Here is a 69,832-nt window from a genome sequence, read left to right as displayed (position 1 = left end):
TTTTCAAAGACAATGAAAGTCCTCCAACATACAGACCTATTTCCTTAACATCAACCTTTAGTAAAACTTTCGAAAACATGACAATGCACTAAAACATTATAGAAGTTCCAACAATTTAATTAGCTAAAATCGAAGTAGTTTCAGGAACCATAGATCAGCATTAGACTCGTTAGTCTGAATAACATCCGAGATTTATCACAATCTCAGTAACAACTTCTATACTATAGCTGTCTTCCATTGACTGATAAAAAAAACTAACGACCTTATTAGGCACGATGTTTTATTACTGTCACTAAAAGAAGCAAGAATAAACGGAAACATGTTAAAAGAAAAAAGTAAAAATATTAAAATAGCTAACACAGGTCAGCTCGCGGATGACACCAGCATTTGGCATAGTAAGAAAAAGGTTCAACCGAATGCAAATGTCATACAAACACCTTAAACGCTAACCAGGAATGGGCTGACCAGTGAGGATTTAACATTTAAAAAGATAAAACAGTAGCCATGTTCTTTTTGAGAAAAGAGAAATGTCCAGGAATACACCTAAGCGAAAATAAAATTAAATTTGTTAGAGAAACGCGATAATTAGGTATGATCTCTAATAAAAACTTAATATGGATTCCACACATAAAAATACATAGGAACGCTGCAAAAAATATAAAAATTAAAAACATTGAAATAAATGAGGTACAAACTACCTAACTCTATTGACTCTATATAAAGCACTCATTAGATAAAAAATAGACTATGGCTGTCAGGTTTACCATTTGGCATCAGGTAATGCACTAAACATGTATAAAGTAATAAAAATTGGTTTAGGCGCTTTAAAACACATCGCGTCAATAAGCATTTTGGCTGGATCCTGCGAATTGCCATAAAATTAAGGAGGGAAAATGCTCATACTTTCAATATTGGGCCAGAACACAAATACTAGGACTCGATTTCCCGCCAAATAAATTCGATTCAGAAGTAAAAAACACTAAATACAGGGACAAACTCAAATAGCATGCCAAACCGCCATATAACTTTGTAACAAAATAATTCCTCGTCGAACGCAATTTAGATCAGATCAAAACTGTAGATAACAATCATAGCAAATATTATACTGACTGATCAAAAATCCACAAACGAGCTGAACAGGGTTAGGTATTTATCGCGGAGAAAACAACATCGCATTATCACTCAGACTGACCAATTAGTGCTCCGTTTATACCAGTGAAATCATTACTATAGAGTTAGCACTAGGACAAATTAACATCGAAAAGACTACAAACAGAGCAGTAATTATTATAGATGGTCTTTCTTCATTACAATCAATACAGAGTAGAAAAGTGAAGGAACTGTTGTAATTACCTCCATATTGAATCTAGTTAAAAACTTTAAACAGCAGGGAATTTTGGTAAATTTTGAGTATGTACCATCACATGTTATTATACCTGGAAATAAAAAAGCTGATGATCTAGCCAAAACAATTCTTCACAACAACAAAATAGAACGTAAGGTGAAATTATCTAAGACAGAGATACATTCTATTATCAATGAACAAATCAATAATAAATGGCCAGAAACATGGCTAACCTAAGCAAATTATAGATAAACCTAAAGCTAAATCACAAGCTATGAGATAGAAAATATTAAAGTCACAAGACTGATATTAGGAACAACGAAATTAAAAAGAAAAACATTTAATGGTTAAAGATATCTCACCAGACTGTACGAATTGTAGAATAGAAGAGACAATAAATCACGTTTTTTCTATATTGCAATAGAGTCGATCAACATTGCCGAATTCAAAAGAATAAAAACCCAATATACATCATCAACCAGGTTTTAACGTCACGTTAAAATGAAAGACTAGTGCATAGCCTGCTCGTTGAATTCCGAAGAAAAATAGACTTCTTACAACTAATTTAAACGGTAAACAGAACGGTCTAAGGGAGACAACTCCCAAACATCAGAAATCTACACAACGAGTAAGATCCCCAGGAAACCCAGTGATACTGTACCAGAGAGGATTACTACTGACCCTCTCATTCATTGATGCATACTGACACCTCATGAGGTATGTGGTGTCCTCCTCTTTGTCCCATCCCAAGCATTGACGTTTGTGAAATAATCTGAAACTGTACTAATAAATAAAATAACACACACAGGTAAACACGTCCCTTCAAGTGGTAGTTAAAAACAAATGACTAAATAGGAAGAACAATATACAAACTCACTCATTTAAGACCCAGTATAGATTAAACATAAAGGGCGTCTCCGGGTACAACGGTCATGGACTGGTTTGCAATCGGATCCGGGTCTCGTACCCTGGCTTGTAGCATATGGAACTCTGATTGGTAGTACAAAGGGGATATTTCAACACTGGCTATAGGGTCTGAAGCTCGAAATCTAAAATCTCACACAATTAAACTCAACACGATCATACATACAACACAACACATCACAAAAACATACGGGCCAAATAAACACTATACAAGACCCTAGCTCCCTCCCCTCCTACCACCACTTCCCCATCCCATCCCATCTCACACCACATATAAACAGTACTTCTACACAAACCGCGGGTTGTAATAGTATATAGGTAAGGTAAGACAACATACTTCCAGTCTTTCTATACTCAAATATAACTAATGTAGTTAGAATTAACATATTACTCACTCTTAACACATAATCCAACCATCCTACCCATGCATGCACTAACAATATTTTCTCTTTCCAAAATCTTAAATCTATCTTAGACAATTTCAGCCTATCTTAGCACCTTTTTTTAAGTAACTTATCGTGTCAAAACCTTATCATAGCTTTTCTGATTCAGCACATTCACACAAATCACACATATGATTTTTAAAATGTCGGCATAATGAACAGATTATGCGGAAGGAATAGGGTGGATTCTACGGAAGCCCTGGAGTGCCACTACTGAAAAATATTTTTTTGGCGGCCGCCACTTAAATATCTGGCGGATGCCACTTAGTGGCTACTTTATTATCTGAGACTTGTTGGCCGTCGATACATATTTGCGAGCAGTTTTTTTAACAACATGAAAATAAAATAACCAAATATACATTTGTAATGCATGAGTAAAATGCCAGTATGATACTTAACATTCCGTAGGAATCACAGAGAGCAATAGACATTTCTAAAGATTGGAAAGGTTTTCACTTGACGGGGAAACAGGTGTTAATTACACTTGCGCCTAACTAACCCTACGGAAGCCCATAACTATAGTCCGGCGGATGGGACTTTAAACAGTGGCCCGTGTGAGGATTGTCCACTCTCGCACGCTATAGATCCCATTGCGACTTTTCGTAAAAAGAGTAGGCGTGATGACGACAGTCCAGGGGTCTAGGGATAGTGACAGACTATACTCCCCCACACCCACCCCGCCCCCTCCCTTCAACTCTTCGTTTCAGCTTCCGGACACATTTCATCTTTTAGAGTTAGGGTACAGCACTTTTAGGTCCCGGGGCCGTCTTCTAAAACTAGTATAATCAAACGATCACCGTCACCGGTTCCATCCCACTGATGGGGTACAGGTCGCCCTCTCATGGCTCCAGAACACTGACATCCATCGGTGAGACGGTACCCGGACACAGGAGGAGTCGTAGAGACGAAAAACCTGTCAACCAACCAATAACATGCTCCACACTAGTCATTGGTCTGATGACGCTGACCGTGTAGTCGTCGAAACCAGAGACGTATATACGTCTCTGTCGAAACGTTACACTCAATTTGTCTACTGGTTGTGTTATCAGAACTTCTTTTCTATAAGCTTAGTGCGTCTATTGGTTCCTCAACGAAATTACATTACGATTAGTATGAAGCATTTTCAGGAAACCAAAAAATTCCACGTGCACTGATAATGACATTTGGATTATAGTTCCTTTGTCTAATTAACAATTAATGATTAGAAAAGTATCAAATCTAACAAAAATAAAACAATTGAGTAAAGCAAATAATTAATAGAAATGATAAAATTAATAATAATAATAATAAAAATAATAAATTGTATCCCCGCCGATGTGCTTCGAATTGGGGTTGCTCGGTCTATTGCGCATCATTTTTGCGCACAACGTGTTGTCAAATCATTCGTTTCCGCAACAAAGGTCTGTAACGTAACACCTACTGTTTGCTAACTTGTTGTCGTGCTACATATACCTATATACTAGAATGAAATATTATTGTGCCTGAATCTATTAGCCAGGATATGGAGGTATTCCGTAGACTGATCAAGACTAAACATTATGTTGTTCATATGTTGGTAATTTCCTCGCTGTTATTGCACTTGAGTGAACCGAAACTAGCCGGAGTGGAAGAGAGCGAAGACAAGAAATCAGGCACGCTGAGCTTTAAAACTCCAACCTTGGACGACGAGGATGCTCACAGCCTTCACATGCCACAGGATCTAAAATGTGATGGCTGTCGCGTGGTCGCTTATCAGGTAAGAGTGGTAACATTGTTGTGGAGTGACTTGTTGGTACTGTATGTAGTTCTGTAATGATGTACCGCGGTATAAGAATTACATGTATACATATGACCAGAGTTAAAAGTAACACATACATGTATCTTCAAAATAAACGTTTTTTTTTGCTAGTGATGGAAGGATTGCTAGTTTGAAGCACAGCTGTGGCAAGGAATTTGTCACAACTCCTACCTATTACATATCTATGTATGTATGTATGTAGAAGGCAGTTTTTAAAGGAGCATGCTGATAACAATATATTAGCAAAGTATGATTAATTAATTGATAAATCTATAGTATCTATAAAGATCTGTATCTACCTATTTGAAGTATAAATTTCTTTGATGTTTTCAAGATTTTTGACATGATCAAAGTTAAAAAACAAAAGTGATGATGATGAATCAAATTATTACATTATCCCATGATAAGTCCGTTTTCTGTTTTAGAGTGATCAATCAGAGATAATGTGTCACACCACCCTCCAGCTTATTGAAGGGTAAATTTGGTAATCCTTTTTTGATACTGATACAGTTGTAATATAGATCTAAAGGGCAAGGAGCAATGCATTAAAGACACGTTTGAGTATAATTACAGATTTAGAAGTGTCTAATTAAAAATGAAATAGTTTCTATTAAGCCTGGTACAGTGTTTAATACATTGTTTTTTTCCCTTAGTTGCAAACGAAATTCTCAGAAGCTCACCAGAAGAGGCCTTCCTTGAAAGTTTTACCAGAGTCACAAATCATTGATATAACAGAGTCCATTTGTGAAAGTAAATTTGACAAGTAAGTAATATATCTATACACAAACACTGTGCATGTCTATGTATATATATAATCCACTACCAGAGATAATACACTCTAAATGGTAGAGTGCTTGTTGTCTACATGTGCTGTCAGTGGTGTTGTCTTCACCTACTAACACATCCTTGACTCTGTTCATTGTGCTGTAATGCTTACAAAATCAGCATTGTTATTGAAAGGAAACCTGTACTTTAGGTATGGAATCAAGGATGTTGATGGAAAGAAACGATTGTCAGGACCAGGACTGGATACAGCAGATATTCCTGGGATCATGCAGGGTGGAGGGAGATGGCCAAACAGGTAAATATAAACAAATGCTGAAGAGTAAGGGCTTTTGTATTTAATCATTATGATAAAAAATAAAGGACCACTACATTCTGTAATAGAGCACTGGTTCTGATATTTCATAGCAACTCAAGCCACTGTGATTTACGAAACCATAGATTAGGAGACATTATTCAAATAACCTAGTGTAACAGACCCTGGGTTAGGAGACCTCCAGTATGTAAATGTCTAATCAATGTATACATCTAGCAATCTCAGGGTTATAAGACTGACAGGATTTAAATGTCTGATAAATGTACAAGTCTGTGGGACTGATCAGTTAATAAATCTCTTGGATTGAGCAGTATATAAGTCTCTGGGATTGAGCAGTATATAAGTCCTGGGTTTGGAAACTTTCAGCATTTAAATAACTGAACAGTGTGTGAGTCCCTGAGTTAGACAAATCAAGCATGTAAATAACTGATCAGTATGTTAGACATTGAATAAGGAGACCTCCAGCTTGTATATATCTGATCAGTGTATAAGACCCTGGGTTAGGAGACCTCAAGCTTGTATATATCTGATCAGTGTATAAGACCCTGGGTTAGGAGACCTACAGCATGTATATATCTGATCAGTGTATGAGCCCCTGAATTAGGAGATCCAGAAATTATATATGCAAATTATTGTCTTGTTTGAGATATGTTTTTCATCATCCCTTCCCTGAATGAGCTTTACTGATGCAACTTTCGTTTTCATTTACCTTTCACTAGTAGGCTGAAAAAGAATTGACTTTAAGATACTGAAACACCTGTTCTGTTGTAGGTTGAGAGAGATGTGTTCTATGTATGTTGGTGAGATTGGAGAAGAAGAGATATATGAAGCATACCTTAAGGAAAAGGACTTGGACAAGTTCCTGTGTAGAGGCAAAGGATTACTGGGCGAGTGTTCAAAGTCAAAGAAGAGACATAAAACTGATGAGTTGTAGGTGTTGTATAACACCTCCATATTTACACCATTAAAAACATAATGCATAATGACCTGAAAACATTTATCTCTGTCATATTGCACCAAGCACATCATATATCAGTTTCCAGGTGTCTACAGTTGGTAGGCATTGTCATGCTCCTAGTGTTGTTGTGATAATACTTGTTTATGTTTGTCATTCACATAGTATTATTGTATACATGTTACATTGTATGTTAGCTTATATCTCTATCTAGGAAAGCTGGGAATACTTGTTCACATTCCCTGTAGAACTATAACATGTATTACATCTGTCCAGAATATTGTAAACCTAGTATTTCAAGCATGTTGTTTAATACTGTATACTGTTGATTTCACTGGAGGCCAAGACTAGGTATCAAGGATAGCTTAGTTTTAAAACTGAAATTGTTTTCTCCCTGCATAGTGAAGGTGTGGTAGATTTGTCGTGACTTTTCCTGTCACTATATATAGTCTAACTTGTAGGTCAGATAAATGTTGGAGTCTCCATTATACAATGTTTAACATCTTCTACGGTATGTAAATTCTAGCTTCCTAGTCATATCAATGATCAAAATGATCTCTACTAATGACCTTTCATCATATATCACACTGATTTATAGCCCTACAAAATACTCATTTTTGAAAAATTGATCATCAGTGTATTGATCTTCACAAATATTCAGCTATGTGACATTGAAGAAAGTTTTTAATAAGAACAGAGAAATTATATATTCTGCTGGTGGCATAAAGGATGTACATGTATGTTAATGACATATTGACTGCTTTAGTCTCTTCCAATAGATTTAAGGAATTAAAAAAAAAAAAAAATCTTCACACTCAAATGTTATTGCATTTTTATGATATATAATTTCTTATTGAACAATGTCTAACAAAAGTCAGAGGAAAGTGACACCTTTTCCTATTGGTGGGTGGGTTTTACTTAACTTTTCACCAATGTTCATCAGTGTTCAGCAGATGCGAGCAGGTGACCTTGATTCCTTAAGTGAGTCTTGGTCCTGTTCATCTGGTATGTTGTCAGTTTCGCGGAGTCTCTGGAATGCCTGGTGTGCAGCACGACACAAGGAATTCCTTGAGGTTTATCTAGATAGCCCCTGTGGACCAATACTGTGACTCCAATGTAAACGTATATTTTAAATTAGGGGTACTCATAAATTTATAAATGAGCTTGGAAATGTTCTTTTATTTGATAAATGTTCTTTTATATGATAAATAAGCTAGGAAATGTTCTTTTATTTCATAAATGAGCTTGGAAATGTTCTTTTATTTTATAAATGAGCTTGGAAATGTTCTTTTATTTTATAAATGAGCTTGGAAATGTTCCTTTATTTGATAAATAAGCTTGGAACTTTTCTGTTATTGTATAAGCTTGGAACTATTTTTATTTCTAACAGGCAATCACTGTGATCTTTGTATTAAAGTTTGTTTTCAGTAAAATACTGAGATATATCTTTTTAATATTCTGGTCATGATAGACAATATTCCTATGCTTCTAGCACTGTTACTTGTGAGATGCTATTTTGGTATATGAAAAACCTGGACTGATTTCTGTATTATTATGGTTATAGCTATTATCTGATATGTCTGAGTGATGGATAAAGCTTTGGTAGTACACATGTGTATTCTGATTTATATTCCATTCCAGTGAAACCCTGACTTCAGGTAACCTTTGTATATTTGTTAATTCCTTAGTCATCCCATTCCAGTAAAAGCTATAGATTCTTATTTATTTGAAGTTTTCTGTGAGACAGTTTGTTTGTCAGGCGTGTATGATGTGTGATGTAATTTTCTTATTTTATTCTCCTGATTCAAGTGAAATTCAAATTATAATGCTTGTCATGCCATAACTTCAACAAACATGAACATTTTAACAAACTTAATAGTTGTACTTTAATTAGTGTGCTGTGTACAAGAACATACCTCAAGCACTTGAAATCAAGGTCATATCTGTATCAGTGTTACAAATGTTTTTTGAGGTGTTATTAACTGAATACCTTAGTCTTATTTTATTCAATGTTATTATTTCATGACTAGACAGTGTTTTCACGGCTGGTTATAAAGAAAGACATTTGTTTGTTGATTTGCTGGAAATCGGTTTCTTAGTCTATAGGTTATTTACAACTTCTGATTAAACAAGTTCCATGTTATCATTTTCAGTGTGTTTTCATTTTTTTGTGAAGTGAGTGTTTGTGTGTGTGTTTGAATAAAGTGGCAAGGGAAGGAGAAAATTTTCATCAAGGGAGATAAATCTGAATAAATTCCGTCAATATGAACAAAATTTGGTCAATATAAACAAAATTTCTGGTAAAAATACAGCATTGATATTGAGAACAAGGGTTTCGGATCAAATATACATATTCTTTAAAATGCTGTATATGATTGTTTACTGTAAGTCAAACAAGTGTCTCAAAAATCTCTTTGGTATATGTATAATAAAACATCAAATATCAAATCATGTATTTTTTTTATATATATAATTGAAGAATAATTGTAACAAAACAAAGAGGCCTGATGGACCTGTATCAGTTGCCAGTTATTTAATGCTGTTATGACATTTCAATTAAGTCGAGGCTTAGTTTATTTTTAAACTGGGTACATCTGTAGGCTAACACTTCAGGTGACTTATCTTACAGATCTTTGTTGGAAGTATTTATTCTACTGACACAAACATATTGGTAGCTCAGGTTGTTCACGTAATGATGGTAATAACCCTTTGAACTTTGAACACATTTGCCTCATCTGATCTTCCTATTAGTAATTACCATGGCATTATGCCTTTCTATAGAGATTTTATTGGACAAGTAGGTATGATGGTTTTCTGTGCATGTTTTATAGTGAAGTTGTGGTTCCCTCCACATACACCCTGAAAGATGTCTTTTGGGTCATATCAACAGTAACACATTGTAGTTGGCAATGTTCTCTTTTATTTGAAAATATATCACTGTATAACAACAAAACTATAAAATAAATTATTTCAGCACTCATTTAAACCACATTTCATACATTTTTATTTCCATCAAATCAAAAAAGAGGAGTCGAAAAACAAAATGTTACATAGATTTTAATTTTACATGTATACTCTATCATACACCAATTTTATATATACTTCATTCATTCATTGATCGCCTCAAAATAGACTAGATATATGTATATCTCACCAAGTAATATCATATGATCCCTGTTCCCACCAAGTAATATCATATCATCATGGAGATAACCAAGTAACTTCTAATCCACAGTCTCTGCAAATATCACCTTATCTTCCAGCAGTAATAATCAGCTGAGGGGCAGATTTCATCATTTCAAAAATGACTGCCATTATATCATTCACAAAACTTCATGCAAATGATCAAACAGAGATCTCACTCTACACAAAAACTTTGGCTGTGATCTCTCAGTTCACAAATTCCCGTATTGAGATCTTGCAGGTTATGAATGATTGTTGAAAGATCTTGTACCTAAAAAATGGATTCTACGGAAAATTCACAAACGATTTGTTGGCTGATCTAGACCTGTACAGTTTATAAATGCATCTCGTACTGATGATGAAGAGGTGAGACATCCATCGAGGTTAGAGTGAGAGAAGGCATCGCCAGCCAGTATGATAGGGGGAGTCTGAGACAGGACAACACAGCCTGGCTCATTAACATAACTCTTGTGTATCTGGAACACAAATGGAAACTACTAGAACATTTTGAAATTGTTTATCTTCACTGTGATCAATACAATGCTTTCTCACATTAAGCAGATATTTTTGTGTGAACGCAAAAAGTCAGTTAGGGAAATTTTTGCTATAATCATTAAACTTCATCTACTTTACAACAATTCTTGCATTCTGGGAAAACCTATATTGCTGTGTAGGGTTTTCTCTACCTTTTCATGCCTGTTCGAAGAAGTGAACCTCAGCTGTCTAGGTGAAAGCGAGTATGTTACCAATGTACCAACTGACCCCTCTATTTTAACTGTTATATCAACCATAACAAAAGTTCCACTATGAATTTACTGAAACCTATTTTCTATACAGATTTGAATTAGTAGAAATCCTTGTTATAATAGACCAGTGTTAATTAAACCAAACAAATTTACCTGAGAATATCTCCACTTGTGACCTTTGACCTCAGCTGGTTCTGGAATATCGGGGAGTAACTCCTTCACATGCTTCATTATAATGTCCTTCACACTGTCCTTGTCCTCCTCCAGGTGCTTCATTCCAAAGGGCACAGAAGTATGTATCACAACAGAGGGACCAACACTGTCACTTTCTGCAGATAGGAAAAGTTGCAGTGCATTCCAGAAGTTTTGTCAGTGTTAGGTGTTTTCACTTTGCAAATAACAATTCTGTTGCCTTAAAAACATGGTGATATCTCTACAACAGGCTTTTTCTACCAGTTGAGGTAGAAAACAGCATCTTTATCACTAATATGTTCATTTACATGATCTGTATTAACCTATTATTCAGCTGACAATAAGTTGTAAAAATATTTTCATGAAATCAAACATTTCAATTTTGAGAAACAAATTAAATCAGACATCATCATAATCCGTATCACATTACATTACTTCCATACTGTAGAGTCAAGGTGTTGTGTTTAAGTAAAGAAATCTATTCAACATTGTTACTGTGGCTTTTCTTAAGTTAATTACCTGTCCCTCTCTTCTTGTCATCAATGGCTATGTAACATACACATGGGTTATCTCTGAAGTACTTCACTGCCCATGGGTATGACAATGTTACACCCGGATCATAAAATAATCCTACAGCAAATCGCATTGAGTAAGATACATTCTCTAGATTTTCTTTGACTTTTGGTTGAGAATCTAGAACGAAAAAAAAAAGGTGAAACAATTAAGTGTTGAAATAATTGATAAATTAATTAATAGATGTTTAACAAATATCAGACAAAAGTAAGGACTACAAGCCTTTATCTATCAGAGCTTGACATTGTGCCTGATAACAAGTACACCAAGATGACAGAAACATACATTCTTAAACTGTCATCTTTTTTGCCTGAAATCTCATTCAAATATTATGCACTTTTGTTAAAAAGTGATAATGGCCTGGGATTGTGTCTTTGGTAAATATTATTTAGCTTTAGTATGATTACAGTAAACCAAGTCCACAATGAGTTGTAGATTATGTCTGGGACTTGTGGACCTCTAGAACTAAATTAGTATGATTACAGTAAACCAAGTCCACAATGAGTTTATTATGTCTGGGATGGCCTAAAAAGGGATTGTGTCAAATTAGTATGATTACAGTAAACTAAGTCCACAATGAGTTGTAGATTATGTCTGGGACTTGTGGACCTTTAGAACTAAATTAGTATGATTACAGTAAACCAAGTCCACAATGAGTTGTAGATTATGTCTGGGACTTGTGGACCTCTAGAAGGACAAAAACAGTTCACAGAACTAACACATGTAATAGGGAGTATACTGACCAATGAGTTGTCTGATAGAGCCGTCCAGTTGGAGAATTTGTGGTACAGGCATGGTCAGTATGACCCCATCACACAGTTCCTCTTGTCCTTTCAAGGTTGTCAGTTTCACCTTTTTGTTTTCTATGTCTACTTTGGTAACATGTTCTTCATATGCTACTTCAGCACCTAAAGTATAGGAAAAAACACAGGTACCACTATAAAATGACATATTCTACATAACGACATAGTACACATTCTATATAGTGACATGGGTACATGGTCTATACAATGACACAGGTACACATTCTATATAATGACACAGGTACATGTTCTATATAGTGACATAGGTACATGTTCTATATAGTGACATAGGTACATGTTCTATATAGTGACATAGGTACATGTTCTATATAGTGACATAGGTACATGTTCTTTATAATGACATTATACAATGTACATGTATGTTTGTTCCACAGTATACACCTAGAGTTAACATTAAAGAATGCCACAATCTTCTATTAAAATGAAGAACATATCTCATCTACAATGTGCAGAGAACTATTATCTCCTCATAGACAACTGTAAAGCATATGTACAGAACTGGAGGTATGTCATCTCTCTATATCTGATGTACAGTGTATCTATGGGACTCGAGGGACGTTAGCCCTCTGTAACTGATGTACAGTGTATCTATGGGACCGGAGGGATGTTAGCCCTCTGTAACTGATGTACAGTGTATCTATGGGACCAGAGGGATGTTAGCCCTCTGTAACTGATGTACAGTGTATCTATGGGACCAGAGGGATGTTAGCCCTCTGTAACCAATGTACAGTGTATCTATGGGACCAGAGGGATGTTAGCCCTCTGTAACCAATGTACAGTGTATCTATGGGACCAGAGGGATGTTTGCCCTATTAAACAAAGGCAGAGCTTATATTTCCCTTAAGGATGAATGTAGAGAGTATATACCTGCCTGCTTGACAAAGTGTTTGACTAGAGAACTGATCCCAGCTGGAGCTACATAATGTAGGATGTCTTCTCCTCCAAACTTATCTCCCTCCATCACACATGTTGATGCCTTTAGTAAACCTTGGGATATCAGCTCTTCATGTATACTACAGTAAACAAGATTGGAAGTCATGTGATATATACTGTTCCATGTTATTATAAGTACCATCTTCATCAAAATTCCTTATACAATGCATCATTCTACAGACAACAAAAAGGTTTCCTTCCCAACCATACACATTTCTATGTATTTCATGCTAACAGAATACAATATGTTTCAGGACAAACCAGACCTTAACATTATGTATATGACAGATTAGCATAGTACAAGATATACAGTATTATCCAAGAAGACCAAACTTCCTGTTCCTCTGATTAAAATAACAAATTGTAGGTATTGTAGTGTGATTTTATATTGTAATTAAACATTAGTTTTTGTGACATTATTGTTCCAAATTTTGGGAAGCAAATATTTTGAAGAATGAATGAACAAACAAATGAACTAGCATATGTACATACATGCATACATAGATACACAGATACATACATATAAAGAATGATTACAGTTATAACAGCATGTCCAATGTAACTTTTTAATCATGTGAAACACAACATACTTCATTTTTTTGAAGTCTTAATGATGAAGAAGATTTTACTAACAAAAAACATGTAGTCTGTTTCTTATTTCCACAATGTGACAGTACATGGATCATACCAAGATTTTCATACCTTTGATGGACTTTGGCATAGTGGAGATTAATTGAAATGTACTGGGCACCTAGATCAACAGTTGCACTCTTTCCGTTTGAGCAACGGCTTGTTGACATTCGCCCTCCTGATAAAAAACAATAAACAAGTTGGAGGAAAAAGGAGTTTATTGGCTGCAGATAGCTAGTGTAATATTAACAAGAATATCATGTACTCCTTTCTTAAAGCATGCATTTTTAGGGCTCAATCACCCTATTTACGTCCAGGTATCCAAATAAGACATTAGTAATTACCTGTATTTTTTCAAATAATTAGACAATAATTCTAGAAAATATCTTTGATCTTTAATACCAGGATTGTTTTGAAAATGAAAGTAAAATCTAATCACTGACTCATTTAAGAAGATATTATTCAAAAAGGTGTTTACAGCATTCCTGTAGATCTGTCTGATCAACAACTGTTAATGTTATGCAAATCCACATCTAAGTTGTACTTCATCCATATTGATATACAGTCTGGTATATACATCTTATACATATATACCAGTATGTGCTCTGACACCCCTTACTTGCCAGCCATGCCCAAATAACATGACTTTGACTTTTACTTACAGCTATATCTACACACTGAAGTTGATCTCTAATTTGAGCCATCACCAGGCCAGTCTAACTATTTACTCAGTGTAACGTTACCTTCATGAACATTCAACATGAGGCTGATCTTCTATTGATTACAAGTACATTTGTATACATGTGTTGCAAGCCCAGAAAGCCGTATGTGTACATGATTAAAAATAGTAAATGCAGGTAGTTTCTATACCCATTCACTGTCTTTTCGTTCACATTTATGTGATATCATAAATTGCCGTAAATTACTTCCCTTTAAAGTGCATATCATGTTAATGCTGTACCAACAGATCAAGGATCCACGGATCTGGACATTGTCTTTAACCAGAAACGTCCAGGTTTGAATTACAAGCAATATCACCATTCTATATCTCTTTAAGCAGTTTAAACGTTTTTTTTTAAAGAGAGACAATCACGTTTTTAAGTTTTAATTATTTTACCCGTTCCCCTTGACTTGTCCAGAATCTTAACAACGGCTCCATCGGGTAAGATTTTCTTCAGCAAAGCAGCAGACGAAGCTCCCGTAATCCCTGCCCCAACCACTACCAGCTTTTCCATTGCAGTCTTCATCATTATGATAACCTACAAATGTTTATCAGGTCACGTGTAAGAAAACGGGGTCTTATGTAAGTGTTTTGATCGTCAAGGGCGCTGACATGTTGGAACGACGTAAACAATGATCCGGATCCGGAACCGCACGATATAAATCCGGAATTATTGCTTTGATTTGAGAATTCAAAAATATGGATGTGATTGATGTGTATAAAATAGATTACTTCCAATCATGACATATAAACATAACCAATATTATATGTTTATTTTAAACCATCTAACATACAAAACTTACTTTTGTACAGTATAATGTGAAAAAGTTACACATGTAATTCTAAGTAAGTACTGCTCTCGATACTCCAGGGGTTCCGTGCATATACAATTATTTTCTCTCTGAAAGTGATCGTAACCCTTGAAGTATCGAGGATGCCTTTTTGATACACCTTTTGACACTTTAGACCAAATGTGGGGTTTGAACATGCCAACTTTGGAAGTTCAAACTGACCACCTTCATGTACAGAATAAAACAGTTGCGACAAAATACGCAAACTTAACTATCCCACACTTACCCAAAACTCGTAAGTATATCCAAATATGATAGATAACGTTAAAATTTGCAACATTTGTGTTTAATTTAGGTCGTTTTCAGCAATGATTTTATCATATCAATAGTCATATAAGCTCCCTATTAAAATGGCTATGGTACATAATATGAATAACTTCCATCAATTATATTTTGAATCAACCCTGTAAGAATCCGTGAATGTAATTCCCCATTCTGAATCATGCAAGCATCTCTGATTTTGAATTCAATCCTAATTGTATTGTCAATGTCAGTGTAGTCTTTCACTTTCAGATTTTCTTCTATTGTAGGTCACAATTTTCACCAACTTTATCTGGAACAAAAAAGAATCACTTAAGTTTGTTTGACATCTTTGTAGGTTCTCCATTTCTCTGATCTGTCGTCAACTTCATTAGTGTTGCAGTTTTGACATCACTCACCAGTACTGTTGATTTTAGTTTGGAGATTGTCAATCTTATCCTCCAATACCAAGATGGCATGTTCCTGTTGTCGTCTATAAGCTGACGATCCAAGTGTTCGACATAGAGAGGTACGTTTTCCATGACTAAATAATATAAGTAATTAGATAGACCATCAGTCGATATGCATATCAGGAAACGTTGTAGAGGTGTAATTTCCTTAATAGTTAGACCACTCCAGGGCGAGAGGTCGGGCCAAATAGGAGAAATAAACAAATTCTCCAAACACTGGCCTTTCTATTCTGTAGGAATACTAGGATTCTTCCCTAGCTTAGTCTGAAAGCATGCATGGGTGGACGGGAGGCAGGAGGGACCCAGAAGAGGAAATAGACAAAATTCTTTAAAATACTTCCTTAGGAATGCCAGAATTTTGTCCCAATTTGGTTTGAAGCATCCTTGCATGAAAAGGTATTAGTTTTACATAAAAGGTGGTCTCGGCCCCAAATGTGGAAATAGAGCAAATTCTACAAAATCCTTCTTATTCTGTAGGAATGATTTGTCCATCTCTTTAGACAGAGAAAGTCACTGACTGATTTTCCTAAATCTTAACTAGTAAAGGATTTCTAAAATCAAATCAAATGGGAATTCTGATTCAATGGCAAGGAGTTGTAATTTTGGGCAGTAGAATATTACAGAACTCACTAAAATTAGGAAGTAGTATCACTTGAATTCGAAGACTTGGAATAGCAATTCATTTACTCTCATTGAATACTGTTGTTATAAATTTTTCATGGTCAGGCAAACTTTCAGATGCAATAAAGAAACTTACAGCATCCTACCTAGAGTTGTAATACAATCAGTGAATTCAAAAGGAGATTGAAACTGACAACTCATCATACCAACTAAATAAATAACAAACACCAAAATAAAGTATTAATTTATTGAACAAAATTTTCATATAAAAGAAAACATGTATCAAGCAGAAAATACACAAGACCAACACAATCATATTGTAATCATAACTGATAGATATTTCATTTGATGACCATTCGTGTGATACTATCTAAATCTTACAACATTATAGAATATCTGTTTTATCAGAAAACAGTCGGAGGAGTTACAAGAAAATGATATAACACTACAAACAGTAACAGGTTATCCCAGACTGTCAGTGACACCACACTATCACACAGTAACAAGCTATCCCAGTGACACAACACTATCACACAGTAACAAGTTATCCCAGTGACACCACACTATCACACAGTAACAAGCTAACCCAGTGACACCACACTATCACACAGTAACAAGTTATCCCAGTGACACCACACTATCACACAGTAACAAGCTATCCCAGTGACACAACACTATCACACAGTAACAAGTTATCCCAGTGACACAACACTATCACAAAGTAACAAGCTATCCCAGTGACACAACACTAACACACAGTAACAAGCTATCCAAGTGACACCACACTATCACACAGTAACAAGCTATCCCAGTGACACCACACTATCACACAGTAACAAGCTATCAGTGACACAACACTGTCACACAGTAACAAGCTATCCCAGTGACCCAACACTATCACACAGTAACAAGTTATCCCAGTGACACTAAACTATCACACAGTAACAAGTTATCCCAGTGACACAACACTATCAAACAGTAACAAGTTATCAGTGACACAACACTATCACACAGTAACAAGCTATCCCAGTGACACAACACTATCACACAGTAACAAGCTATCCCAGTGACCCAACACTATCACACAGTAACAAGCTATCCCAGTGACACAACACTATCACACAGTAACAAGTTATCCCAGTGACACAACACTATCACACAGTAACAAGCTGTGCCTTTGACACAACACTATCACACAGTAACAAGTTATCAATGACACAACACTATCACACAGTAACAAGTTATCAGTGGCACAACACTATCACACAGTAACAAGTTATCCCAGTGACACAACACTATCACACAGTAACAAGTTATCCCAGTGACACAACACTGTCACACAGTAACAAGTTATCCCAGTGACACAACACTATCACACAGTAACAAGTTATCCCAGTGACACAACACTGTCACACAGTAACAAGTTATCCCAGTGACACAACACTATCACGCAGTAACAAGTTATCCCAGTGACACAACACTATCACACAGTAACAAGTTATCCCAGTGACACAACACTATCACACAGTAACAAGTTATCAGTGACACAACACTGTCACACAGTAACAAGCTATCCCAGTGACACAACACTATCACACAGTAACAAGCAATCCCAGTGACACAACACTATCACACAGTAACAAGTTATCAGTGACACAACACTATTACACAGTAACAAGTTATCCCAGTGACACAACACTATCACACAGTAACAAGTTATCAGTGACACAACACTGTCACACAGTAACAAGTTATCCCAGTGACACAACACTATCACACAGTAACAAGCTATCCCAGTGACACAACACTATCTCACAGTAGCAGGTTATCCCAGTGACACAACACTATCACACAGTAACAAGCTATCCCAGTGACACAACACTATCACACAGTAGCAGGTTATCCCAGTGACACAACACTATCACACAGTAACAAGTTATCCCCGTGACACAACACTATCACACAGTAACAAGCTATCCCAGTGACACAACACTATCACACAGTGACAAGCTATCCCAGTGACACAACACTATCACACTGTAGCAGGTTATCCCAGTGACACAACACTATCACCCAAGTAATGATAAATTCCAATGATAAAACACTATCACAAAGTAATAAGAAATCCCAGACTGATGAATAAAAACCTCTATTCCCAAACCCTTTAGCTCATATTTTTTTATGTAAGGTACTTATTTACTGATTTATAGACCAAAGTATGTAAATCTTGTGTGTTTTTTCTCCATTACATTATTCTCTAACTGTGGATCTCAATGTCACATACTCAAACCATCAAATCCGTTAAATTTTGATCCAAATCCACTTTACTAACAAATAACATAACTTTGATCTTAATTTTAAACTTTGAGCAATAAAGAAAATTTGCTTGGTTTTAGAATATGTAACAAGTTTCTATTTCTAATCTATAAAAGCAAAACCTCTTAACTCCAAAACTCTCATTTTCAAAACTTTTGAAATCCAACACCTAGCTAAAATATGGTAATCAAACTTTTGTACTGACCAGCAGATTTATGTACATGTCAGAAGACAATAAAAAGTAGTATTGCAACTTTCTTTTCTTTGATTATGTAAAAATACTTTCAGTGTTGAAAGGGATGTGACATGTCCGATATATATTTCACAAAAAGAAAAATATATGGTAAAGTAGAACATGACAATGAGACATCAGTTTCTTGTCAAATGTGTCATTTCTAACTCTTTAACCTTAATAAGGTGTAAAACTTGATGATATAATAACTATGGGGCAGATGAATGAAATCTGTTGAAAGATTCTGAAAATATGAGACTGATTAAGAAAAGGATGTGACATGAGAGAAGGTACAGAGGGACATGGGGACTACACTGTAATTCTTGTAACATTGTAGATGTTTGTCAGACTTCAATGTTTAAATATGTATGGGATGTATCGGAGATTACCCTAACCTCTTGTGATCATAAAACCATGTTTTATCAGTTGAAAATGTTTTATTGCTTTGATTGTTGATTAATCAGTTGCGTTTCAATTCGGAGAGGAAACATTTGGGACCATACTCTATACTTCGTCCTTGTGATCTGTGCCTGGTGTGACCCTCTGAACACTCCATAACAACAATGGCAAATAAGATGCATATATTTATTCCAAGTAAAATAACATTTTGGTGGGTAAATTTTAATTTGAAAGTTAAATTTCATCTTAGTAATATAATATGTTTCAGCATGATCTGTTTTATGTCCACTTCATCACACATGTACATAAAGAACAGCTTTGACATACAGGTATATAAAATATTCTATCAATACACGAACAAGCAAAAATATGTGTTAGTAAAATTCATTAAATCAATCACCAATTACGTAGCTGAGAGTCAGCCATGTACAAGTGTGAGAGTGAATGCCTATATAAGAATATCACAAGTGTAATGTGCTTTCAACTAATGAAAAACAGGAGTGAATGGCAATTTAATTACAATAAATATCTATATCACCCAAATTACATAAACAAATTAGTGAGTTACATTAATTAAATACGTTAGCAAATTTCATACCATGAAACACTTGAAATACCTGCTAGTGGTAACATTTGTTTTATATCACAACAAATAACTAATGTCTGCTGTAATACCTCAGTTGTGACATTATCAAAGTTGTGTCTAAATTGTCAGAAGATCTAGGGAGGAATTTTTGCTATGAAAATGTGAAAAATATGTACAATGTTCAATAAAATTGTATTAGTGCATGTGAATAATATTATTTTAAAAATGTCACTTCTAATCAAAATACACAATCTTAATCTGGATGAACCATTTTCACAAGATACAAATGCTAATCATGCAGTACAACATTATAACAATCCTATCAATTAGGTATACTGTTTTTTGGAGGATCATCAGTATGTCAAGATTCCATACTTAATTACTTCAATACCCCAACATAAGGTCAAGGTCGCACTTTGACCTTGTTACAACCTTGGAATATGGATGCCATAACACCATCAGTTTGTATTAAACTTAAGGTCACTTCGGCCTTCGGACCATAATTATTAGTTTCTTGATTGCCTTGGCAGATTTAGTAACTATGTAATACATTGTAGATGAATTTGATACAAAATTAAACCTTCCCATCATCCTCAAGGCTGTGTCTTCACTAGCTGTTGAATTTATCATACATTTGACCTGCCATGAGCTGTTTTGATCTGATGTGCTGTCATCACAATAGATGAATGTGACTGCGGCAGTACTACATATAAATGCCATTAAGAAGTATTCATTGTCTAAGTTAGCTCCCCTTAAATGGGAAATTTATCTACATATTTTCTACCTGAAATGAACGTTTAAAATTTCAATGAAAATTAAATCATTGCGCCCTGGTAGACCAATAAAATTTGCTGAAAGTTATTAGGTCTCTGAAAAATCAGCTTCCTTCAGTACAATACACCATTAAATTCCTTTTGAGAACCATTGAGAAGAACCAGGATATGTTTGTGCTATCTTATCATTTGACCAATAACAGATGGTAAGAAACTTCATTATTAATGTAAACTGCATTACTGCCAAGGCCATTTCATTGTGTTTACCATAAAACAGGTGAACATTTTCATATCTACAGTATCAAAGATAAGATCAGAGTTTTCTTTTTAAAATGTTTGCAAATTACATGCAGGACTTACGAGTTTGAGTATAGGATACTGGTAAGTATCATAAGACAATTGATTGACAAGATATCAGGAATCAGGCTGTGTGTTGGCAGCAGTCTTATCAAATAGTTTTGAATTTTGCTGAGCACAACATATGAACAAGGGACCTCCTAGGTAGACAAGAGGCCCCTGGGCCTTAACGGGACTATAAAGACCTATACATGTATATAAAACATAACAGCAGTTGTAGTTATAGAAACAATTATTAAATCATTAAAACAGTTTCCAATATTTTAGCAGTAAAGGTAAACAGCACTCCTCATTTCAGTTTCTCAACAGTCCCACAGAATTTCATCTCAAAGGCATGAGAGGGATTCAAAAGAAGTTTTAAATGTGTTTTTTAAGAAGTCATCCTGAATATTTGTGCTAGATGACCTAAAAATGTACACACTTGTAACCCATGGACCCAATCAGAGAGCAACAGCGTCTTTAGATACATGTATAAATTTGGCTCAGCATCAAACTTAATGAAGTCAGGGACTGAAATAGAATGAACATCAGAAAAAGAGATAATAAATTGATCTTATTTCAAATGATATAATGTCTGTTTAATAATCTATATCTAATGATTGGATTTAATTCACAATCTTGTCAGACTCTGTGAAACATAATTTCAGCCTTCATTTTGTCACCCTCTCAGGTGGCAAATTGGATATCATGATTACATCTAAACCAAATTCAAACCTGAGCAACAAGTAACTTGTCCGTAAGGTCAACGTGCATGCAGTTGTTTAAAATTTCTAGTTCAAAGTTGAACTTTATCCAGTAATCAACTAGGACAATTGAAAACTTTTTTAAGTCATTGCAGAGATGCCTTTATCAGGACCATTGCACTGACTCAATGAATTCCTCACATGAAAGTTGCTGTCATGTGCTTTGCAGATAAAACAAAAGTGACAGAAAAATTGTCCATACGAAAGGCTTTCTCTTCATTTTGCATGTCCAGTTATTAGTCCAGAGACAATTTAGAGAGTAACATATGTTCAGGACTAGCTTCCCCGATATAAACAAGAGTGGGCGAAACAATATACACCTGTCCCTTACTCCTGGACATATCAATGTACCTGTCCCATACCAAAAAAACATTCAAGATTTGTTTCATCAGAAACGATACAACAACACAAGAATGCAAACAGTAATGATAAGCGAAATTGTCAAGATGGACAAGAATGATATATGTTTTCATGATCGAAACATACTGAGCTTAAAGAGATGTGCAGAAAATTGAAAGAAATCTCTGGAAAAGATCAAAACACTGAAAAGTTCAAAGGACAGTGACTTTTTGAAATATTGTTTAAGCAAAATGCTGTTCATGTGAACACAATCTCATGTTGTGGTTTTCAAGCCTACAAAGGTTCACTGAAATTTGTTGAAAACTGAGGGAGAAGATATCTGGACTAGATTAATATTATGAAAACAACAAGGAGTAGTAAGTCTTCCAAATACTGTCAAATCAAACTACCATCCAGTAAAACACAACTGCATGTCATGGTGATTAAACCTTCCAAGTTTGAAAACGATCAGTTGAAAACAGTGAGGAGGAGATTTCCAAGTTGATAACAGATGGATGGACAGATGGAGGAAGAAAAATGTCATACTATAATACATCCCATCAAAAGTTTTGATGGGCTTGTAAAAACCCTGGTACTTTAACCTTTGAAAATATTTCAATTATTTTAAGAAATATGATTGTGCTGTGAACTTTCCTAACTATCTAGACAAACAAAATTAACATTATTTTTTAGATGTCTGTTCCATCATATAAATGATTGCAAACCAACCTAGTCTGATAATCACTAACATTACCACTGGTAACATCATATTCTATTATAGAGCGAGCTGGTCAAAGGATTCAAATATGGTAAATAATTCTCTTATATGTCTTTGTCCTAGGTATGCCAGCTCCTCTTAACAGTTAAGCTGTACTAACTTCGGGATTTAGAGACAATTCAGGTCATTTCAGGTACCACAATAATCTACCAGACCCTTAAACAGGTATGGTAACCTCTAAACACTGAAACCATAATGTCAGGCCCAAGATCATTGACCCAGGCACCAAGACACAATACATCAAACAACACAATCTTTTGCATAATTCCAACAGTTGACACAGGTCTAGGTAAGTATCTAGTTCAGCCTTGAAAAACAGCCTTTAGGTGTTGACTCCAGCAGGGCAGAAGTGATGTAAACTTGACGTTGATGTTGAAATAATGACCTTGAGTCATACTTTTGAGTCATGAATTTAAAGTATGATCTTCAGGAGAAGACACCATGGAAAGGTAAGGCCTGTCCACGATGGCTCCATCTTTCTTTCATCGTTTTGAATGATGTGGGCATTTTGTCAAAGTCATAAAAACCGAGGTTGTTCAACAGTTTATAAATTCCAGCTAAGGCAGCCACCTAAAAATAGAAATAAATTATTCTCATCAGCTGAATGCTAACTACGGCACACTGCATCTACATCATGAAACACAATGTTATAACCACACAACTTTAATGTAGGACCTGCCCTATGCTAAAGTAACCATCATTTCTGCATTAAAATGCATGAAAATATGGAAGTACATGTATATATTTACAAACAAAACAAAGGCTAATAACCCCTTCAAAAATTATTGAACTGAATGAAAAATTATATATTTAATAATATGTCTGGCCAAAATCTTTGATAGGCATAAGATATCACAAACTGAGGATTTACTAAACAAGAATTTTAAGAATCTAGAAAAACATTTTGTCAAATTGAAAGTTTTGAAGTTTCTGTTCTATATCTTAGAGTTTTTATGTTTTATCTCTTTTAGGGAAAATAATGAACTTACATAAACAATTTATTTAAAAGTTTAAATGTCTTTGATTACAATGAGATAACCTTATTCAATATAAAGCAAACCTCTTTCATCCACTTGCTAAAAGGACGCTGCCACTGATTCTTCTTGTCGTAGTGTAAATAGGCATTGAAGAGGATGAGGTAAATGTATCGCTCTAGGTAGTCCAGACTTTGACGTTTCAGCACCTGTCTGCTTGCCTCAGTCTTAGCATTCTTTATCTGTGACAGCAACACACAATGCACATGTCAATGTATCAAAATGACAAGGTCATCAGACACAGTTAACCAAGGTCATCAGACACAGTTAAACAAGGTCATCAGACACAGTTAACCAAGGTCATCAGACACAGTTAACCAAGGTCAAGAATCACAAATACAGCACATGTCAATGAAACAAAATGACAAGGTCATCAGACACAGTTAACCAAGGTCATCAGACACAGTTAACCAAGGTCATCAGACACAGTTAACCAAGGTCAAGAATCACAAATATGGCACAGGTCAATGGATCAAAATGTTAAGGTCATCAGACACAGTTAACCAAGGTCATCAGACACTGTTAACCAAGGTCATCAGACAGTTAACCAAGGTCAAGAATCACAAATACAGCACAGGTCAATGGATCACAATGTTAAGGTCATCAGACACAGTTAACCAAGGTCATCAGACACTGTTAACCAAGGTCATCAGACAGTTAACCAAGGTCAAGAATCACAAATACAGCACAGGTCAATGGATCACAATGACAAAGTCATCAGCCACAGTTAACCAGGTCAAGCATCACAAATACAGCACAGTTCAAAGGATCACAATGACAAAGTCATCTGACAGTTAACCAAGGTCAAGAATCACAAATACAGCACAGGTCAATGGATCACAATGACAAAGTCATCAGACACAGTTAACCAGGTCAAGCATCACAAATACAGCACAGGTCAATGGATCACAATGACAAAGTCATCAGACACAGTTAACCAAGGTCATCAGACAGTTAACCAAGGTCAAGAATCACAAATACAGCACAGGTCAATGGATCACAATGACAAAGTCATCAGACACAGTTAACCAGGTCAAGCATCACAAATACAGCACAGGTCAATGGATCACAATGACAAGGTCAATCCGACACTGTTAACCAAGGTCATCAGACAGTTAACCAAGGTCAAGAATCACAAATACAGCACAGGTCAATGGATCACAATGACAAAGTCATCAGACACAGTTAACCAGGTCAAGCATCACAAATACAGCACAGGTCAAAGGATGAAAATGACAAGGTCATCAGACACAGTTAACCAAGGTCAATAATCACAAATAAAACACAGGTCAATGGATGAAAATGACAAGGTCATCAGACACAGTTAACCAAGGTCAAGAATCACAAATAAAGCACAGGTCAATGGATCACAATGACAAGGTCAACCCGACACAGTTAACCAAGATCAAGAATCACAAATAAAGCACAGGTCAATGAATGAAAATGACAAGGTCATCAGACACAGTTAACCAAGGTCAAGAATCACAAATAAAGCACAGGTCAATGGATCACAATGACAAGGTCAACCCGACACAGTTAACCAAAGTCAAGAATCACAAATAAGCACAGGTCAATGGATGAAAATGACAAGGTCATAACAGATAATGTCACATTCACATCACCTTTCCTCATCTTTACAATTTACCTTCTTAACACTCTAACTTAGTCAACAATGTGACATGTCACTTGTCCCTTGCACTCCTACTTTGTTAACAGTGCAATATATAAAATATCCCAATTCTGACCTGGTAAAAAAAGAGACATGTTATCCATCACCATCATAATCTGGTTAACAATTTCCAATGTCATCTGTCCCCAATCTTACCTAGTTAAAAGTTTTATATCTGTTCCCACTCTAACCAGGTCAACAAAGTAACGTGTCACCAGTCTCCACTCTCACTTAGTTAACAATGTGATATGTCACCTGTTCCTACTCTCATGTGTTTGACAATGTGTAATTTCAACTGTCCTTTCTTTAACCTCATTATCAATGTCATATCAACATATGTTCTCTCGATAACCTAGTTAATGATTTAGCATCTTTCCCCTTACCTTATTGTAGATGACAAAAGTGTTTTCCCTCAGATGAAACAAGGTTGTTGACATTGTTTCAAATATTTCATCGAGGATGAAGTCCACTTCTCTCTTGATCTGATGACCATTCGGTAGCAGGCGGATCAGTTTCTGGACAATCTACAGAAGACAAGTTGTCATATTTTTTGTCATAGTAATTAATTTTTTGATGTTTTGGTTTAAAAGCCAACAAACACTTACCGGTAAGTAGAAACCTGTGCCATAGATATAAATATTTTAGTAATTACTGTAAAAGTTTTGCTGCTGCTATTACGAGTTTTTCTTTCTATCGATAACATATCATGTTTATGTTATCAAAGCATCAAAATTAAGTTTCAAAAACATAGATGGTAACTTAACTCTAAAAAATAAACATTATTGCATCTATAATAAATAAATATTTAAAAGCCCAGAAATAGGTAAAGTTAACTGTAGGATAATTATTCTATATATATGACAAATACAGCATCATATATTTGTGATCCTTTGTGTAACTGTAATATTGTGTCAAAAAGTGATAATTATATTTGATCACATTCATATCCCAGAACTTACAATAAAATCTCCTTTAGTGTATTGTGCATTCGGACATGAAACTCTTTCTTGTTCACCAAGGTTAGCTCCCTTGGGGAATCCCTGAAAAAGCAAATTTCGTTTTTAACCTAAAGACTAGTAAATGATATGAAATTTCAGTTCTATTATACAAAAATCTTAAATCATAACAAGTCGTTTGATTACATGATGACAATCAATGAGTGTTTCAGCAGCAGCCTTGAGGGCAAGAGCTGGGAGAGGCATTAGGGAGCTAGCTTAAAGCTACAGGGGCACAGGTCGAGAGATGTGTGAGAAAGGATGGGTCAGTGAAAATACCTACCCTGGGTCAACCTATAGGGTGAATGGTCATACCATTCCATGGGATGGCCTTAGGTGGGGGATGATAGTACTAGCCTAGGTGACTTTCACTTGTAGATGGGAGTCAAGAGCCACAGTACCTACCCTGATATGACAGAGGATAAGTCCAGCTATTGCCATGGCTGTTGTGGTTCGACTTTTGCCAGTCCGACAAAAGAATACAAAGGCTGTGTTGGCACGAGGATCACAGTCATAACCATATTCACACACCATAGACATCAGATCATCAAAATCCTGTTTAACAAACAAACCAGGTATGCTGCCATTACTGCACATTTAACACAAGAAAGTCTACTATGTAGGTAGTAGGCATGTCAAGTATATTTCACAGTGAGAAGAGTTATGTTATGGAAGGTAAAGCATAATTATTTTACATGGAGTATGCATGTTCTACAGCAGGTAGCATATGTAAGGTTTATGATAATAGCATAAGTATGGTTTATGATAATAGCATATGTATGGTTTATGATAATAGCATAGGTATGTTTTACAGGAAGCAGAATATGTATGTTTTACGGTAGGTGGAGTATGTATGTTTTACAGCAAGTAGCATATGTATGGTTTATGATAATAGCATAGGTATGTTTTACAGGAAGCAGAATATGTATGTTTTATGGTAGGTGGAGTATGTATGTTTTACAGTGGGTGGAGTATTTATGTTTTACAGTGGGTGGTGTATCTATGTTTTACAGTGGGTGGAGTATGTATGTTTTACAGTAGGTGGAGTATGTATGTTTTACAGTAGGTGGAGTATGTATGTTTTACAGTAGGTGGAGTATTTATGTTTTACAGTGTTTTACAGTAGGTAGAGTGTTTTATTTATGTTTTACAGTAGGTAGAGTATTTATGTTTTACAGTAGGTAGAGTATTTATGTTTTACAGTAGGTAGAGTATTTATGTTTTACAGTAGGTAGAGTATTTATGTTTTACAGTAGGTAGAGTATTTATGTTTTACAGTAGGTAGAGTATTTATGTTTTACAGTAGGTGGAGTATTTATGTTTTACAGTAGGTGGAGTATTTATGTTTTACAGTGGGTGGAGTATTTATGTTTTACAGTAGGTGGAGTATTTATGTTTTACAGTAGGTAGAGTATTTATGTTTTACAGTAGGTGGAGTATTTATGTTTTACAGTGGGTGGAGTATGTATGTTTTACAGTAGGTGGAGTATGTATGTTTTACAGTAGGTGGTAGTATGTTTTATGTTTTACAGTAGTAGGTGGAGTATGTATGTTTTATATTTATATTTAATGGTAGGTGGAGTATGTAGGTGGAGTATGTATGTTTTACAGTAGGTTGAGTACTTTGTCTTTCATGTTTTTACAGTTAATGGGGTGGAGTATGTATGTTTTACAGTAGGTGGAGTATGTATGTTTTACAGAAGATGGAATTTTTATATTTAATGGTAGGTGGAGTATGTATGTTTTACAGTAGGTTGAGTACTTCTGTCTTACAGTAGATGGAATTTTTATATTTAATGGTAGGTGGAGTATGTATGTTTTACAGTAGGTAGAGTATTTATGTTTTACAGTAGATGGAATTTTTATATTTAATGGTAGGTGGAGTATGTATGTTTTACTGTAGGTTGAGTACTTCTGTCTTACAGTAGATGGAATTTTTATATTTAATGGTAGGTGGAGTATGTTTTAGTCCTTGGGCATATTTCCTTGTATTTTCACCTTCTCCTCTAGAGCTGTATCATATTGCAGTGGTATTCTGTGGTAGACCATGTCTAGGGTCTGTAACTTCTGCTGGTCAGCCAGTTCTGAAGGGGTTAGTATGCTGGAGAACTCTTTCTGGACTGGGGACTCAGAGATGTCGTTGTACACCTAGTCAGAAAAATAAAACTTTCAGATATTGACTCTGGGTGAATTTCTCCAACAACAAAAACATCATACATTGACTAAAGTCTAAATATATCATCAAGAAAACCTGCAGACATTGACTCTCAATGGATCATCAATAAAACACACACACATTGACTTAAGTCTAAAGATATCATCCATTACAACACATACAGACTTCGATATTTACATGAAATTCTTGGATTACTAGAATGAAGTGTTAATTAATTGCAAATGTTGATCACTGTTGTTTTATATATAATTCAAAATCCTGAAATAATATTGGAAGCGGAGTGTCAGAACATTGTAAGGATACTGAACGTTTTGTTGATTTTGTGATTATCATAACTTCATAAAAGGTACAAACAACCATTAAACACCTGGTGTAGTATATTACACATGTCATGAAGGCCAGACAGTATCGTCAGTTATAATCAATCTGACATTCAGTCTAATAAGTCGTCTGTCTGAAGTTGTGACTTTAATCATTAATGAAAACAAATATGTAAATACATTGTATTACAATTTGATTTTCTCTGAAGATTTTGAATAAGATGGTTCATGTGACTGTAAAGTCATGTCCTGTTTTGGCTTTTCTTTCAAACAAAAAAAGAAGAAAATTGTTTATAAAAAACTGAATTTTTTTCACTGTTGTACACCAGTATGTAAACAATACAACATATGTTGGAAAGTTATAATATTGACTTTAGAACAAGTTTGAACATGTGTATATGAAAAAAGAAATGATTTAGGTACATGTAGGTGTGTCTTATGATAGATAAATCGAAGCTCACTGCTATTGTGTCTATGTCCAGAGGGAGTTAAAATTCAGATGACTAAATACATTATTGTATCCTTTTAGAAGTACTAAAAGACAAATTTAGGAAACTTGTTGACAAAGCCCTTCAAACTCCAGTATCTTTTTAATACTAGATACTAGTAGCATTTATCTTAATTGTACATACAAGTATTGATTAAGTTTAAACGACCTGAAATTAACTTACCAGTACACTGTTTCCTGAATTCTTTATCTCTTTCTTCAGACTCTCTTCAGTGGTCTAAAACACAAGAGATATTCATAAATAACTACATATACACATATATATGGGTGAAAAATATTTGATAAGGCATTTTGTTAACAACAGATAGGTGTATGTATAGGTAGATAGTTAATGACATATATACAGGAAGTTGTATCTTTGTTGTTTTATACTTAAACATGCCTACACTGTACAGTACATGACAATTAACACATGTTGTATCAAAGCTGTCTCCCTTACACTGTAACACAATTTGCCATTAAGCTTAGTCTGCAGTTAAAACAATGAAAACCCATAATAAAAAGAACTGTGTCAATTTATATGAAATTAATGGTACAAACCAGTCAGTCAGTATCAGAAAAACCCTGATGTCTTGTTATTATAGATCAAACCAGAACTTTATTCAATATAGATCAAACCCTGACCTTTGTCATTATAGATTAAACCCTGACCTCTTGTCATTATAGTTCAAACCCTGGCCTCTTGTCATTTTAGATCAAACAAGAACTTTATTCATTATACATCAAACCCTGACCTCTTGTCATTATAGTTCAAACCCTGGCCTCTTGTCATTTTAGATCAAACAAGAACTTTATTCATTATACATCAAACCCTGACCTATTGTCATTATAGATCATACCCTGACCTTTGTCAATATAGATCAAACCCTGACCTCTTATCATTATAGATCAAACCTTGACCTTTGTCATTATAGATCAAACCCTGACCTTTGTCATTATAGATCATACCCTGACCTTTGTCAATATAGATCAAACCCTGACCTTTGTCATTACAGATCATACCCTGACCTTTGTCAATATAGATCATACCCTGACCTCTTGTCATTATAGATCCAACCTTGACCTCTTGTCATTATAGATCAAACCCTGACCTTTGTCATTATAGATCATACCCTAACCTTTGTCATTATAGATCCAACACTGACCTTTGTCATTATAGATCAAACCCTGACCTTTGTCACTATAGATCATACCCTGACCTCTTGTCATTATAGATCCAACATCTTGACCTCTTGTCATTATAGATCAAACCTTGACCTCTTGTCATTATAGATCAAACCTTGACCTCTTGTCATTATGAATCAAACTCTGCTTTTTTTCAGTATAAAAGTCACACCCTGACCATGTCAGATACATTCGTATCATATGTAACTGTAACTTATCACCTCCAGTTCCTGACGGGACATGTATGGATGTGTGATTGGATCCTCCAGACAAGAAGCATGGCGAACACTGTACGTGGCACCATCACATTCCAGAGTGCAGTCATTTCGCAAGTTAATCATGGCGAGGAATGTGTGTCCAGCCTTTTTACTCAGTAGATGGTTAGAGACCTTTGTGACACCCTGACGCAGAAAAAACATATATATGTAATCAGTTACATAGATGTCATTTACAAGTAAGTGATATCCTATTCATACTCTAGGATGGATACAAAGAGATTCCCTTGTCACAACACTTGTATGATGCCACAGCAATGATGCAACAACGTCACATAAACAATTCAATGACATCACATCAACAATTCAATGATGTCACATCAACAATTCAATGACATCACATCAACAATTCAATGATGTCACTCCAACAATTCAATGACGTCACATCAACAATTCAATGACGTCACATCAACAATTCAATGACTTCACATCAACAATTCAATGATGTCACATCAACAATTCAATGACATCACATCAACAATTCAATGACGTCACATCAACAATTCAATGATGTCACACCAACAATTCAATGACATCACATCAACAATTCAATGACTTCACATCAACAATTCAATGACATCACATCAACAATTCAATGACGTCACATCAACAATTAAATGATGTCACACCAACAATTCAATAATGTCACATCAACAATTCAATGATGTCACACCAACAATTCAATGACGTCACATCAACAATTCAATGATGTCACATCAACAATTCAATGACGTCACATCAACAATTCAATGACGTCACACCAACAATTCAATGATGCCACATCAACAATTCAATGACGTCACATCAACAATTCAATGACGTCACATCAACAATTCAATGACGTCACATCAACAATTCAATGATGTCACACCAACAATTCAATAATGTCACATCAACAATTCAATGATATCACACCAACAATTCAATGACGTCACACCAACAATTCAATGACATCACATCAACAATTCAATGATGTCACACCAACAATTCAATGATGTCACACCAACAATTCAATGACATCACATCAACAATTCAATGATGTAACATCTTCAATTCAATGACCTGGGCCTGACTTTTTCCACTACAATCACCGAGTAAAAGCCACTTGAAGCTATACAGAGAAGAAGGAGGTTTATTTGTCAATCACCCATTTGTTCTAGTAATCAACTAACTCACAAAAACACTGGGACAATCATATTAGTGGGAACAATTAGGAACAAATTCTACAAATATACTAGTAATGGATCCCACAAATATTGTGTAACCCTGGTAAATACAAACTGCCTTCACGATCACAGAACTCCAACACTGCTATATCAGTCCTGTTCCACAAAGCTTTACCTGCCTGGAACCTCTCCCCAAGTTTGAGTTCAATATGTTTTGTCTCTAACAAGGCGGGCAGATAGGGGAACTCCTATTGCTGTTCCACTCGACCTTAAACCTGTCATGAAAATTCAGACTGTTCCTAACGATCTAAGTGGCTACCTATAATGAGGTAAGAGAAGCATTTAGGAGGTCATTTTGCAAAGCTGTGGCAGTCTGGAACCTGTGACACTTTGCCTATTTGAGAAAAAATCAGTCTTGTCACTGTGCTGTATCCTTTCAATGACCTCTACCATGATGTCTGGAAGGGATTTTCTTAGGCTGTAAACGATTCCACATTCTTGACACCACACTTACAGACAGCCAAAGATCTGCTTCAACCTGACAGAGAGACAAGCCAGCTTCTGATGCCTCTAACTCGTTTCAACATCATTTAACCATTGATATTTGTGCCATATTTAAACAAGAATATGCATAAAAATTGATTTCCTTAACAATCTGAGTATCGTCCTCAGTGTATGTAGCTTAGCTTTTGTGTACACAAACTTTTGGTTGGCTGAATGCATCCACATAGGATGATTTGAAGGGCTAACATATTTACTCAAAAATAGAAGGTAAGACAATGATGTCCTTACTGACAACTAAATTTCTCTTTCAAATATAGCTGATCCTTAGCAACATGTATGGTAGTATATATTAGCTTCATTTGTAACCAGAAGACTGTAGTCCTATTCATTGATATCAAGAGACATATAAAAAATTTCATTCCTTAAGTTTTCCCTTAAACATTTCTGGAAAAATATTAAACTAATTTCACCTACCATGCCTCAAGTAGCTGCCCACAGAAAGATTTATAAGGGGTATTAACTCTTACAATTCTGCATGAAATTGACAAATGAGGATGAATTGACAACAGAATAAACATTTTGGATTAGTATGAAGGAAATGAATGAAATTTCAATCCTTTTATTCAGACATGAAATCTAGTGGATGAAAAGATTGATAGACAGACACACAACGTGAAAAATCAAATTTTGTCTCAATAAAAAATGACAATCCATTTAAATATTTCTGCAATAATTTTTTCTAATTGTTAAACTTTAAAACAAATCACCAATATTTTGTATTTATCAATGCTTCAGTTAACAACAATCATTATGTCTACAAGAAATTCAGAGACATCTTGGTGCCTACCATTGTATGATCTACATTCCTTAATCAAATGGATCATTTTCCTACTTTCCCATTGGTCCACAAATCAAATATGCCCAGCCAAGGGGGAACTGAACCTACATATGGCAGCCTGCATATTGGCCATTTTATTCTTCAAATCAATTCCAAAACAGACAATACACAACTTAGGACCACCAGAGACCTACAGATAAAATCTAAAAGTGATAAATCAAGTACTTATAGAAAAAGCGATAAAAAAATTAGAAATGTCAAAATCCAATATGGCTGTTTGTCATCCATTTGGTTTTTCCAATCACTCCCAAAATGGACAGTGCACAACTGGGGACCAATCAATCTACATCATGTACATATGAAATTTGAGAGTGATCCATATGATACCAACAAAGAAATGGTGATACCAAGAAAGTTTAGGGATCAATGAACAGATGAACAGACAACAGAGTCCGAGACATGAAAAGCAATTTGAGGAGCCCACCATCAGACAATATTGACTGGCCTATTGAGATACATTATAATGTTTATAAAGAATCTGGTAGTCAATGGTTTAATGAAGTATCTGATTAGCTGAACAGTTTTTAGAACCAATCTTTAACAATACTGAAATTTACACTGACATCAAACATTACTTACATCCCTGGCAGGCTGGGCCATGCCATACACCGACATGCCACTTATGTTGATCTTCCTAAAGTTAGATACCCTTAAATCACTCTGTGTGCTCAGGAGGTCTAGTCCCACATAGTCATCTGCTACCTGTACACAGAGATCATAATACATGACCATATAGTATATAAATACATACATGAAGGTTTTTTCTCCCAACACAGGACAATATATTCTCACCCTGCACTATATCACATTCAAATGAAACTGATGCATCTACACTTCTATTACCTTGAAAATAGTTAGAATAAGACATATGTATTTACCAGGTACTGAATCCCCTTGAAGATGAGATCAGTAGGGGCCAGACAGGTGGGGTCACAGATAGTCCCCATCAACCTTGTCAGTTCTGGCTGTTGCTGCATCCATTGTGTGAAGTCTGATGTAAACCATACTGGATACTGTAAAAAAGCAGGGTTAATGTCATAATGATACTGATAACAGACAACGCAAGGTAACAATGGATATTGTCACAAAACAAGGTCAAGGTCATAGTGATACTGTTAAAACAAAACAGGGTTAATGTCATAATGATACTGATAACAGACAAAGCAAGGTAACAATGGATATTGTCACAAAACAAGATCAAGGTCATAGTGATACTGATAAAAGATAATGTTAAGGTCACAACGATACTGCCATTAGAAAAGGCAAGGTCACAGTGCAGATTGTCACTAAAGGAGTCAAGGTCATGAATGATAAAGATGAAAGACAATAATAAGATCACAGTGGATACTGTCAAAGACAAAGGCAAGGTCACACTGAATATCCATCTGCTCAGTTTCAACAATATAGATACTTATCTGTTCAATTTTAACAATACAGATATTTATCTGTCTAGCGTATACAATATAGATTTTACCTGTTCAGTGTATATAATATAGATTTTACCAGTGTATACAATATAGATTTTACCTGTTCAGTGTTAACATTAAGGATACTAACCTGTTCTGTAAGGTATGCATTAAACACGATGAGGAACACATAGCGCTCTAGGTAGTCACAACATTGCCTGTACAATGTCTCTTTGGCACTTTTATTCTGTAACAATAATTCATTTATCATTTAAAGAGGAAGTTCACATTTGGTTGAATGAGACAATCTTGTTAGTCTTCAATTCCTCAGCTCAATAATCTAGGACAAGTGTAGAAGCAGTGGTTGAAATCACCTCTTTAAGACATTATGCCTGGACCACTTACAACAGAGGGAAACAGACACTGAAATCTGCTTATGGCATTATCCAGGGATCAGTGTAGGGATACATACTGAAATCTATCCAATCTTATACTTCTAGACAAGGTTAGGAACAAAAAATAAATTCATTCCAACCTGATATACATGGACTAGTGTAAGAACAGACATTGAAATATTTATATAAGGAACAGTGTAGGAACAGACATTGAAATATTTAAGAACTGACAATGAAATATTTATATAAGGAACAGTATAGGAACAGACATTGAAATCTTTATATAAGGAACAGTGTAGGAACAGACATTGAAATCTTTATATAAGGAACAGTGTAGGAACTGACAATGAAATATTTATATAAGGAACAGTGTAGGAACAGACATTGAAATCTTTATATAAGGAACAGTGTAGGAACAGACATTGAAATCTTTATATTTGGACCAGTGTAAGAACAGACATTGAAATCTTTATACTTGGACCAGTGTAGGAACAAAAGCTGCCATGTATGACTTGTGACCAGTGTAGGAACAAAAGCTGCCATGTATGACTTGTGACCAGTGTAGGAACAAAAGCTGCCATGTATGACTTGTGACCAGTGTAAGAACAAAAGCTGCCATGTATGACTTGTGACCAGTGTAGGAACAAAAGCTTCCAAGTATGACTTGTGACCAGTGTAAGAACAAAAGCTGCCATGTATGACTTGTGACCAGACATGAACTCTATACAACCAGTACATTTGGGTACAAGTATTAGATGCAATTTGTTGAGGAGAAACCATTAAATCTGTGTGATCATTCTGCTTGGTGACAGGAGCTATCTACTATATATAAGTGGTTTGACACCATTCTGACAGACTCTGTAGCACGATGTACTCCTATCATATTCCATTGTCAGCAGACCTCTATAAAGTACCATCAGCCAGAGTACAGGGAGAGGCTAGAACACACTGAATACATGAGATCCATTCTGTTATAATCAAGTTGGTGAAGAGAATTTTTGTTTACCCTTAAAAGATAACAAACTGGTTAGATTAGATGTTTAATGTTACTCATTATCTGTTACTGTAGACAAATGGTAACTATGTGTTACTAAAGATACGGTATAACTATGTGTTACTATGGAAACAGTATAACTATGTGTTACTAAAGATAAAGTATAACTATGTGTTACTAAAGATAAAGTATAACTATGTGTTACTAAAGATACAATATAACTATGTGTTACTAAAGATACAATATAACTATGTGTTACAAAAGATACATTTTAACTATGTGTTACTATGGAAACAGTATAACTAAGTGTTACTAAAGATACAGTATAGCTATGTATTACTAAAGATACATTTTAACTATGTGTTATTGAGATACAGTATGATCAGTGTTACAGATAGAATATTGTGGTAAGACAAAGCTGAAGTATCCTACATGTGATATACAATCAATACCTACAGCAGACTTGTGTAGATTCTCTGCCATTGGGTATACACATTATTGAACCTATTTCAACACCAGTATGACAGTTGCTACCATGTGATAACTCAGTTATGGTAAGTACAACCTGTCGATGCTCCTCTGATAAAGAAACTCAGTATTAAATGTCAACCTGAATTACTGAATGTTCCCAGGATATTTATTTCTATTATGACAGACATTTGTTGTGTTCTCCACTCCACAATTTGTGTTTCCTATAGACAAAACCTATAACACCTATAACAGAGAGCCATACTGACACTATAATGTGTAGTAAAACTCCACACCTACATTACCAACACCTATAACAGAGAGCCATACTGACACTATAATGTGTAGTAAAACTCCACACCAACACTCCCAACACCTATAACAGAGAGCCATACTGACACTATAATGTGTAGTAAAACTCCACACCAACACTCCCAACACCTATAACAGAGAGCCATACTGACACTATAATGTGTAGTAAAACTCCACACCAACACTCCAACACCTATAACAGAGAGCCATACTGACACTATAATGTGTAGTAAAACTCCACACCAACACTCCCAACACCTATAACAGAGAGCCATACTGACACTATAATGTGTAGTAAAACTCCACACCAACACTCCCAACACCTATAACAGAGAGCCATACTGACACTATAATGTGTAGTAAAACTCCACACCAACACTCCCAACACCTATAACAGAGAGCCATACTGTCACTATAATGTGTAGTAAAACTCCACACCAACACCTATAACAGAGAGCCATACTGACACTATAATGTGTAGTAAAACTCCACACCAACACTCCCAACACCTATAACAGAGAGCCATACTGACACTATAATGTGTAGTAAAACTCCACACCAACACTCCCAACACCTATAACAGAGAGCCATACTGACACTATAATGTGTAGTAAAACTCCACACCAACACTCCCAACACCTATAACAGAGAGCCATACTGACACTATAATGTGTAGTAAAACACCACACCAACACTCCCAACACCTATAACAGAGAGCCATACTGACACTATAATGTGTAGTAAAACTCCACACCAACACTCCCAACACCTATAACAGAGAGCCATACTGTGTACACACCAACACTATAATGTGTAGTAAAACTCCACACCTATACAGAGAGCTCCCAACACACCTATAACAGAGAGCCATACTGACACTATAATGTGTAGTAAAACTCCACACCAACACTCCCAACACCTATAACAGAGAGCCATACTGACACTATAATGTGTAGTAAAACTCCACACCAACACTCCCAACACCTATAACAGAGAGCCATACTGACACTATAATGTGTAGTAAAACTCCACACCAACACTCCCAACACCTATAACAGAGAGCCATACTGACACTATAATGTGTAGTAAAACTCCACACCAACACTCCCAACACCTATAACAGAGAGCCATACTGACACTATAATGTGTAGTAAAACTCCACACCTACATTACCAACACCTATAACAGAGAGCCATACTGACACTATAATGTGTAGTAAAACTCCACACCAACACCTATAACAGAGAGACATACTGACACTATAATGTGTAGTAAAACTCCACACCAACACTCCCAACACCTATAACAGAGAGCCATACTGACACTATAATGTGTAGTAAAACTCCACACCAACACTCCCAACACCTATAACAGAGAGCCATACTGACACTATAATGTGTAGTAAAACTCCACACCAACACTCCCAACACCTATAACAGAGAGCCATACTGACACTATAATGTGTAGTAAAACTCCACACCAACACTCCCAACACCTATAACAGAGAGCCATACTGACACTATAATGTGTAGTAAAACTCCAGACCAACACCAACACTTCTGACACTATAATGTGTAGTAAAACACACCTATAACAGAGAGCCATACTGACACTATAATGTGTAGTAAAACTCCACACCAACACTCCCAACACCTATAACAGAGAGCCATACTGACACTATAATGTGTAGTAAAACTCCACACCTACATTACCAACACCTATAACAGAGAGCCATACTGACACTATAATGTGTAGTAAAACTCCACACCAACACTCCCAACACCTATAACAGAGAGCCATACTGTCACTATAATGTGTAGTAAAACTCCACACCAACACCTATAACAGAGAGCCATACTGACACTATAATGTGTAGTAAAACTCCACACCTACATTACCAACACCTATAACAGAGAGCCATACTGACACTATAATGTGTAGTAAAACTCCACACCTACATTACCAACACCTATAACAGAGAGCCATACTGACACTATAATGTGTAGTAAAACTCCACACCAACATTACCAACACCTATAACAGAGAGCCATACTGACACTATAATGTGTAGTAAAACTCCACACCAACATTACCAACACCTATAACAGAGAGCCATACTGACACTATAATGTGTAGTAAAACTCCACACCAACACCTATAACAGAGAGCCATACTGACACTATAATGTGTAGTAAAACTCCACACCTACATTACCAACACCTATAACAGAGAGCCATACTGACACTATAATGTGTAGTAAAACTCCACACCAACATTACCAACACCTATAACAGAGAGCCATACTGACACTATAATGTGTAGTAAAACTCCACACCAACACTCCCAACACCTGCTGTTGGAGCTATTTTGTTGTTATGGCATTGTCAATGAATCCAAAATGGCAGTTCAATTTGCTGGTATTCTCATGATTTGTATAAGATAGTTTCTCTTTTGAAAGTTTTATAAAAAATAACTGTTGCTATCAAATGTAAATATTAAGATCCTTAACTATTTTCTGTATTTGCATATGCATCAAAGTGCATTTACAGTTTTTACATAAATATTACAAAATCTTTACTTGGTGTGTATCAAATAGTTATCCCAATGTACATAAATATTCTTCTATTTACATACAGACAATAAAAACAGTATATGACAACAGTATATAATGACAACAAAATAAAGTAAAAAGATTGGCCTTCATCTATTGTGACTTAAATACAAAAGACTAATAACCAATTTCTTTGTAAAGCTTGCAATTAAACTACTTACATCAAGTACATAGTCAGTTTTGATGCCTTCCAACGTATGTTTGCTGTGTAGGATTTCAGAACGCAGATTATACAGCTCTGAGCAAGCATCAATGGCAGCATCAACCTAAAATTAAACATAATGTGGGTAAGGTTATGTAATAACAGGTACAAAGACAGGTGATATCAGGTGACTAGACAGGTAGTAACAGGTCAATGTAGACAGGTGATAACAGGTCACTGTAGACAGGTGATACAGGTATACAGACAGGTGATAACAGGTCAATGTAGACAGGTGATACAGGTATACAGACAGGTGATACAGGTATACAGACAGGTGATAACAGGTCAATGCAGACAGGTGATACAGGTATACAAACAGGTGATACAGGTATACAGACAGGTGATAACAGGTCAATGTAGACAGGTGATAACAGATCAATGTAGACAAGTTATATGTCACTTGTTATAGACAGGTGATAGCAGGTCACTGTAGACAGTTTATAACATATCACTGTAGACAAGTTATAGGTCACTTGTTATAGACAGGTGATAACAGGTCACTGTAGACAGGTTATGCAAGTACACAAACAAGTTATGCAGGTCATTGTAGCCAGGTGAAAGCAGGTCATTTTAGACAGTAGATAACAGGTCACTGTAGACAGATCATATAGGTATAAAACAAATGATAATACTGGTCAGTAAACAGGTGATAACAGTAGGTGATACCAGGTCTGTATGATGACCAACACCAATTGTAAAAATAAATAAAATCTGTTAAGGATTAATGAGATATTCCTGCAGCTACTTTTGGTATCTGAAATTCTCAAGTGTCTACTGTTATCATAACTTAATATCAAGTAAAAAGAAATGAAATCACAAGTTTTCCACTTTATTGCTAGATGCTTTATCCACTTCAGTATAGTGGTATGATAATGATTTTTATAAAACTATGTATGTACTCTCACAACAAACAATTCCATACTGTCACTGTAGTTTGAAACAGTATATAGGTACAGTAGGGAAGAGTGATTTTATAATGACTTCAGAGAAAAATCTACATGGATAGGATTGTGTGTCATGTGTGTCACAACCAATTTACACTAGTCACACATGATATGTAGATAAAGGGATTCACTTTAATCTGATTTTACTGACCAGATAAAACAACTCATCAGATGTCGTGATAGCTGTCAAAACACTTGCAACACTAAATTGACTACAAGCTGAGCAGCTGATGAAAGTGTTAACTACAAATTACTTTGTAGTATAGAAGTTTGACCTCCACAGAGCATTTGTATCACAAATGGAATGTTATGACCAGCTGTTAAAAAACCTACTACTCACCTTTAACTTGCTGGTCAATCCTCAAACTATGACAATTGACCATTATAAATTAACAGATGCAATACAATTAGTTTTTGTGTGTTTTTTTTAAAAATTATTTCATAAATACTTAGTTTTTTGTGGATAGTTATAGCTCAATAGATCTACTTACAATGTATGCTAATTTCAGTAGTTCATGACATATGAATTTGTGGATTAAGACTGACCAGAAAATCAACAACAACAAAAAAAAAACCAACAAAAATTGATAATTTTACAGTAACTTATTTCAGTTTTAAAATGAATGTTAAACAAAATCTTACTAACATTGTATTTTTTCATAATCTTGTTTGAAATTTTATTTGATAATTGAGCCATCTTACCTATAAAGTAGATGAAGGTTATATATAACAAAACAATTTTTACATTCTGTCCTTGGTAACTATAGACAAAATATCCAGGTATTAGTCATAGGGTTATTAGCTCTCATGAGAAAGTCCATACAAATAAACAAAAGTACAAATAAACAAAACAATTAATGTTAGACACCTAGATACCACTGTAATTATTAGAGTTCATGGCTACACGTTTAACTAAAACAATATGATGGTACTGATTCATTTTGTCTTACAACCTACAGAGAATCCATTAAAGTTCTGTTATATAAAAATTAACTATTTTGTATATAAAACAGGGTAGAGTTTCAATATCAGATAATCATATATGATTACACTTCTGTAAAAATAATTCAGTTGCTGTGATAATTCAGGAAAGCAAATATTTTCAGAAATTATGACATCAGTATGAAGTGTTAATATAACACACCTGATTTCTAATAGTCTGACCATTGGGCAGAAGTTTGACCAATCGCTGTACAGCACGGAAGTCTCCCTTGTCTTGTGAGGCCTTCTGGGAATGCTTCCCCCTACAATGATACTGTATGTTTTTAACATTGATACACAAAGGTTTGCAATACACAAGTTTCACTAAATCTAGAAATCAAACATTTACAAAACTGATGTGCATACAAAGTATGTCTGGTTTAGATGAAACAAATTTGTATAATGTATTAAGATTGGAATTTTAGACACTTTACATATCATTTTAGATATAAGTATTATGTTTATCTAACCCTCACAACACTACACATTTAAGTTAGCCACTGGTCAAATATCATATCACTACTATTTAAGTTTTAAAGCAGAAGTTTTGGAAAAAAATTGATGGAGAATTGCGACAGTAAGTACCAAAACTTGTATAGACACTAAAAGTGGTCTCCACGCCTCAATAACTTACCTGGATTTTTAACAAATTTAGAATATACCTGTACAAAGTATATAATATGAGAGTTATAGCAACAGGCCAAGTCTTCAAACCCATGCAAAACCTGAGAGGTATCATGGTACTGGAGAACTTTTATCCATTTCTGTTCAACCAAAAATGGCAAAAGAGTCGAAAATCTAATGGCTCAACCTACACCAAAAGACACTCCACCCCTGGTTAGTAGTCCTTTAGGAGAAGAATTTTAAGTGTTACAATTACTCCCCTTTGTGGATCTGCCCCTCATTTTTGCCCAAAGGGTAACTCCTTTATGCAACATTTAAAAATCTTGTTCTTCTTTTGTTAAATGTTAAAATTGGTTAGATACACTAAGTGCTTTAGAACAAGCAGTGCCTTGGAGGTGAAGACACTACCATTTTCCCTTCTGGCCTCTGTTTATTTACCTTGAGAGTAGAGTGTGCATCATGGTTAATGATATATCTGTTTCTAACCGTGCATATACACGGCTTTAGTCCCAGAAAGAGTATTGGTTCTATAAGTATGAACTTGTGACAGATGGTTGATACAAGCTTTCTTTAGACAGCACCTCTCCTGATCTATCAATAGGCGAGCTCATGTTTGTTTATAATATATAGATTACACACCTGGTCTCATGGGGGAATCCAGTCTTGTGCGCAGCCATGAGGCAGCCCATGACCATGGCGATGGTGGAGCGTCCTGTACCTGTCTGACAGGTAAACAGCATGGCTGGTTTATAGAGAGAAGACTTCTCCAAATACTTACTGGATTGCTGTAATCAGATAGTTGTAATACAGAGAGATATAATGTGTTACTTAGTAACAATATTATACAAAAAGTTAGTGAAAGGCTATTTTGGGTTGGGAAATTTGCATCAATATATCATGGTATTTAAAGTGTCCAAAACTGAAATTTACTGGTAATGTATAAAGATATACTGTAGTATTATCACAACTATACAGCTGAAAATTTCAAAACACTATGGGGTTTTAACCTATTCTGAAAGAATGTACAGTTACATAGGCATAGAGTTGTATGAACAGTCTATATAAGTCTACAGGTGTATTAGTGAATATTATAAACTAGATTAATTATGCAATTTCAACGTGTAACATTTTTTTGCAGTGACTTCAATTTGGGATTTACATCATAAATCTGTATGTATATAGGACCAGTTTTCAGTTCCATCTGTCAATTTTAGTGCAAGTCACCAACTTCCAGATTATTAATGACTGATTGCATACTATGTGTAGAGTTGTACAAGGTAGTATTTTACCACATATGGCTAATTGTTTTTGCAAAAGTTGAGTTATGTTCACTTTTTGTTTTCACATGCATGCCTTTTCTTATTGAGGTGGCATTTATACCAAGTAAGCATGATTTTGTGAGTTAGTTTAACCAGAGTCCTGTCAAGTCCAGCCTAACTTTACCATAATTATGTCACTTGAAGATTTTAATTAGGAAAAAATCAATGAATGTGAAGGGACAATGTTCTATGTAACAAAATCCAGATAATTTTACACTGGACAAGTAAAAATCTATTGTTTAATAGAAATTATCATTCATATATCATAAACCCAAGTTTACATGTAAAAAGCCTACTGTTCATGTGATTGAAGCCATTTCACAGCAATTAATTTTCATGAATTTTAATCACCCATTCTATACATGAAAATTAAAAACACACAAAAATATGTTGCTTTGCAGTAGGTGTATCCGTGAACATATACATAAGTGTACAGGTGTATCAGTGTACAGGTCCAAAAATGTATAAGTGTATAAGCATATATGTCAATAAGTGTACAGGTGTATAAATATACAGGTGTATCAATGTACAGGTGTACCAGTGTACAGAAATATCAGATAAAAGTGTACAGGTGTTTATGTGTACAGGGGGTGTTCCCAGTTTGTACAGGTGTACAATTGTTTTAGAAAATGTCTGTAAAGATGTATTAGTGTAGGGGTATGTCAGTGTACAGGTGTAACAGCTACATATATGAACAGGTTAGAAGTCTACAGATGTATATATAAAAAGAAACAAAAGAATACAAGGGTATCGGTGGTTGGGTAAGTGTATACAGGTGTTTTAATGTACATTAGTATAAGTGTATGAGGTGTAAAAGTGCACAGGTGTTTTAATGTACACTAGTATAAGTGTATGAGGTGTAAAAGTGCACAGGTGTTTTAATGTACACTAGTATAAGTGTATGAGGTGTAAAAGTGCACAGGTGTTTTAATGTACACTAGTACAAGTGTATGAGGTGTAAAAGTGCACAGGTGTTTTAATGTACACTAGTATAAGTGCATGAGGTGTAAAAGTGCACAGGTGTTTTAATGCAAACTAGTATAAGTGTATGAGGTGTAAAAGTGCACAGGTGTTTTAATGTACACTAGTATAAGTGTATGAGGTGTTAAAGTGCACAGGTGTAAAAGTTTATAGGAACCTAGTTCTAACTAAGTGTAGAGGTACATGTGTAAATGGTAAATGAACAGGTGTACATAATGAAATGTTATTGGATATTTACATCTATTATTTATACCTTAAAGACATTTAAAAAGGCATCAACATCCTGGTATCTTGGGGCTCCAGAAAAAGGAAAACACAAACGCTGGTATCTGAAAACAAAACAGGTATATTTAAGGTAAAAACTTAAGTGTATACAAATCATCATCATAGGGTGTATACATATACAGAAAACAATTTGAATCTACATATATACAGTGTATACCTACATACATATGATGTCAATCTACATAAATAGTGTTTAATTACATAGTGTATATATATATATATATACCCATATAGATATGATGTATTCAAGTACATTTATATGATATTCACTCTTAAAGATATAGTGTATACCTACATAGACATAGTGTATACCTACATAGACATAGTGTATACCTACATAGATATAGTGTATACCTACATAGACATAGTGTATACCTTCATAGACATAGTGTATACCTACATAGATATAGTGTATACCTACATAGACATAGTGTATACCTACATAGACATAGTGTATATCTTCATAGATATGGTGTATACCTACATAGACATAGTGTATACCTTCATAGACATAGTGTATACCTACATAGATATGGTGTATATCTTCATAGATATAGTGTATACCTACATAGTCATAGTGTATACCTACATAGATATAGATATAGTGTATACCTACATAGATATAGTGTATACCTACATAGACATAGTGTATACCTTCATAGACATAGTGTATACCTTCATAGATATAGTGTATACCTACATAGATATAGTGTATATGTACATAGATATACTGTATACCTACATAGATATAGTGTATACCTACTTATAGTGTATATGTACATAGATATACTGTATACCTATATATATATGGTGTATACCTACCTTACATGTTGATTACATAAAATATGGCGGGCATACACCTCTTCAGAAACAAGCAGTTTGTCTTCATACTGAATATGCATCTCATGTGGCTCCCTCTGCATGTTGTCCAGGTCATTATAAAAATAAAACTTATTTTCTTCTTTCATTGTTGCCAAGTCAATCACCTGTTGTATGACAGATATTTCATGATTAGTCTATAATTATCATAATGATGAAGCTATAAATCATGATTATGAGAATGAATCACCTGGATTTTTACACAACTTGATAGCTAAGAATTGTGTAATATCATTCCCTCTGATTTACCTCCTTCCTGATCCTAGCCTCTGCCTCATCTGCTTCTGTAGGACTGCGTCCAAAGATCACCAGGTGGTGTATGTTTTCTTGGTCACGGAGTGAAAATGGCACCATGTCATTTCCATTATCTACGAACAGGACAGGCTCCTCTCGCATGTTAAACAGGAAAATCTCCTGTAAATAAAAACAAGAAGTCCATGAGCTTTCATGGTCAAACAACACTGCTCAATTCTGTTTCTCTACTTCATCCAAATTTTCAGCTCACCATCACCATGGAAATGGGAAAGAGGTGTAAAATGTGCTTTTCAGAAACAAGAACACTTGGTCAGGACCATCTCAGAATCATTTCAGGCAAGAGTGAGCTAAATACGACTGTTGGAACCTGAGATGAAATTGCTGTTCAAGAAAACTATGTGTAATTACAGTGTATATTACAAAATGGCCAGCATGGTTGATATAATTGAGCTTTTGATGAGGCAGTACAACTACATTTATTGTGTTAGAATGTATTTTTTATTAATTCAAAGAAAATGTTCGACTAAAGTATAGAGTACATAGCTTTTAGTGCTTTGGCTATGCAAATATCTGAGTACCAGAGGAGCAATTAATTTACAGCGTTATCTTATCACTTTCACAAGAATAGGACATACATTTTTATTTCTTATATATTCACTTTCAGATAATCAGGTTGTATCCATATATATCAAAACTATATTTCCTCACAGTATCTCCACTTTTTTTGATCATTCAGCCAATTATCACTTCTGGTTTTTGGACCATCAAAAAATAAAGGCATCAGTTATGGGAGGGAAGGTCAGATCTGTTCAGTCTCTGATCTTTATTCCCAAACTCCAATCTTTTTAGAGCTTTGCTCAGGCTCTGGAGAGCTACCCGCTCTTTTTACTAAATTGAAAATAATATCATGATGAGGAATAAAGACCACTCTTCTGTCAAAAAGATGTTTTGATTCAAGTTCCATATTTATGCTAAGCAGTAAACTTAGTATGAATTTTCTTCAATATTTTGAATGAGAGCTAAGATAAGTACATATTATGGATAAATGATCTAATTCTTGTAAAATTCATTCTTTATAGAACAATAAATAAACAACAATTTACTTATATATAGACATCAAAGAAATCAATGTCATAATCCTGACCAGTCAAATTTTATCCTGGAGGCAGATGGTGTCCTCCATCCTTATCAGATTTCAAATAAATGTTGTTTCCAAAGGATATTTGATATTGCATTAACTTTAAATCATTTACCTGATGATCCCAATAAATTGAGCCATTGAGCCATGAATTGGTATTAACTAGTTCTATTAGAAGTCAGTCATATCATAACTGATCCATTAAAAAAAAAAGTAAAATATAAGATGCTTGTTGAATCTATTTCACTGTTCAATTTGTGTTTCAGTCTATCTGTTCTATGTTTGATGTGTGTTTCAGTCTATCTGTTCTATATTTGATGTGTGTTTCAGTCTATCTGTTCTATATTTGATGAGTGTTTCAGTCTATCTGTTCTATATTTGATGTATGTTTCAGTCTATCTGTTCTATGTTTGATGTGTGTTTCAGTCTATATATTCTATGTTTGGTTATGTTTCACACCAGTAATTAAGACATTCTATATATGATTTGTTTCACTCTGTAAATTTTCACTACATTCAAGTTCTATATTTGGCAACATCAAATTGTCGATACATATGAATTATCACTTGGATAAATCTAGTAAAGTGTTAATAACTACAGTTACAGGTTATTTCTGTTGTATACCTCCTAATGTAACTGTAAACTGCTGGAGAGATTCATGAGTTATGGACATGTTACTTTGTATACAATGAACATATGTTGAACTATATATAACCACACCTTCACAAGATATTTTGTTTTCTGCGGCAGGAATCTATAACAATAGAAACAGACAATATTGTGATAATGATTTCTAGAAATAGCGTGTTCTTGTACTATTTTCATTTCATTGGATCACAGTTTCATGACATCCAGGATTAAATTTGTAATGCATCACAGTCCTTTTGGTAAATGGTACTGACTGACCTGTAATATCTAGACTAGACACTTCCTTAACTGACTTTGTGATGGTATGTAATTGGATTATCAAAATAAATTAGATACTGACCTAGTTACGACAATGTATAGAAATGTTTCTTCATAAGGATGTTTTATGATTTATTGTAATGACATACAATTACAAAGTCTTCTATGTATAAAAGTCAGTGATCTAATGAGATTTCTATGAGCTTGTTATCATAATCAAATAATGTCTATGACTGTAAAGTCCCGACCCCACGACGCCACCAACACAAAGCTATAAGCTTCAATGTGTTGACAGAATCCATGTTAAAGTGACCTCGAAGCGAAGCCAAATGTTAGATTGGCCTGAGCCTATACTCTACCAATATCTGTCCAGTTATAGAAGAGTGTGTATTTCAAGGGGAATCATTCTCAAATTCATTTTCAGATACACTGGAGACCAGATTGGTGAGTTTTGCCAATTATGTGTTGGTCATCGAATCCATACCGCTGCCCATCTTTCCATGTAGGTCTAGGAAACCAGAATCCTGCCTGTCCCTAATCACTAACCCATTGCGTATGAAGTATTTGGATTTGGAAGAAACACTAGTATGATTCTAACACAAACTCATATCATATCTGGCATCTGTTGCAGTTACAAAATTTATATTTCAGAAGTCTTTTCTGTATCCTACAGGCTGGTCCTCATTTACAGCAGTCATATTTATATCACAGACGCATTTTCTGTACCCTAGAGGCTGATCCTCAATTACAGAAGCCACATTTATATTTCAGAAGCTTTTTCTGTATTCTAGAGGCTGGTCTTTTGTAACAGTAGTCATATTTATATTTCAGAAGCCTTTTCTGTATTCTACAGGCTGGTCCTTTGTAGCACTAGCCATATTTATATTTCAGAAGCCTTTTCTGTATTCTAGAGGCTGGTCCTTTTTAACACTAGCCATATTTATATTTCAGAAGCCTTTTCTGTATTCTACAGTCTGGTCCTTTGTTACAGTAACCATATCTATATATTCAGAAGCCTTTTCTGTATTCTAGAGGCTGGTCCTTTGTAACACTAGCCATATTTATATTTCAGAAGTCTTTTCTGTATTCTACAGGCTGGTCCTTTGTAACACTAGCCATATTTATATTTCAGAAGCCTTTTCTGTATTCTACAGGCTGGTCCTTTGTAACACTAGCCATATTTATATATTCAGAAGCCTTTTCTGTATTCTACAGGCTGGTCCTTTGTAACACTAGCCATATTTATATTTCAGAAGCCTTTTCTGTATTCTACAGGCTGGTCCTTTGTAACTCTAGCAAGATTCATATTTCAGAAGCCTTTTCTGTATTCTACAGGCTGGTCCTTTGTAACACTAGCCATATTTATATATTCAGAAGCCTTTTCTGTATTCTAGAGGCTGGTCCTTTGTTACAGTAGCCATATCTATATATTCAGAAGCCTTTTCTGTATTGTAGAGGCTGGTCCTTTGTAACACTAGCCATACTTATATTTCAGTCCTTTGTAGCACTAGCCATATTTATATTTCAGAAGCCTTTTCTGTATTCTAGAGGCTGATCCTTAGTTACACTAGTCATATTTATATTTCAGAAGTCTTTTCTGTATTCTAGAGGCTGGTCCTTTGTTACAGTAGCCATATTTATATATTTCAGAAGCCTTTTCTGTATTCTACAGGCTGGTCTTTTGTAACAGTAGTCATATTTATATTTCAGAAGCCTTTTCTCTATTCTAGAGGCTGGTCCTTAGTTATACTAGCCATATTTATATTTCAGAAGCCTTTTCTGTATTCTAAGGCTGGTCCATTGTAACAGTAGTCATATTCATATTTTAGAAGCCTTTTCTGTATTCTAGTGGCTGGTCCTCAGTTACATTAGTCATATTTATATTTCAGAAGCCTTTTCTGTATTCTAGATGCTGGTCTTTTGTTACAGTACTGTAGTCATATTTGTAAATCTAAATAGCTTTGTTTTTCTACAATATCAGGAAAAAGCTGGCACATCAAGAACTTTTAACGTACATATTGATTTACAAAATCCTTTCTTCCAAAATATCATCTTGAAACTCTAGGTTGGCAATTTTATTGAATTTTAGGATAAAAGCTCCATTTTCTTGCATCTGTATAGTCAGTTAAAGGGTCATTGAGAAAGACTTATATAGTATAGAATGTTTTAGGAAAGTATCACAAGAGTTTGACAAAGCTAATAGAAGGAACAAATCACTAGACTCATTATTACATTGAGATTTTCCTTCCAGTCCCTTACTGACATGACCTAATTAGTTTTCAGACTAAAGTTAGGCAAAACTTCACTACAATTAACTCTGACAAATCTCTCAATGTAATTAGGGACAATTGATGAAATACATAAATAAAATCTAATTCACTCTAAATTTAGAATATCAAACATCTTAGGATTAGATATAATATGTGTTTCTACGCCGAGTTGATATTACAGCACCTCCCATAATCCACTTCCTGAGAGCTTAACTTTAGGACTTAATGGTCGGAAATAAAAGCCAACAATAACCTGCTGTAAAGTGTGTGCATAAAACCTAGTTAGGGTAACAGACTCCTACTAATGTGTTTTAGAGCTGAAGTTTAGGTTTTGCCACGTTGATTTTAATACCATTTAGCATCAGAGAGCACAGTAAAACCCTGATACGGGACACTCACCTAACGCTGAGTGCTGTCAACATCGACCAGAAGTCCAGAAAATGGGCAGATAATCAGATAAGTGTGAACTATCAGATCTAATACCAATCATCCAATTCTGCTCATAGCAATCTTACATTTGCTGCACTTCACACCTCTCACCATGGAAAAGTGTGGGTGATAAATCACTTGCTAATAGTCCACAGTACACCTAATGACCATGGGTAAAGGGACTGTGGCCAGTGAACCCAGTAATGAATGTATTCAAAAAGGGGAGATAATGTTAGTGACAACAAGACATTTCAGGGAATTACAGTCCCCCAACAAATGTAAAATATGAATGCAATATAGCTAAATATTTTCTTTATGTCAATATATAGGTCAAATATCAATATGTAGGTCAAAGACCAATATATAGGTCAAATATCAATATGTAGGTCAAAGATCAATATATAGGTCAAAGATCAATATATAGGTCAAAGATCAATATGTAGGTCAAAGTGCCATACCCCTAATATAAATCACAGTGACAAGTGGTGTAGGAGGAAGAGCCTGGACAAGATAGCAGAAGGTCAGACGAAAACATTGATAGATGGAATGGCAAATGGATGGACAGATACAAATGATACTACACAAAATATATAAAAGGATTGAACTACACATAAGTATACAAACATGTCAGCCAGTGCAGACAACACAAAGCTGGTGTAATTTAACAAATTGTGACATCATTGGAATGTTGAAATTGCAACAATGTATATTTTTATGAATACATTAATGAGCAGCCTTAACTCTCATGTGTAAAGTTGGATGGATCAAATTGGACTATGCTATAAAATACATGTATATTCATAATATGCCACAAATTCTTGATTTTCACATATTTCTCAAAATTAGCAGCTTAAAAGTAATCATCATCTTCCTCCTCCTCCTCCTACTCATCATCATGAAATGTTCAGATATACCACTCCATGACAGATATACTTGAATTATTTCAGGAAGGCTTTGTATATAAAAATGGTTTTGATATCTACAATTAAAAGTATTTCACTCAGATTATACAAATTATTGTTGATTTTTACACCTTTCAAATCCAGAACAGATTTGTCTCCTTATATCCAATATTTTATTCCTTTTCTGACTCTGGAGCTTGTGCAACTCAATAAACACCAAGCTTCAGACTTAAATTTTCCTGATCCTGTCAGAATAGTTTGTGCTAAAATATCCCAAATATCAGTTTAAATCACCTTCATAGAATGATAACCTTTGTGTCCATTAACCATTATGGATAATGACAAACTGATACAAGTATTGAGCAATCTCCTTTGTACTGAGAAATACTCACTTACACAGGTTTAAGTATTAAACCTTACATGTAACAGAGGTCATTATTTATTCCACTTCCTCCTCATTTAATGATTCAAACCCAGAACCTCTGGCTCTCTAGTTTGATACTTATACAATTGAAATAAAGAGAAGTTCTCTCTAGCCAGGCAGTACATGGTAGCTAGTGTTTTAAAATGGTTACATAGAGAAAAAAAGGCCCACAGGACTGTTTTATTCCACCTGCCTATTTCAATTTCCACTTCATAACATTTTATTCATAATTACAGTGATAATTTTACCCAAAAAAGAGGTATTTAAAAACATCAAGCTACACTGCATCTTCTGATAAAATGCCTTCATCAAGGCAGAAAAAGAAAAAAAATTAATCTTCACTCCATTTTCTACATCGTGTTTTGCCCCTTTGATAAACATAAAATTGAGTTCTCTTCACACAGGGATATCTGAAATGAAATTAGGTCAAAACAGTTTCACTGCAATAAAAGAAGATAGATAACATCTCTCTGCTCTATTGGGCCATGTCCCTCAACCCTCAGATGGGTTTCCACAACGTTCAGTTCCCTTTATCAAAGGATGTTGAGACCAAATCTGAACCAAATTCTGTCATTTCTTAGATAAAAACAAAATTTTGATGATTTGCAAAATTGGGCTCTATCCCTCAGGAAGCAAGGGCAAAGACAGACAACTAATAGAAAATTGCTTCCCTCAGCCTCAGAGGTTAGCGAACAAATTTAGTCAAAACACTTTCATCCTACTGGAGGGGTCTGATGCACTGTTTATACAAACTTCAGTTCCTTTCATCCCAAGATACATTAGACTAAATCTGGACATAATTCAAACAATTTCCTACATAAGAACAATTTAAAAGAATTTACTAAGTGTCCCCTTATGAGCTCTACCCCAAATCCCAGGGGGTCAAGAGTTCATATTGATTTCATTTCCCTCAAGATAAAGACCAACAGGAGGATGGTTCCTCAATCTAGAGTACTACTGTGTGATACAGACCAACAGGAGGATGGTTCCCCAGTCTAGAGTACTACTGTGTGATACAGACCAACAGGAGGATGGTTCCCCAGTCTAGAGTACTACTGTGTGATACAGAACAACTGGAGGATGGTTCCCCAGTCTAGAGTACTACTGTGTGATACAGACCAACAGGAGGATGGTTCCTCAGTCTAGAGTACTACTGTGTGATACAGACCAACAGGAGGATGGTTCCCCAGGATGGTTCCCCAGGAGGATGGTTCCCCAGTCTAGAGTACTACTGTGTGATACAGACCAACAGGAGGATGGTTCCCCAGTCTAGAGTACTACTGTGTGATACAGACCAACAGGAGGATGGTTCCCCAGTCTAGAGTACTACTGTGTGATACAGACCAACAGGAGGATGGTTCCCCAGTCTAGAGTACTACTGTGTGATAAAGATCAACAGGAGGATGGTTCCCCAGTCTAGAGTACTACTGTGTGATACAGACCAACAGGAGGATGGTTCCCCAGTCTAGAGTACTACTGTGTGATACAGACCAACAGGAGGATGGTTCCCCAGTCTAGAGTACTACTGTGTGATAAAGACCAACAGGAGGATGGTTCCCCAGTCTATATTACTACTGTGTGATACAGACCAACAGGAGGATGGTTCCCCAGTCTAGAGTACTACTGTGTGATATAGACCAACAGGTGGACTGATTTGCTCTTATTAGATGTTTTGCAATTACTCATTCATTCAAAGTTTTGAAAGTAAACCGTGATTTGATAAATAATCAAACGATTAGATAAGGCAGAAGTACACAATTCCCAGTTAGGTAATATAAATGAGAACAGTTTCAATTTTAGATATGTTCCATATCAACAGTAAAATCACCGTAATTTTCAGGACAATGGGAGATAATCAATCAGATCTTTGACTCAGGAAATTGGACATAATGAACGGTGTTGTTCTGATAATGTTCACCCTGTCGTTGTCAACTCTTGTCACTAAACGCCACATGCAATGATGATGAAGTATACATTTCAAATAGGAAACATCTTCCTTGAAACATTCTCAATTACAAATTCTGAGGACCTCATGCAATCATGTGATAATCCAACACTGTAATAGTAGGTCAACATTAAATACATCCAGGAAATTCCATTATGAAACACTGTAAGGAAATTCCAGCGTGAAGCTTTGATAGGAAATTCTATTCCATGCCAGGTAGCGCTTTAATAATGCTTCTGATGGAGAATACTTTCTCACTCAGCAGTTCAATTTAAAGTAACAGGATACATTCCTACCACTAATGAAATTCCCTTACAACTTCAAACAAAGTAGGCTTAGTTATCAGACAGAAAAAGATTAAAACTCACCAAATGTATTTTCTGAAGACATTATTAACCAACTTATTTATAAGTTTATCATCCAAGTTTTGTAGAGAATGAAATACATGTATTGCTGTGATTCAACAAAAACAAGAGGCCAATCAGCCTTTATGGTCAGCATAGTTCTAACATAATCATAGTTGTCTTTAGTGCACACTACTTTCTGATGGCAATATTAGTAAAGTTAGAATTAAATCTCATTGAAAAAATATCACAATATACTTTTTAAAAAAATGGATCACACATTGCTTAAACTCTAATGAACTCTCTTGAGTTGAATGAACTTTGACCTGCTTGAACTGTGAATGGAATTAAAACATAATTTTTTTTTATTTTGATAGGTATTTCCATTACTCTAAGGACAATAACTCCATCTATTACTTATCATAAATAACAATATTTCCATATAGTTCTGAAATAGTTAGGTATATATAAGCTTTATTTCATTACACTAGTCATGGATGCCACAACTAATATCATAAGCATACATGAATACAAAACAAGTCAATTCATCATCTGAACAGCTTTTCATGGTAATAGGGCACACTAACTTGAGTTTTTTTTAATATAAAGTTTATATTTCTTTCATTCTCGTTATTTCTTTTTTTTAAATTACAAAAAACCCTCAAGTGATAGAAATACCAAACACATCAGTACAAAAACCACACATGTACATTGTGTAACCTCTATACACAATGTGTAACCTCTATATACATTGTGTAACCTCTATACACAATGTGTAACCTCTATATACATTGTGTAACCTCTATATACAATGTGTAACCTCTATACACAATGTGTAACCTCTATATACATTGTGTAACCTCTATACACAATGTGTAACCTCAATATACATTGTGTAACCTCTATACACAATGTGTAACCTCTATATACATTGTGTAACATCTATACACAGTGTGTAACATCTATACACAGTGTGTAACCTCTATGTACATTGTGTAACCTCTATATACAATGTGTAACCTCTATACACAATGTGTAACCTCTATATACATTGTGTAACCTCTATACACAATGTGTAACCTCAATGTGTAACCTCTATACACAATGTGTAACCTCTATATACATTGTGTAACCTCTATACACAGTGTGTAACCTCTATACACAGTGTGTAACCTCTATGTACATTGTGTAACCTCTATATACATTGTGTAACCTCTATACACAGTGTGTAACCTCTATCTACATTGTGTAACCTCTATACATGGTGTGTAACCTCTATCTACATTGTGTAACCTCTATACACAGTGTGTAACCTCTATACACAGTTTGTAACCTCTATCTACATTGTGTAACCTCTATACATGGTGTGTAACCTGGACAGGTAATGTTACTTACTTAAAGCTTGTCTTTAGTTGAATAGTTTAGTAGTTTCTACTGGTCATGTTACTTACTTAAAGCTTGTCTTTAGCTAACTAGTTCAGGAGTTTGTACAGGTCATGCTACTTACTTAAGGCTTGTCTTTAGCTAAATAGTAAAGGAGTTTGGACAGTCCAAGTTACTTACTGTGGGCTCATCCTTGGCTAAGTAGTTCAGAAGTTTGGACAGACCACGCTCTGTTGGCTGACCACAGGCATACACAGAGTGAGGCCAGTTAGCCTTGTGTAGGTTCGGGGCACGGTATTGCTCCAAAGACATCTTTCTATCCATCTTAGCATTTACATCCCTCACCAGAAAGTACTTTCCCTGAAACACAAGTAGAAAGTGAATGTTAAGCATTGTTTTAAGGTCAGTGCTGTACAACAATCATGTGTTAATATTGTAGCTTTTCCTGACTCCAGGATCAGCTAATAACAATTTGTTGTTGCTGTAGTATTTAAAACAAATTTAATTCAGTAACATGATGTTCTTTATTATGTATTTTCAGCATTTTTTTGTAATGTGTGATGTTAACAAAACCAGAACAAGTGACCAAGATTTGAGGAAAACAAGAGGTCCACATGACCTGTATCATTTGCCTGGTTTTGTTTGTCTTAAATTGCTGTATCCAAACTAATGGGGGAGATGATTTTTAAGATTTTCCTCTATTTGCCCTATTAGACCCCATCCTCTGCCACTTGGAGGGTCAGGCCAACCATTCATACAAAGGTCCCCTAAGGATGCTTCAAGCCAAATTCTATCAAAATCCTATTATTTCTACAAACAAAAAAGCTTTCAGAAAAATTTGTAAATTTCCTCTTTTGGACCCTGTCTCTCAGACCCCAGGGGCCCAAGACTTTCTAATCATACAATATCAGTTAATTTTACCCAAGTATGCTTGCAACAACCAAAATAGTTTTCATCTAAATTGAAAAAGAAGATTTTAAATCTATTTCTCTACATATTCTACTGAGCCCCATATAGTTTGAACCCAATGATAAAGTCCCTTCACTCACAGATGCTTCAAACCAAACCAAAATCCTGTGATTCTTGCAAGATTTTAATTTGCTAAATTTTCCATAATGGACCACATGCATCCCTCAGTCCCAATATGGTTTTTATATTTGGCCATATCTTTCAGGCTCCAGGTAAGTAAGACCTGCTGTTTACACAAAATTAAGTCGCTTTACCAAAGGATACTTCAGACTAGATTTCAGCAAAATTCTGTCATTCCTGCAGGAAAAGGATTTAAAAATTGTTGAATTTCCCCTATTACAATGTTGATATCCTTGTGTTACCCTCAAATCACTGGAGTGCCACACACACAGAGATGATTGAGATCCACAATGTTCAAAAGATATTTACATAAAACTAACTACTTTACAAATGTGGACAAACAAACCACTTTGCACAGTTTACATTAAAAGTTTTACACTTGGGTGAAAAACAGCCACATGAACAGTTTTTAAAAATCCTTTATGCTATCAACATACACTGCAATTCCAATTAATAGAATCTCTTTTAAAAAATCATACCAAGAGAATTTTTTCAATATTGTTAAGTTACAAGATGACAATCTATCTGCTAATTAGTAAGAATGGTACCCATTAACAGGACATAGCCGTTTTGATAAGCTAATAAAGGAAGGAAAATTTATCATGATAGACAACAGTCATCATGCTGACTCTAGCCATATCTACTGCTCAACTGTAACCATGGAAACAGAAAACCTATTTGTGTATTTTTCATTTCCTTAATTGTTTTGTCCCTTTCTGAAATTGGATTCTTGTCAAAAATTTTCGATGTCTCTCCCTGGATTCATCAACTCAGTTTATGAGAATTTCACTAATGCTATTACTATCTCTTTGCCATATTTCAGCAAAGGAATGTGCAAATTGTTTTTGCGGGGATTTTTTGTCAAGAACAGGATAGTTCCCTGATGGCGATAACAATATAATAGTATATTCTTGGAGAATGGTGTTTGTCTCTACCAAAGACACTGATGTGGCAAGTAAATCTGCTTAATTTGATATTACAATAATTACAAGAGACACAGCAGGATTTTGGTGCCACTATATGAGGACATGGAAATTAATCACAAAAGGATCCTATAATTATCCTGAGGAACTTATCTTTATGATGTTAATTGTGTTGTAAATGAATGTTTCACAGGAAGGAAATGTAGAACAATATAATGATACTTCATCACTCAGTTACACACTGTTGTACAAAAATAATTAAATCAAATGTGATCTCGCACATAAATGTGACCTTCTGCAATAATACCCTGACATGTACCAAAAGGTTACGAATGGCATCATGCATCTTGGGGATGTTAAAAAACTTACGCAGTCAAAAACAACAGGACTGAGAGCAACACATTCAGGATTTGATAGGCATATGCCAATATACTTCAGTAAATATACTGGCAGAAAAAAGAAATGCAAGTACGGGGTTTGTAATATAACCTTCAGAAACGTGGATGAAATTTAATTAAATTTGACACTGAGCTACCTCCATGAATTGTGAAAGTGTTCTTCAGTTAAAATTCTGACTGTGACCCCGCTTGACACTGCATACTTTCGGCAGATTTTTCAAGAAAGCAATTTCTTGGAGGTGCACGTTATTCACCAATGAGTCTTGCTTCACACTTTACAGGTCAGATGGACGACAATGTGTCTGTCAATATTGTGGTGACCAATATTCTGACGCTTGCATAATGGAAAGCAGCAGATTCGAGAAGTGTCTGTTATGGTATGGGCAGGAATATCTCAAGGCATGAAAATACCTCTCATGCTTATCCTTGGCAATATTACCGCAGTAACATATAGGGATCAGGTCTTGAGACCACACCTCCTTCCTCTTATACATCAACATAACCTTACGTTGCATCAGGACAATGCGAGGTCCCATGTTGCTAGGCTTTGTCATGACATTCTGGCTCAAAACAACATATTAAGAAAGCATGTCAAACATCGCTCAACTCATATTGGCCCTTATTCAGGAGTGAAATAATATCCCTCTATTGACAATAAACACTTTGATGGGGGTAACTGTTAAGGAGAGTAACAGCAGTAACTAAAACCAGGGGTGGGCACACAGGCTACTGATTTGGATCAGGAATTGGCGTAGGGTATCCTTGTTTTAACGCCATCTGTCATAGGACAACAAAAATCATCAAAATGTCAACACTAACAGTTGCTGTCTCCCATACATAGACCTAGTTACTCACATTAACAGGGAACTATGTTACTAACTGTTGTTGTCTCCATACATAGACCTAGTTACTCACATTAACAGGAAACAATGTTACTAAGTGTTGTTGCCTCCCTTACATAGACCTAGCTTCTCCCATTAACAGGGAACAATGTTACTAACAGTTGTTATCTCCCATACATAGACCTAGCTACTCACATTAACAGGGAACAATGTTACTAAGTGTTGTTGCCTCCCATACATAGACCTAGCTACTCACATTAACAGGGAACACTGTTACTAACTGTTGTTGCCTCCCATACACAAATCTAGTTACTCACATTAACAGGGAACAATGTTACTAACTGTTGTCTCCCATACATAGACTTAGTTACTCACATTAACAGGGAACAATGTTACTAACTCTTGTTGCCTCCCATACACAGACCTATTTACTCACATCAACAGGGAACAATGTTACTGACTGTTGTCTCCCATACATAGACTTAGTTACTCAAACTAACAGGGAACAATGTTACTAACTGTTGTCTACCATATATAGACTTAGTTACACACATTAACAGGGAACAATGTCACTAACTGTTGTTGCCTCCCATACATAGGCCTAGTTTCTCACAATAACAGGGAACAATGTTACTAACTGTTGTTGCCTCCCATACATAGACTTAGTTACTCACATTAACAGGGAACAATGTTACTAACTGTTGTTGCCTCCCATACATAGACCTAATTGAAAATGTAGATTTGTTAGGTTTCATCCATGTTAATTTTCTTTCTTTCTGATTACTGCACTACACAATTTCCTTGAAGACATAGAAGACAGCAATTTTCTTAAAAGACTGCACTTGTAAACTACCTGTGAACCACTTCAGGCCTTCAACCATATAATTAATGTAATGATTCCCCTGATATTTTTAGGCAAAGCACTGGGACATTTTGAAGTGTGAGATCCTTTTTTTCCCCTAAATTCAATATTCTGTGATTTATGTGGTAGTAACAGAACAATCGACACAATCTCTTTTATATTTTCAAATATGAGTGCACAGTTTATCAGCTATATTACTGAAATGAATATTTGAGAAATATGACTGATTTTTTTTTTCAAATTCAAAATCTTTTATTTACAAGAGACCCAAAGGGATTGTGTCACCTACAACCAAACATCACGATTCAGGGCAATATGGATCATTATAAGATAAATTGATTGTAGGTTTTAACAATTTTGACTCCTGTGACCTGTGTTGAGCTTCATCCCAGAAATCTACCAGCCAAATAATTTGCTTAATAAGAAAGAGTTGTTTGAAGGTTTTCAGAAATTGACCCATGTGACCTTGAATATGGGTCACACCCACTCCTCCTCCCGAAGCTTGTTTCTCCTGCTCACTCCTCCTGTCAATCCTAGTGAAAGTGACAGTCTCTATTAAACAGGATCTGATGCTATCTAATCCAATTCACTGGTTAAAAGTCCAACACTACTGCTAAAGTGTCATCAGCTATTACTAGGGGCAAAGTCAGGTTTTGTAATTATCACTTTTAGTTATTTTTGCATCTCCAGCATGTATTTTTATATACCTTGCCTGACTCGATCCTAAGAGCCTTTCAGTAATCAAATGAGCTGTGACAAAAATGACATTCTTGATTGCATCGTCATACCTCAAGTATTAAACACTTGTCTCTCTTAATTGGATCAGACATGTCCTGCACATGTCCTCACTTACCACTGTCTGTACAATAATTAGCAACCACGTCCAGAATCAACTATCATTACGTATCATAACCAGATCTGTCAAAAATTTACCACATGTGGACAAAAGACTCATCAGACACTGATTCTGCAAGTCTGGGAGATAACTCACACCACATTTAACAAAATACCACATTTAACGAAACACAATAAAAGGACAAAATTCTGTGATTTTCAAAATAGAAAACAAATACAATCAGACATACCTCAGATGGAATAAAAATTAACTGAGTGGGTGTGCAAACTGGAAAATGTTTATAAAACATGTCAGTGTGACTAAACAAGCACATCTTTCTATTGAATAGTTTTCAAGATCTGATCCCTGACATACTCATCAATTGCCAAGTTGTTGCCATGACAATCATTCCGACACTAGCCCAAATATGGCGGCAACCTTTCCTGTTGAGGCAGATGATTGACCTCAACATTGGAGAAATTTATGATAATTAAGACTTGCTCAAATGTGTTATTGAAATGTGAAGTGGAGAGTTTCATAATGGTGATCATTGTCACATACTATTCCAATTCACTTTTCTTCGCCTAACGTGAGTTTGTTGGTAATGTCAGAATGTCAATAAAAATAACGGGTGATATTTTCAATCCAGGCATCAAGGCTCAGTTGTAATATCAAAGCTAAATAAAATCATATATTACAGGGTATTGTCTCCTATCTTTACTGCATTACCCTATACAAAAAATCCCAATCTGCATTTGAAAGAAGTGTACTGACAACTTCGAATGAATCTGCTGTCACTTGTCATAGCCTCTCCATCATGTCCCGTGTTTTATTGATCTACTTCAGTGAACAAATACCTTTACCATTCAGAGATAGACATGGCAAATTTTGGGTATGTACACTTGGAATCAATAACACAACAATTTAGGCAGATAATTCATGCAAAGAGACATTTCAAGCATTTTCATATGCCAGGACCTACATCCTGAACTGAATTGATATAACTTGACTTGAAAGTGGGAGGAGCTTCTATCATGTCATCAACGGCTGAAAGGAGCGTTTTCATTGGCATTAATTATAAAACTTGATACAATTTCAAAGAAAAATTAACTGTCAGGAATTCGCCAACAAAATCTTGAAAGAATTTCAACAAAGGAACAAAACTTCAGTTCACCTCTCCATCTTGACTTAAAAATTTCAATAAACCATCTAATACTGATCACTACTGATCAATACCAATAAACCATCTAATACTGATCACTACTGATCAATACCAATAAACCATCTAATACTGATCACTACAATATCAATTTAGTCTCCTCTCATTCATTGTAATATAAACCTTTCATGTTTTGTTTTTAATCTATTATACTGATCAGCAGGTATTCACACAAAACATCAAACTATAATTAAACTATTGTTTGGTAATATTGTTTATGACCACATTTTACACACCATGAGAGAATATTGTGTACACTGTACTTCTGTTACATTCCATGACCACATATCTGTTGTACAAATGGAACCAGATTAAGTGGTTATAAATCTATAGACTAAGACCAAATCAGCTGACAATAAATCTCAATTATCTGTTATAAAGATGATTTGTAATACCACTGGTCATAAGGCATACACTTCTGAGATTTACCAGAACCAACAATAATGGGTAGAGAACATTTCCAATAACTGGAAAATGATGGTCCTCTGTAGTCCTATGGAAACAGTTATCTTGTGTGTGTGATAAACCCTAAGGACCATTGTCCTAGATAAACTGTATAGGAACAGAGGTAATTTATTAATTAAGCTACTTGATAAGCTCTATAGGGACAAATGTCCTTTGCAAAATAAGCTCTGTAGGGAAAATTGTCCTCTAATAAATTAGCTATATAGGAACAGGTGTCCTCTGTTATATTAGCGATATAGGGACAGTTGTCCTCTGTTAGATAAACTCTATGGGGAGAATTGTCCTCTGTTATATAAGCTCTATGGGGACAGTTATCCTCTGTTAGACAAGCTCTATGGGGAGAGTCATCCTCTGTTAGATAAGCTCTATGGGGAGAGTCATCCTCTGTTATATTAGCTCTATGGGGAGAGTCATCCTCTGTTAGACAAGCTCTATGGGGAGAGATGTCCTCTGTAAGATAAGCTCTATGGGGAGAGGTGTCCTCTGTTATATTAGCTCTATGGGGAGAGTCATCCTCTGTTATATTAGCTCTATGGGGACAGTAATCCTCTGTTAGACAAGCTCTATGGGGAGAGTCATCCTCTGTTATATTAGCTCTATGGGGAGAGTCATCCTCTGTTATATTAGCTCTATGGGGAGAGTTGTCCTCTGTTATATTAGCTCTATGGGGACAGTAATCCTCTGTTAGACAAGCTCTATGGGGACAGTAATCCTCTGTTAGACAAGCTCTATGGGGAGAGGTGTCCTCTGTTATATAAGCTCTATGGGGACAGTAATCCTCTGTTAGACAAGCTCTATGGGGAGAGGTGTCCTCTGTTAGATAAGCTCTATGGGGAGAGGTGTCCTCTGTTAGACAAGCTCTATGGGGAGAGGTGTCCTCAGTTATATAAGCTCTATGGGGAGAGTTGTCCTCTGTTATATTAGCTCTATGGGGAGAGTTGTCCTCTGTTATATTAGCTCTATGGGGAGAGTTGTCCTCTGTTAGACAAGCTCTATGGGGACAGTAATCCTCTGTTAGACAAGCTCTATGGGGAGAGGTGTCCTCTGTTATATAAGCTCTATGGGGACAGTAATCCTCTGTTAGACAAGCTCTATGGGGAGAGGTGTCCTCTGTTAGATAAGCTCTATGGGGAGAGGTGTCCTCTGTTAGACAAGCTCTATGGGGAGAGTTGTCCTCTGTTATATTAGCTCTATGGGGAGAGTTGTCCTCTGTCAAATAACCTCCAATGGGACAGTTGTCCTCTGTCAGGTAATCTCTACTTTAAGAGTTGTCCTCTCTTAGATAAGCTCTTTAGGGACAGTTTACCTTTGTTATATAAGCTCTTTTGGGACAGTTGTCCTCTATCAAATAACCTCCATTGGGACAGTTGTTCTTTGTTATATAAGCTCTATCAGGACGGGACGCTGTTATATAAGCTCTATGGGGATGGGACGCTGTTATATAAGCTCTATGGGGACGGGACTTTGTTATTTAAGCTCTAAGGGGACAGTTGTCCTTTGTTTTAGATAAGTTCTATAGGTATAGTAGACCTCTGTTAGATAAAGCTACCGGGGACAATTGTCCTTTGTTAGATAAGTTCTATAGGTATAGTAGACCTCGGCTAGATAAAGCTACCGGGGACAATTGTCCTTTGTTAGATAAGTTCTATGGGTACCATTGACAAAAGTCAAACTGGATTCATCAGATTCATAAAATCAGACTGTATTTTATTGCCTTCAACATGGAAAAGCATGAAATTCGCAAACAAAACGGATGCTATTTACAACAGATTTATTGCTGCATGCACTTTTACTATGAGCTGTGAATCTTCAACAGGCAATATTAGCCTGATCATACAGAATCTGTTGCCACATACCCACTTCTATACTGAGACTAAGCACTATATATCTCAGAACAAGTAGTTGGTTTTTATTCTAAAACAAATCCACAACATGTACTTTTTAGATTGTTCATCTGCTAAAATGCCTGGAGATCCATAGTGCTGTTGTGATACAATCATTAACAAGCTTTAAGAAGCTGAAGCTGTAATCAATACTTTATCTCATACAAAAAGTAGTACATTCTTGTTTAGGGAAATTATTCATAACAAATGTGACATCACAGATGTATACAGTGTCAGGTGACATCACAGATGTATACAGTGTCATTTGTATAAACAAAGTGTTCACATACATCTAATGTTTAGGGAAATTATTCATAACAAATGTGACATCACAGATGTATACAGTGTAAGGTGACATCACAGATGTATACAGTGTCAGGTGACATCACAGATGTATACAATGTAAAGTGACATCACAGATGTATATAGTGTCAGGTGACATCACAGATGTATACAGTTTCAGGTGACATCAAAGATGTATACAGTGTAAGGTGACATCACAGATGTATACAGTGTAAGGTGACATCACAGATGTATACAGTGTAAGCTGACATCACAGATGTATATAGTGTCAGGTGACATCACAGATGTATACAGTGTCAGGTGACATCAAAGATGTATACAGTGTAAGGTGACATCACAGATGTATACAGTGAAAGGTGACATTACAGATGTATACAGTGTAAGGTGACATCACAGATGTATACAGTGTCAGGTGACATCACAGATGTATACAATGTAAAGTGACATCACAGATGTATATAGTGTCAGGTGACATCACAGATGTATACAGTGTCAGGTGACATCAAAGATGTATACAGTGTAAGGTGACATCACAGATGTATACAGTGTAAGGTGACATCACAGATGTATACAGTGTAAGCTGACATCACAGATGCATATAGTGTCAGGTGACATCACAGATGTATACAGTGTCAGGTGACATCAAAGATGTATACAGTGTAAGGTGACATCACAGATGTATACAGTGTAAGGTGACATTACAGATGTATACAGTGTAAGGTGACATCACAGATGTATACAGTGTAAGGTGACATCACAGATGTATAGAGTGTAAGGTGACATCCCAAATGTATATTCATAATTTATTAAATAAAAAATAATATTTGTGATCAATTTTAACAATTGAAAATCTAGTTGTACAAACACAGATCAATCTATAAGTGTTTGCCTTAAGTGCACAGATGATGAAACCCCACCTTTTATTATATGATCAGGGAATTGAATCATGTTCCTCTATGTGAAAGTGCATTACCACAGGACCACCTGATCATCTTTATCTACTTAAGGAAAACACTATTATGTTTTCGTATTCAGAAATAATTCCTGTTACCCTGATATGCCTACTGAATCTCACCCACATTGTAGTTCTTTATAGTGCAACTTTATAATTGGAATTAAAGACATTCCACTTTTATCATCACTGCAGTCACACAACCTGCTGTTCTAGAATGAACAACACATGTTTTTTAATTTTTTTTTTCAAATACTAAGATGATGATTTTCCAAACAGATTCACCTTTCGTTTTTCATGGTTTCTACAATGCATATAATACTGTTCAATACATTCCCCTGCATAGAAGATTTCCTATATCGTTATTTTGTATTTTCCAGTTGATAATACTGTACTGATAGATACATGTTAATTTCAGATCTTCTGCATGTCACTTTTGAAGAAATAGGTCGTTGTTGTTGATAACGCGTGAACCTGCACTGATACAACTCCTGATAGTAATGCATGTATTGCATGTCCGTTCCATTAAAGTCATCAAAATGATCCCTCACCATCAGCGCCAGGTTTTGTAAAACAGTCACCTTCCACAATTTTTGTTACAAACCAAAAGGACGGAGCTTCAGGGCTAGTTTAAGTGTCTGAATATTCATGTACAACTAAAGACATCCACATCAAAAGGTAAGCAAATGAAATGAAAATTAGAGAGCAAATCATGTGGTACCTGATGATACATAAGTAAACAGCCTTGATGTCCTATATACAAACACAAATTTTGTATCAAAACAAATTCTCATTGTGACGTTGATATGAACAAAACTTTCCCTGGGACAAATGTTGGAGCCCTTCATTCTGTGACAAATGTTGGTTTTCCTGTCAAACATTTGAGAAGACTTTTCTCTGTGACAAATGCAAACATGGATCCCTTCTCCATGTGACAAATGCAAGACAAATATGGAGCCCTTCTCCGTGTGAAAATTGTCAGTTTACATGACAAACGTTTGAGCCCTTCTCTACATGACAAATATCCATTTACATGACAAATATTTGAGCCTTTCTCCCTGTGAAAAATGTCAGTTTACATAGAAAAATTTGAGCCCTTTTCCCTGTGGTAAATGCTTGGTTTACATGACAAACATTTTGTGTCCTTCTCCCTGTGTGATAAACATCTGTTTACATCCTAAACATCTGAGCCATTTTCCCTGTGGTAAATGCTTGTTTTACATGACAAACATTTTGAGTCCTTCTCCCTGTGTGATAAACATCTGTTTACATCACAAACATTTGAGCCCTTTTCCCTGTAGTAAATGCTTGTTTTACATGACAAACATTTTGAGTCCTTCTCCCTGTGTGATAAACATCTGTTTACATCACAAACATTTGAGCCCTTTTCACGCTGGGTGTGATCAATGTCTATATGACAACACAAGAATTTAAGCCCATCTCTCCATAACAAATGGGTAAAATTGATGTTACCAACTAAAAGCTCCTTTCTCTTACCAAAAAACAAATCTAGCTTTATTACTTTGAACCTAAGGCAAATCTTTTAACCAGACAATGTGAAAAAGGTTGGTGCCTAATCATTGTCACATGGAGTATATTGATTGATAGAGCTTTATCAGTGCTGCACTGGTGACATGTATTTCTGTCCCCTCATCCATCTCCCCAAGATGGATCTAATCTTGTATTGTTACAAACAGCCATTTTTAAACTACTGCCACATAATTCCTTTCCCTGAATAACTTCACAACCACAATTCTTTAATCAAGCCCCTACTTTTGGAAGTTTTATAAAATCTACAGGTCACATGATCAGTTATAGTTCTACTTTCTTACATGTAATACAAAGCTCTTGTAAACCTAGAACAAAACAATAAGTAAATATAGCCTTATTGTCCAGGTAAATTAAGTTTCATATGATAGCAAGAATATGATAAAATTATTTCCTGAAGAAAAAAAAGGACAAAGAGAATATTTATCTTTATTCTAACATTACGACACAGAAGTAACGTACATAAGGCCTACAGATATCATCAATCAATTTACAAACAATGTCATTTAGAATTTTATAACATGCTGCATGAGACATTGAACCAGTTGCCTGCTCAGAGGAGTGGTCAGGATCGATATATATGTCACCAATATACTGTCGACTCTATTAAAGCTAGCTTTCACTTATATGATGTTGTTTAGTTTTTACATGTTTCAGGATACCTCTAGTTACGAGGGTGGATAATGTAACAGGATGACAGTGGTACAATTACTGATTACTACTTATTTTGTATCAAAGTATGTGATCAATAGAAAGATGGAGTCCTGTCTGATGTAAGTGTATAGATAGCATGTATACAAACAATGAAAGAACAGTTCCCGTGTGAATTCTTTAACACTTGTATAACATCAGAGAAAATGTTTTCTTAAATCTCTTCTGTCTATGTGATTAGACAGCCAGAGGTTAATATCATATAATAAACATGGGAAACGGTCAGGGCAATTAATCACCGTGATAGACAAGACACAAAGAAACATACATACAGCTGACAACATTTGTATGACATACTTTACAAAGCACCTACACCTGACAACATTTGTATGACATACTTTACAAAGCACCTACACCTGACAACATTTGTATGACATACTTTACAAAGCACCTACACCTGACAACATTTGTATGACATACTTTACAAAGCACCTACACCTGACAACATTTGTATGACATACTTTACAAACAAAGCACCTACACCTGACAACATTTGTATGACATACTTTACAAACAAAGCACCTTCGCTTGACAACATTTGTATGACATACTTTACAAAGCACCTACACCTGACAACATTTGTATGACATACTTTACAAAGCACCTACACCTGACAACATTTGAATGACATACTTTACAAAGCACCTTCGCTTGACAACATTTGTGTGACATACTTTACAAAGCACCTACACCTGACAACATTTGTATGACATACTTTACAAAGCACCTACACCTGACAACATTTGTATGACATACTTTACAAAGCACCTACACCTGACAACATTTGTATGACACCTTCGACAACATTTGTATGACATACTTTACAAAACACCTACACCTGACAACATTTGTATGACATACTTTACAAAGCACCTTCGCTTGACAACATTTGTGTGACATACTTTACAAAGCACCTACACCTGACAACATTTGTATGACATACTTTACAAAGCACCTTCGCTTGACAACATTTGTGTGACATACTTTACAAAGCACCTACACCTGACAACATTTGTATGACATACTTTACAAACAAAGCACCTTCGCTTGACAACATTTGTATGACATACTTAACAAACAAAGCACCTTTGCTTGACAACATTTGTACATGCACCTACACCTGACTTTGTACATACTTTAGCACCTACACCTGACAACATTTGTATGACATACTTTAAAAGCATTTGTGTGACATACTTTACAAAGCACCTACACCTGACAACATTTGTATGACATACTTTACAAACAAAGCACCTTCGCTTAACAACATTTGTATGACATACTTTACAAAGCACCTACACCTGACAACATTTGTGTGACATACTTTACAAACAAAGCACATACACCTGACAACATTTGTGTTACAAACTACACATACAACATTTGTATGACATACTTTACAAAGCACCTACACCTGACAACATTTGTATGACATACTTTACAAAGCACCTACACCTGACAACATTTGTGTGACATACTTTACAAACAAAGCACATACACCTGACAACATTTGTTTGACAAACTACACAGACAAAGCAGCTACACCTGACAACATTTGTGTTACAAACTACACATACAAAGCACCTACACCTGACAACATTTGTGTGACATACTTTACAAACAAAGCACCTTCGCTTGACAACATT

At 35.4% G+C, this 69,832-nt stretch overlaps 3 protein-coding genes across 3 annotated transcripts; 1 reads left to right on the top strand and 2 right to left on the bottom strand.

The window, feature by feature from the left end:
* Positions 1 to 4,124: 4,124 nt before the first annotated feature.
* LOC132564315 (marginal zone B- and B1-cell-specific protein-like) lies at positions 4,125 to 7,728 on the top strand. Its single transcript, XM_060228983.1, has 4 exons — positions 4,125 to 4,447; positions 5,143 to 5,252; positions 5,466 to 5,570; positions 6,360 to 7,728. Exons 1-4 carry the CDS (start codon positions 4,214 to 4,216, stop codon positions 6,520 to 6,522), a joined length of 612 nt encoding a protein of 203 aa, XP_060084966.1. The 5' UTR covers positions 4,125 to 4,213; the 3' UTR covers positions 6,523 to 7,728.
* Positions 7,729 to 9,489: 1,761 nt separating this feature from the next.
* LOC132564316 (renalase-like) lies at positions 9,490 to 14,927 on the bottom strand. Its single transcript, XM_060228984.1, has 7 exons — positions 14,742 to 14,927; positions 13,697 to 13,802; positions 12,929 to 13,074; positions 11,981 to 12,145; positions 11,184 to 11,357; positions 10,626 to 10,801; positions 9,490 to 10,202 (listed from the first exon to the last, which is right to left on the bottom strand). Exons 1-7 carry the CDS (start codon positions 14,872 to 14,874, stop codon positions 10,023 to 10,025), a joined length of 1,080 nt encoding a protein of 359 aa, XP_060084967.1. The 5' UTR covers positions 14,875 to 14,927; the 3' UTR covers positions 9,490 to 10,022.
* Positions 14,928 to 23,398: 8,471 nt separating this feature from the next.
* Positions 23,399 to 59,102, bottom strand: LOC132564317 (paladin-like). The gene is made up of 19 exons (XM_060228985.1): positions 58,978 to 59,102; positions 56,337 to 56,565; positions 46,410 to 46,574; positions 46,104 to 46,267; positions 45,250 to 45,325; positions 43,336 to 43,481; positions 42,236 to 42,335; positions 40,107 to 40,211; positions 35,317 to 35,412; positions 34,638 to 34,772; positions 34,339 to 34,461; positions 31,138 to 31,317; positions 29,916 to 29,969; positions 28,747 to 28,896; positions 27,154 to 27,303; positions 26,713 to 26,793; positions 26,137 to 26,277; positions 24,111 to 24,266; positions 23,399 to 23,620 (listed from the first exon to the last, which is right to left on the bottom strand). Exons 1-19 carry the CDS (start codon positions 59,100 to 59,102, stop codon positions 23,477 to 23,479), a joined length of 2,520 nt encoding a protein of 839 aa, XP_060084968.1. The 3' UTR covers positions 23,399 to 23,476.
* Between the last annotated feature and the right edge of the window lie 10,730 nt (positions 59,103 to 69,832).

Source organism: Ylistrum balloti, unplaced genomic scaffold, assembly GCF_031769215.1.
Source record: "Ylistrum balloti isolate Yb309-2 unplaced genomic scaffold, AGI_CSIRO_Ybal_v1 Utg372168, whole genome shotgun sequence".
Taxonomy (NCBI): Eukaryota; Metazoa; Mollusca; class Bivalvia; order Pectinida; family Pectinidae; genus Ylistrum; species Ylistrum balloti.
This window is presented reverse-complemented; position numbering and strand designations above follow the sequence as displayed.

Bases quoted from the DNA above. Each gene is read 5' to 3' on its own strand.
- LOC132564315 (XM_060228983.1), top strand. From the start codon at position 4,214: ATGGAGGTATTCCGTAGACTGATCAAGACTAAACATTATGTTGTTCAT. The intron at 5,253-5,465 runs GTAAGTAATATA...CCTGTACTTTAG, and splicing joins TGTGAAAGTAAATTTGACAA to GTATGGAATCAAGGATGTTG. The intron at 5,571-6,359 runs GTAAATATAAAC...GTTCTGTTGTAG, and splicing joins GGAGGGAGATGGCCAAACAG to GTTGAGAGAGATGTGTTCTA.
- LOC132564316 (XM_060228984.1), bottom strand. From the start codon at position 14,874: ATGATGAAGACTGCAATGGAAAAGCTGGTAGTGGTTGGGGCAGGGATT. The intron at 13,075-13,696 runs GTATGAAAATCT...TGTTTACTGTAG, and splicing joins TATGCCAAAGTCCATCAAAG to TATACATGAAGAGCTGATAT. The intron at 10,802-11,183 runs GTAATTAACTTA...TCCTATCTGCAG, and splicing joins TGACAAGAAGAGAGGGACAG to AAAGTGACAGTGTTGGTCCC.
- LOC132564317 (XM_060228985.1), bottom strand. From the start codon at position 59,102: ATGGGACCTCGCATTGTCCTGATGCAACGTAAGGTTATGTTGATGTAT. The intron at 34,773-35,316 runs GTTAGTATCCTT...GCTTTTTTACAG, and splicing joins ATGCATACCTTACAGAACAG to TATCCAGTATGGTTTACATC. The intron at 23,621-24,110 runs GTTTGCTTTATA...TTCTATTTTTAG, and splicing joins TTAGCAAGTGGATGAAAGAG to GTGGCTGCCTTAGCTGGAAT.